Below are 70,718 nucleotides of genomic sequence, written 5' to 3'. Positions count from 1 at the left end.
TGGGCGGCCCTACGCACTGCCATGGAGGTGGAAAAAGAAAGGCCTGTTAGCCCAGGGAGTGGGGGAGGAGCACGGGGTGGGGAGGTTATGCTTTTAGGTGCTCACAGACCCTGCACTGAAGAGAGACACCGCAGCTCGTTGGGACTGGAAGCCATCTTGCCTGGTCTGAACACACCATTGCCAAGAAAGGAACATGAATAGCTACTGAGGCGCATAGCCAATACCCGGTGAACCCCACAGAAGGTTATCTGGGAAGAATGTTTTACCCGCCCTGGTTTCCCCTTGCCAGGAAGTAGGCTTCTGGCTTTCCTCCAAACACTAAGCACAGAACGTTCAGGGAATATAAACTAATCCTTAACATCAGCCAGAGCCAAGCTTAATTAGGAAGGTAAATTGACAAAAAAAAAAGTATACAATGCATTTCAAAACCACATATATGCTATCACATCCTTCTTTCCCTGTCCCTGTTAGCATTAGTAACTGGGAGCTGACTCCAGCACAGATTCAAACGCCTTCGAGGGCCTGGAAAGGAAGAAGTGCCTATGGTGACCCAGGGGAGTCAGGACCAGTGTAAAACATTCAAATTTGAAATCCATACAATGGGGGCGCCTGGGTGGCTCAGTTGGTTAAGCAACTGCCTTCGGCTCAGGTCATGATCCTGGAGTCCCGGGATCGAGTCCCCGCATCGGACTCCCTGCTCAACGGGGAGTCTGCTTCTCCCTCTGATCCTCCCCCTCTCATGCTCTCTGTCTCCCATTCTCTCTCTCAGATAAATAAATAAAAAATCTTTAAAAAAAAAAAAAAGAAAGAAATCCATGCAATGATAAGGCTGCTCTGTAGTTCGAGATAGGTCTGTAGGTCATCTTCAGCCTGTGGACTGCCAGTCTCTAACTCGTGCTCTAACAAGGAGAAACAGCTGCCTTCTCTACAAATCAGATTCCCAAATAACCCTACAGAGGAACTATAGAGAGCTGAAATATACACCACTGTGGTCAAAACCCACATTTCCTTGGAATGAGATTCCCAACTTCCTCAAATAGTTCATTGAGGAAGGAAACAACGGGATGTGGAGACACCACCCCCTTTCCATCCTCAAGAATATACAAGAGTAACCCTTCCCAACCCTTTGGGGGTAATCCACTGGGTCCCCATCGTGGATCCCTTGAATGCAGGTGCTCACCGCTCTCATATCGGCAGGTGGAGAGATTGATCACCAATCATCTGGAAAGAGAAAAAGGAAAGCAAGACAGACACACTTGCCAGAACAGATGACCACACCCAGAAGCATCTGGTCCCGGGCGGGGCTGCATGAAACCCATCCTGCCACACTAAGCCTGGTCTGACTACCCCCCATAACTAAAGACACGAATCCCAAGGGTCGCAGAGTGGCGGAAGACAGAGACTCCACCAGTGCCCCACGCGGAGGCAGAAATTCTGTACTGCGGTTGTAACTACTTCTGCTTCAGCTTCATATGAACATCATCACCTCCTCGATCCTTTCACTCCAGTGGCCCATCAGGAACGGGAGGTGAAAAATGTTTGGGCCAAGTTACTTCATGGTCTCCCTCCTCTTGCCCCCCACTAAGGGAAGTGGTGAGTTAGAAAGTGGACAAGCTTTCCAGCATCAGTGAGTCTGAGGAGTGATTCGTTGTCCCCGAAAGGAGCAAGGTGTGACGGAATAGTAAGTAGAAACCATAACACAAAAGCCACAGGCAGATCCTAAGAAGTCAGCGTCAGTTTCATTATTTTTAAAATGTACTAAGTTCCCAGGACAATAAGCACTTCCTTAAAATGAGGAAATTGTCTCTTCCCATACAATTAAAAAAAAAAAAAGCACTCTAAACACAAATAGAATGAAGATTAGGACAAGGTGTAGTTTGAGATTACACACACCATTATTTGATTCTATAAAACAGATCATCAGGGACACCTGGGTGGCTCAGTCAGTTAAGCTTCTGCCTTTGGCTCAGGTCATGATCCCGGGGTCCTGGGATCGAGTCCCGCATTGGGCTCCTTGATCAGCAGGTAGCCTTCTTCTCCCTCTCCTTCTGCCTGCCACTCCCCCTGTTTGTGCTCTCTCTCTCTCTGACAAATAAATAAATAAAATCTTAAATCAATCAATCAATCAATCAATCAAACAGATCATCAGGTGGATTCTTCTCATATGAACTGAAGGGGTGTGATTTTGAAGGTCCCAGCACACAACATCTCTTTAACTTCTCGTTAGTGACCAAGGTCCCCTCCCCTCCAGGTCCCTTCTGCTCCCAACAACATGGATCCCCATTCCCCGTCTTTCAGTCCTAACCTCTTCTTCTTCTTCTTCTTCTTGCCTTGCTGCTGGGCATTCTGAAGCCCCTCTTGCGCCCCAGTGTTCTCGCTCACGAAAGCCAGGGTGATGATTTCTTTCGGATCTTCTTGGGAACTGTCCTCCCGCTCTTCCAAGTCTGCCCCTTCCTCGCCATCCAAAGGCAGCCACTGGAGCATCTCCCCAGCCTGGGAGGAGGCTCTGGGGAAATCCCTGCGCACCCTGGGGAGAGAGCAGAGGGAGCAGCAGTTACTTGGATCTGCCTGCAGGGGGACCCCCTCCCTTGCTCATGTGGGTGGTAGGCCCACTCTGAGACCAGGCGCTGATTGCCGGTTAGAAAATGTCACCCCACCTCCACGGTTGGTACAAGCTGAGGGAGAGAGCTGATTCCACCTTGCCCTTGGGGACTCTAACCCTGGGGACTCACTCAGCCAACCCTGGCTTTGGTTTTTGCCCTCCTGGGATTTTCAGGAGCAGGCTGAGAGGTTTTGCATGGCACCACCTGGTAAACAATCTTATTAGAGTGAGTGAGTGTCTGGAGACGGCCTCAGAACCGAGCCCTGAGCCTTGCCAACTGAGGGAGTTAGTCCCAGTGGGTGCAGCTGAGGTGCTCTGAGGAGGTCTGTTAACTGTTTCGACACTACACGGAACCTCCCATGCCCAACCTGCTGCTGACGCTGAATGCAAAGTTAGCTTTGGAGCATGGGGTCAATGCGTAGCTGACTGAACACAATGCAAGCCCAGGGCCGGACGGAGACCTTCAGAGATCCCACCCAAAGAAAAGGCACAGCGTCTCCCTGACTTAATTCAACACAAAAACAAGACCAAATGGTAAAAATACCAATAAGGAAGTCTAGCAAAGTCCTTGTCCCGCCCACCATTCCCATGATGACTTCTTTGTTGTTTGCTTGAAATTTCAAATATCAAATTCTTTAATGGTTTTTAATGCCCCTGTTTCAATAATCCTTAGGAATGTGCTTAGTGTGCCTTCGGGTAACCCAGAAGAGCCCAGATCCAATCAACGGATCCATCTCCTTCACATCCAAGGCTTCTATGACCACAAAGCCAATTTTCTGGGGCTCCTCCTCCTCTTTGCCCCCCAAACCCTGCCAACCTCCTCACCACGGCAACCCCTGTCCTTTGATGCCTTTGCTACTTTTTTTTTTTTTTTAAGATTTTATTTATTTATTCATAAGAGACAGAGAGAGAGAGAGGCAGAGGGAGAAGCAGGCTCCCTGCCAAGCAGGGAGCCCGATGCGGGAATCGATCCCAGGACCCTGGGATCATGACCTGAGCCGAAGGCAGACGCTCAACCGACTGAGCCACCCAGGCGCCCGATGCCTTTGCTACTTACTACCTGTTCTTCCCTCATCAATTCTTTGGCTTTTAAAAAAAGATAGTAATATCTTTATGATAATTTATTATAATGAAATAATAAAACATTAAAGGGAGTTTAGAAAAGGATAGGGTGAGAAATCACATGTGGCTTTCCTACCCTGGAAGAGCAACTTTGCCCCCTTTGCATATTCTCTTTGATTCTTAATTTCTAAGCATAATTATTCTTCTATAATTGTAACCATACTATAGAAACCATTTTCTATCTGCTTCCCCCTCCCACACACACTTATTATCATATCAGAAACTTCCTTTTGGTGGTGACAAAGTTTACTTGTTTCCAGTGTTTAATGGCTGTGTAATAAAACCCCACTGAAGGAATGTGCCTGAATTTAACTGACCATTGCCCTATTGCTGGCTATGTAAGTTGCTTCCAATTTTGCTGTTATATTAATAGCTCTGAAATGCGCACTTTCATGTATAGAAGGCCTTTTACTTCTTGAGGATTATTTTTCTTAAGATATATATCCAGAACCAGGATTACTAGGTTAATATAAAAATTATATAGCTTCTGGTTTTATTTATCTATCTATCTATCTATCTATCTATCTATCTATCTATCTATCTATCTATTTCCCAGAGGGACTCCAACAATTTGGATTACCACCAGCTATACATGATAACAGCAGGCCCAACAGACTCACACAATCTCATGGGAATCACATTTCCTTCGTACCCACACTTGCTAATTCTGACAACGTTTTGTACCTATGGGCCATGTTTTTACCATTACTGCACCCTTCCACGTCTCTCTGCCCCTTTCCCAAACCAAAATTGGGGAGTGGAGGGCTCTAACTTGGAGGCTACCTAGGAATAACTTAATAATAAGCCCTTATATGAATGTACTTCTTTATGTTTTTCAAAGAGTTATCCCATACACCATCGCACTGAATGCTCACAACCATCGCCAAGAGGAAGGGCAGCATTATTAGGTCAGCCAAGGATCACCGCGGGTTTCTCTCTTGCTTGAGAGGGCTGCCACTCATAGCCAAGCCCCTTTATGGCGACACCTGAGCAGGGGGAGAAAGCGTTGTACGTGGCACAACGAACCAATGACACCTGGGCCTTGTGAGTCCCTTTTCCCAGTGAACAGGCACATTCTTGTTCAAGAGGACTAAGGTGCATGAAATCTTGACCTTGAGCTGCTCCCTTGTTCCAGGTAAACAGCCACTTCCACTCGCCTAGCCCTCCACAACCGGCTTCTGTTTACCAGACCCTGGAGGAGTAGCCTCCGTTTACCTAGAGGTTAATGTTAACTTGAGGAGAGAAAACTGACCCTGAATTTGGCCTCTGGAGTTGCGAGTTGTCTTTGCTCTTTTTTGAGTCTTTGCCCAATTGGTAAGAACAAGTCATGGCTGTTGCTACTTGTCTGCATCAAAGAGAAAAACAACAACAACGGCAAAAAGATCAAATGCTGTGGACTCTTGCATGACGAGAGGGCCCCCACATAGACCAATTAGCTGAGCTCACGTACTTCTAAAGGAACTGGTCCCCACAGCGTACTTAGCTGCCTTCCCCTGGATTCTAGGCTATCTATGACATGAGAGCCACTTGAATGGTACCCGAGTCAGGGGCAAGATGGTGGAGAGCAGTCAATGCCACATGGCGTCTACTTTGGCTTTGCCTTTGGCCTCCCAGCTTTCTCTTCCCCCAGTCCTCTTCTTCCTGTTTCATCCTCAATGCTAAATCCCTGCTGAATTCTCTCAAAGGCTCCTGACAGAGAATATCTTGCTCTGAGTTTGCTGGGGTGGGGGGTGCATGAGTTGCATGCCGAACCTAGCCCACCGAAATGTTCACCTGGCCCACCACTGTGTGTCCTTGGGATAGTTTTAACTAGAAGTAGTTGCCAATAACCAGACAATGAAGACGTCTCATAAAAATCCAGAATTTCCATTTCTTTTGGGAAAGTCGGGCCCCATTGCTTCATGCCAGCTATCCAACAGAGCCAAGTCGTGGCTCCCTTTTTAGGTATTTTTCAGTCAGCCCCAGTCCCGTCCCTACGGTCTCCCTGATACAAGAACCAAGCAACAGGTGCCCTGGTGCTATTATTTTCCTTACAGTAGCATTAAGAGAGAGGGAACATTTTTGTATGCCCAGGTCATTTGTCTCCTTCAGGCCAGAGGTCCGGCCTCATGGACATCTGGATTGAGCCGTCCTCCTTTAGCACATCCCTGGCCCCCAAGCAGCAATGAGTTAGAACAAAAGCTGCTTCCTCCCAGGACCTCTCAAGTCTTATTCAACTCTATCAGCCTTCTCTTTGCGAGTCTCAGCAGCCACTCCCTGCTAACCTGGGGGTCCCCACCTACTCTCCTGCCCAACAATTTCAATGTCAAAAGTAATCTTGCAGCCTTGAGGAATCAAAGGAGGAGAGGCATTAAATTCTAAGGACAAAGCCTAAAGAGAATACAAAAGAGTGAAGGGGGCTGCCAGCATCCTGAGCCATACATACACCCTGGTGTAAGGGCCTCTGCAGTCAGAGAAATGACTTTTATTTATTTATTTATTTATTTATTTATTTATTTATTTATTTATTTATTTATTTATTTTAAAGTAGGTTCCATGCCCAGTGTGGAGCCCAGCGTAAGGCCTGAACTCACGACCCTGCAATCAAGACCTGAGCTGAGATCAAGAGTCAGATGCCCAACCGACTGAGCCACCCAGGTGAAGCATCTGATTCTTTGATCTCAGCTCTGGTCTTGACCTCAGGGTGATGAGTTCAAGCTCTGCATTGGGCCCCACACTGGGCCTAGAGCCTACTTAAAAAAAAAAAAAAAAAAGAATCGGTTGCTTAACCGAATGGGCCACCCAGGTACCCCCAGAGATGTGACTTTAAATCACTTGCTAAGAGGCAGCTGAAGTTTCCTTCCATTTTAGTGTGGCATTTGATCTCGGATCTCCCCAGCCAGACAAAGCCAACCAAACCCTGGTTAGACAGCATGAAAATGCACTTCATTGGCCACCAGGGGGAGGGAATGAGCCCTGGGATGGCTTTGTGCAAACACATTGCAGGTCATTTGGAAAATCTCAAAGGAGGGACCATATTTCATTTCCACTTCTGAAGGGCTTTACAGGTAAACTACTCTTCTTACCCCTGGAGGTGCTACAGAGCATGGAAAATATTTAGGGCTTTCTTTTGCAAGGCTGAATTCAAATACAGGTGTCAAGAGACTGGAGGAAAGAATCATTTGGTGATTGATTAAGAATAGAGAGTAGAACATGTTTAAAGTTTTAACCGAAGTGGAACATGTTTAAAGTTTTAACCGAGTTTTTTCATCCTGACCTTCAGAGTCTGGAATTTTATTTCAGTCTGTAGTACTATATACACCACTGAAGAGCTATCCTACTGTGTCTGCTGTGGACTCCCTTCTCTTCTGCAATCAAGACCTAAACCAAATAATAGGTTTTCCTGCACCTCCTCGCCTTTTCATCTTTTGGTCCTCATTCCCCTACCGGAAGCATCCCTCTGAAGGCTTCCAGTATCCAGCTCTTGGAAAAGGTCAAAGTAGATGGGGGGAGAAGATGTGGAGGTAAGACCTCTGGATCTTGCTTCCAGCTTTGCTTCTTTGACTTTGTATGTCATAAGAAGCCAAGTAATATCTCCTCCCTTATTTCCTTTTTTTTTAGTATAGTTGATGCACAACGTTACATTAGTTTCAGGTGTGCCCTCATTCCCTGTCTTTTCTGTGATTACAGGACCACTAGGAAGAGAAAAACTTCACATCTAGAAAAGTGCTTTGAGCTTTGATGCAGGCAGGATAAATTAAGATGCTTTTTACGGTCTTTTGGCTTTCCATTCTAGCCACCCTTGAAATCTCAGTACAGGGACTGAATGGGTTCTTAGCAAGACATGGACTAACAAGGGAGGGATGTGGGCGCTCAATTGCTCAAGGGCTGTGCCAGTAAAAAGTGCTGAGAATGACTGGCCCCATTCTCTGGAAACACTAAGAATCTTGCTGACTCTGATGATATTTTTTATTCTGCTAAAAGCTGAGAGGAAGATGCAATTTACGGGGCAGGCTCATGTCCAGCCATTTTCCGCACAATACTCAGTGTATCGCCAGCAAAGACAGATGGATCTGGATCCAAATCCCAGCTCTACTTACTAGCAGGTGACTGTGGGTGAGAAACTGAGCCTCTCTGTACCTCAGTCTTCTCATAACTAAAATGAGGATAATAATATCTATCTTGTGGGGTTATTTTATTTTAATTTTTTATTTTTTAAAGATTTATTTATTTATTTGAGAGAGAGAATGAGAGAGAGTACATGAGAGAGGGGAGGGTCAGAGGGAGAAGCAGACTCCCTGCCGAGCAGGGAGCCCGATGAGGGACTCCATCCAGGGACTCCAGGATCATGACCTGAGCCGAAGGCAGTCGCTTAACCAACTGAGCCACCCAGGCGCCCTTGTGGGGTTATTTTAAAAGATTAAATGAGTTCATATTTATAATGCTCTTAAAGCAGTGCTTGGTTCAAAATAAAAGCTCTATTGTAAAATGAAAATATGGCAGTAGGGTTCGTGTACCTATTAAATAACTTTTTGAAGTGCCTGGCACATGCTGGTGCTTAATAAAGGTTAGCTCCCTTCCCACCTCATCCCCAAATATAAGTTCATTTTTCCTAGCATTCAAATCCGAAAGGAGAACATTCCTCAAGCCTAGAAGAATTCTCCTTCAGGAGGTGAGAAATAATAACTGGAAGGGGGAGGGGGGCTGGAGAGGAGGGGTAGGGCTATTTGCAGAGGACTGTGCTGGTTATCCAAAACAGAAGCGTCTCTCTGGAAGATTTCTCCAGACAAAGGAAGAAAGGTGATCAGGAGAAGGACCCAGTGATGGGGAAGGAGGCAGAGAGAGTTTTGCGATTCCCAGGGATCTCTGGTATCTAAGGAACAGCTCCCTGGGCTCACCGGGTTTGGGAAATCGAGGGAGGGCAGGAAGTGAGGGAAAGTGGGGACAGGAGGGAAAATGGAGCTAGGAGAAGAAGAGTTGGCGTGTGGGCAAGGTCTTGGCATCGGAGTTTTGAGGATGAGAAAGGGAGCGAGGGTATTTGAGAGCTGAACGCGAGTACGGGCCTGGGAAGAGATGAGCTACTGCGCCAAGGAAGAGCAGGGACCCGGAAGGGAGTGGCTTTGGCGGTAGAGCGCCATTGGCGAGCGCGGAGGGGGTAGCCCTGGGGAACTGGGCATCGAGGGGGACTTTGGGGGTATGACGGACCGGGTTTTCAGCGGGGAGACACTAGGTGGCCACGATCTAGGGCCAGCACCGGGTTTGGGGGGCTCTTACCCGCGATTCCTATTTCCCCGTCTTGCCCCCGCTCTGCTGCCCGTACCGCTCGCAACCACACCTGAGGGCCCCCTCCTCAAAAAGATTAAGGAGACACTCTCCCATTGGCTGCCCGACAACCCGCAAGCCCAACCCTCGCTCCTCCTAACTTGGGGTACGCCCAGCCCTCATATATTTGCATATAGGGCTTTCTAGGTCTTCGATTGGCCCCAGCGGTAGGCTGTCGTGCCCCCTCCCCTCCCTCCCTCCCTCCCTCCCGAATCCAATTAACCGCCCCTGCTCTCTGAGAGGGCAGCGCCCGAGGTTGTCCCGGGAGACGCGGAGGACGCTTGGGCCGCGCTCCCGGCGCTCGGGGGCCCCACTACCGCTCGCCCTGCGCGGGTCCCCGCCCTCCTCTGCCCGCGCCGTCGGGGCGTCGGGGCGTCGTGCGCAGGCGCAGCCGGAGCCTCGGGGCCGGGCGGATTCGAACCGTCGGCCTCGTAAGCTGCGGCTGCTGCGGAGGGGAAGGCGGGTGGGTTGCGCTGAGCGGGGCCGCCCTGTACTCAGGGCCGGGGCGGAGGTTGGGAGGGGAGAATAGCCGAAACCAGGACCAGGGGGAGCCCTGCAGAGAGCACCGGATTGAGACCCCAGTCAAGACCTCAGGCATGTGTCATCGTGGGCAGTTGATAGCACCTCTCCGGGCTTAGCTTCTCTAACAGTAAAGTAGCTAATCGAAAACCGACAATGAATCACTCTGGCTTCTTAAACCATGATATCTCAGAGTGGGGGGTCTGGCCGAGAGAGAGACTGTCGTCTGGCAGGTAGGGAATCAGAATAGTGACTGGATTCAGATAATTGTGGTTTTCTTCCGTTTCCACCTGTCTAAGCCCAGACTAATGCGTGCCAGACTGCCTGCAAAGGATTGGCAGCCGGTGGAGCTGTTTCTGCCTGGATTAGTTCGGGATTGGTGAAAAAACAAAGGATCGATTTAAAATTTTCTGAACCACGGTGTTTTTAGGAAACGGATTGAGCCAAAGATTCTTGTTGCCCATATCCATTCCTCTCCTTCTGGAGATTTCCAGATGCTTGAATTGATGCTACTGGAATGTACAATTAAAACAGTTAGCTGGCCCTCTGCCTCATACCTGCCCCCCAAACTCGGGGGGGGGGTAAGTGGAGATCTGCAGTCAGGCAGGCTCTGTCCTTGGACGCATGGACACTCCAAAAATTGTGTAAACAAGTCTCATCAGAGGCCCATTTTGAAGCCCTAACTCCCACCCTTTATAAAACTGGTATATAATAAACCTTTATGCCTAGCTATTTGGACAGTTACTCACTACTGAGTGCTCTCATATGCATAGAAATAAACTGTTACCTTTTGGACCCGAGTTGGAGGAAGTTTTCATGCCAGCACAGGACACTGCCCTTTTAACCTGCTGATCTGCCCAGGCAGGAGCCTAGAGGCAAAGGCATGGCTTAGCCCCAAGCGGACAATGGAAGTCTAGTTCAAGATGCTTAAGTACCCTCTGCAGGGCCTGAGGTGGAACCAGCTGTCCGTCTGCTGTTCTTCCTGAAACCTCTCTGCCATCCTATCCTCTTCCTAGTCCCTCTTCCCCCTTCCCTCCAGGTGGCCCTGGGCTATCTTGCTCGCCCCCTCTCCAGGGCCCAGGAGGCCCAGGTGACCATCATCAACTGGCCACGGCAGATGCTTCCCTAGAGCCAACTGTCCCAGCTCTCTTCCCCTCCCCCCAGCCCGCCTCTTTCTTTCCCCAGTGTCCTACCAATCTGCTCTGCCAAGCTCCTGCTTTGGTCTCGGGTCCCTCCGGAGTGATATTGTGATGGAAATGAGGGAAAGGATGCGGGAGGGAGCAGCAAAGATTTACAGCTTCCAGAGGATTTCCATTAAAATCCCTGACAACTGGTTATTTATGAGAGGGTTGGCTGCAGCAGGAGTTAATAGGCCAGAGGCTGGCACCCCTGTCCTTTCAGGGGTGATGACAAGAACAAACACGGGATGAACCATAGAGCTGCCCCCAATGGAGAGCAAAGCAGGCTCCAGCCCTATCAGGCATCTCCTCCAGGGCCAGAGTGACAGCCAGGAAATCAGAAAGCATGAGTGATTTGTGCCAGGCAAACCTGAAACAAAAAAATCCCTGAGGCCAGGGGCACCTGGGGGGCTCAGTCAGTTAAGCGTCTGACTCTTGATTTCTGCTCAGGTCATGATCTCAGGGTCCTGAGATTGAGCCCAGCGTGGGGCTCAGTGCTCAGCAGGGAGTCTGCTTGAGATTCTCTCTCCCTCTCCCTCTGCCTCTCCCCGTCCCCACCCTCATAAATAAATAAATAAATCTTAAAAAGGAAAAAGAAGACAAATCCCCGAGGCAAACGCCAAGGGTTTTTCTGGGCCTGGGTGTGAAAGTTTGAAGGAGTGTGTTGGAGTCTCCCTTCCAGTGGGCAGAAAATTGGGACTGTGTCCCCTCTCCCGAGCTCAAGAGGCAAGAGTGCAAGCGGGACTGCAGGACATAGGTATGAAACTTGTTTTCACTGTCTTTTTGTTCCTAAAGCACTTACCTGGCTGAATAATAAGACAATAACAAAATCCTCAGAATGTTGTTTGCTCTACAATTGACACCCAAGACTCTTTTCCTCAGTTTGGGACTCTTCCTCTAAGTCGTTAATGGGGGGAAAAAAGAGTCCCACTTTTGTCTGTGCCAGAGAAAGTCTTGGTATACGTACTGAGGACGGGATAGGGAGTGGAAATGAGACAAAGATTCTTAGAAGATTTTTTTTTTTCCCATACCCCCAGATTTTATTTGATTTTGATTTTTTTGCTTTAAGTCTACAAGGTATGAAGGAATGTTGTGGAAGTGTGTACAATCACAGAATCAGAGTTCCTGTTAAATCAGAAAAGCTCTTATAACCAAGTATTTCCCTTGCATTTAGAAGAGGAAATCAAGGCTCAGAAAAATGTAGTGGCTTGACCAAGGCCTTGCAGCGGGTTCATAGAGTCCACTACTCCCTCCTTCACACACTCTTATTACTGTTACTGGTGAAATAGAAACAGAAACTGCTGCCCAGCCCTCCCGTTTTGACATATAGCTGTCGGGGCCAACAGAGCCCCTGGGAATGGGCTGCTTGCCCATGAGCAATGGAGCTTCCAGGCTTCTGACTTTATCTTGTCTCTCTGTCTTTCTCTTTCTCTCTCTCTCTTTCCCAAATAAATAAAATCTTCAACTAAAAAAATGTACACATGTTAAAGATTTTATGTAACTCAGTCAGTGAAGGAACTAGTCAGACAGTCAGATGGTTCAGCTGGTTCAAAAAAAAGCAGCACAATTTGTCTGACAAAAGGAAAGCTGAAAGAAATTGTAAATGGATGCAAAACTGCTTTTTTTTTTTTTTTCCCCACAAGGAAAGGAGGGAAAATAGTCAAACCTCTATCAGACCAGACAGGAATTCCTTGCCTATCAGTTACCTACAATTCACAGAGTTGTAAAATAATTCTCATAGAATCAATTCATATCAGCTAGTCAAGGAAGGGTGTCCAACAGATTTTTCTCTGCAGACAACAGTTTTGAAAATATGGGTGGGATTATGAAATGTCTCTCTCTTTTTTTGTTTTACTTAATGCAGTTTTTAAAAACAAAGATAGCCCTCCCAAATTCTTACAGGGACCACCTTTAAATATTAACATTCCCTGAAGTGTTTAACAGATGACTTGGTTTGTCCACACATTCTGGAAACAATGTAAGGCATACCTAGCTCCTATTTCTCCACAAGTTTATAAAACGCCATACTTGACCTGCATATGGTGAAAGCCTAACAGCATCCCAACCTAGTTAGTAGTCTCCTTCTTTCCAATGATTATTCAGTCCTTCTCTTTCTCAAACCTGGGCATAGAAATTCTCTCTACTTTGTAAGGCATCCAGTTGCAGAGTTCTAGGCAGTTACAGAGACAGCAAACTTCAGGGATAACTTTCCTCCCACCCTCTTTTTTGCATGGACTTGAGAGTCCAAAGGCCAGAGTCATTGCCACTGGGTAGAGCTGGGCAGGGCCGGAGCTGACGGCAGAGGTGAAACTAAGCAGCAGAGCTGCTTGGACACCTTGTAGGCTACCTCCCTCTTCTCCTTCCCATAGTCCACACCCCTGTCACCCAGATGCTGTAGATATGCACCAGCGAGGACAGTGATCACATATGTTTATTTAAATTGCAGTCTGAAGAGCGCCTGGGTGGCTCAGTTGGTTAAGGGTCCGACTCTTGATTTCGGCTCAGTTCATGATCTCGGTGTCGTGAGATCAAGCTCCGAGTGGGGCTCATGCTCAGGGAGGAATCTGCTTGGGATTCCCTCCCTCCCTCTTCTTCTGTCCCTCCCCTTGCTCGTGCACTCTCTCTCTCAAATAAAGAAATAAATAAAATCGGGCGCCTGGGTGGCTCAGTTGGTTAAGCGACTGCCTTCGGCTCAGGTCATGATCCTGGAGTCCCTGGATCGAGTCCCGCATCAGGCTCCCTGCTCGGCGGGGAGCCTGCTTCTGCCTCTGACCCTCCCCCCTCTTATGTGCTCTCTCTCTCTCATTCTCTCTGTCTCAAATAAATAAATAAAATCTTTAAAATAAATAAATAAATAAATAAATAAAATCTTAAAAAAAAAATAGGGGCGCCTGGGTGGCTCAGTCGGTTAAGCGACTGCCTTCTGCTCAGGTTATGTATGATTCCAGGGTCCTAGGATCGAGTCCCCAGTCGGGCTCCTTGCTCAGCAGGGAGCCTGCTTCTCCCTCTGCCTGCTCTGCCTGCTGCTCCCCCTGCTTGTGCTCGCTCGCTCTCTCTGACAAATAAAATATTTTAAAAAAATAAAATAAAATAAAAATAAATAAATAAATTTCAGTTCAATCGGGAATTTCCATGTCTGTGTGGGTTCCCCATACATACATACATATGCTATTAAATCTGATTTTCTCCTGTAAAATAAATTTAAACTCCATAAAAAAACCCAGTTCCCAGTTGCAATAGCCACAGCTCAAGCGCTCGATAGCCACACGTGGCTAGTGGTTACCAGATCAGATAGTGCAGATACTGAGCCTTTCCATCGCCGTAGAGAATTCTACTGGACAGCACAACTGTAGATGACTACCCCCTCCCTCCACGTCAAATTTCTCTCCCATCGCCTTTCTGCAGGCCAAGTATTGGTATTCAAATAAATTAAATGTCTCCTTTGACAAAGACTCTCTCTTTGACCAGTTTTAGTCAGCTAGGTTCCTCTGAGCCCTTTTCTTGACTAGGCTTCAACCTTGGCCTCCTATGTCCTTGCCAAATCTGTAGCTGGGGCTCAGGGGTGCAAGGGCACCTGGTTCTGGGGCCCCCAAACAGACCAGGTTCTGCCACTCACCACTGACAAATCCAAAGGCAGAGAGACGAGTCATAGAGAAACAAGAAAGGAATTTATTTCAGGGAGGCCAACATGAGAAAGACAGTGGACAGTTTCAAAGACCATCTCCAAAGTCCTGAAAATACTTGCAGGCTTATATAGGGAAAATGTGAGACGACGGTCAGTGGGTACAAACAGGTGGGCAGTAAAGGTCAGGTCGATCATTGTCTTGGGGTTGGTCATGCAGAGTCCTGCTGGCTCTGGGCAGTCCTTGTTGCTTGATGGGGGTAGTTTCAGTTCCCATCACAGGATGCTTTACCTGCAGGGTCTTTTGCCTGAGTTAAGAGATAGGCGGGAAAGAACTTAATTAGAAAGGACAGACTGAGGTCAAAATGGAGGTAGTTGAAGTCCTCTTTTAAGTCCAATTTCAGCAAAAATCCTAAATCAGCTTAGAGAGAATCCTTATTCTTGTTTGTTTGTTTGTTTGTTTGTTTTTTTATTTATTTGACAGAGAGAGAGAGATAGCTAGAGAGGGAACACGAGCAGGGGCAGAGGGAGAGGGAGAAGCAGGCTTCCCGCCGAGCAGGGAGCCCGATGCGGGGCTCAATCCCAGGACCCTGGGATCATGCCCTGAGCCGAAGGCAGACACTTAGCGACTGAGCCACCCAGGCACCCCGAGAATCCTTATTCTTGATATCTGATCAATCCCTAGTCTGCGTCAGTAAGAATCCTATTAAATCAGCTTAGCAAGAATCCCCCATTCTTGATGTCTCCTCTTAGTAATTTTCCACCCACTGACTCCCTCATCCTCCTTGATGGCTATAAATCCCCACTTCTCCTCATTGTTTTTGGAACTGAGCACAATCTCTCTCCCCTTTTGTAATATTCCTATTGCAATAGGCCCAAATAAAGTTTTCCTTACAGTTTTAATAGGCTTCAGAATAATTTTTTCTCTATTACCTTTTTTTGAAACCTTAAAATTAATTCCATGCTACCTTATCACTGTGTAAATTCCTCTTATAAAGCCACTATCATGTGGTATCATATTCATTTATGCACTGGTCTTCCCTTATGGATTACTGGACTCTTGTAAAGAGTATAGTGAATGTCATGATTAAGAGCATACTCGCTTGAGTCAGAATGCTTGGTTCAAAGCCTTCTGATGACTCGGGGCGCCTGGGTGGCTCAGTTGGTTAGGCGACTGCCTTCGGCTCAGGTCATGATCCTGGAGTCCCTGGATCGAGTCCCGCATCGGGCTCCCTGCTCGGCAGGGAGTCTGCTTCATCCTCTGACCCTATCCCCTCTCATGTGTTCTCTCTCTCTCAAATAAATAAATAAAATCTTTAAAAAAACAAACAAACAAACAAAAAAAAAAAAACAAAGCCTTCTGATGACACTAGCCAGGTGAGCTTGCACAAGTAACTTTATGTCTCTAAGCCTCAATTGTCTTATCTATGAAATGGGGATAATAAAAGTGCTTCCCTTGTAAGGAGTCAATGAGAAAACCTACTGTGTCAGGCACAGAATAACTACTCCCAGCCCCAGTCTTTTTCTCAATTCCTAACACTTGAAGATAAAGTGGAGGATTTTCTCTGTAGGTCTGAATATCAATTCCCATTCCTTCAATATCTAGTTTTAAACGGTTATACTTGCAGCCTTCCCTTGACACTCCTATTGGAAATAAATCAGACTAATTAATTTTTTTTATTCTATGCTGTCAAATTTAGCTTCCCAAAATACCAACAAAACAACCTGCTGATAAGACAAAACTGAAGGATGCAGGGGTGGCTCGGTTGAGCAGCTGACTCTTGATTTCGGCTCAGGTCATGATCTGAGTGTCTTGGGATCCAGCCCCGTGTTCGGCTCCGCGCTCAGCAGGGAGTCCGCTTCAGGATTCTCTCTCTCCCTCTGCCCCTCCCCACCTCAAAAAAAAAACTGAGATTATTCTTACCTTAGTGAGGAAGGACACTGTCTTGGCAAAGTTGTAATAGCAGCTCAGAGGCAGAAGGACAAAATAGTGGTATTTATTGAGACTTTGAAGTTTGGTTTGGAGAAGGGGGTGGATCTTTCAATGTGAGGGTAAAGGCAAAAGTTGATTAGGATAGGGTAAGAGTCGTGATGTAACAGCTTAGGATTGATGGACACAGCCAAGCAAGGATTTTGAGGCCAGGGGTTCTAAGAGTCTTGAAAAGTATAGAACTATCATCATGTGATGCTTTCTATTGAAGAATTGGTGGTTCAGGGATGCCTGGGTGGCTCAGTTAAGTGTCTGCCTTCGGCTCAGGTCATGATCCCAGCGTGCTGGGATCGAGTCCCACTTCGGGCTCCCTGCTCTGTGGAGAGCCTGCTTGTCTGTCTCCAGCTCTCCCGTGTTCCCTCTCTCGCTAGCTCTCTCTATTGAATAAATAAATAAAATCTTTAAAAAAAATCAGTGGTTCTTCTAGGTGACTCCTAAAATGCACAATGGGTTCATTTGCATTTTTAACATCCAGGCAAAAGTTTCATGAAATAGTTGTGTTAATATGGACAGTAAGGTGTGTGGGTGTAGGAGGTGTCAATTCTAAGGGCTTTTTAAAAAGCTACTAAGTAAAATTAAAGGAGATGTATCCAGGATACTGAGGACACTTATCCCTATAGGCAGAGTTTAAAATGGAAGAGCATAATTTTGGTAACGCAGAAGGTGATTTGAACTTTCAACAGAATGCCCAGCAGTTTACTGGTTTACTTATTATTTCCCGCCATCCATTCTTCTCAGTTGAATGCCACCAATTTTGTGATAAGGCATTATAAGGAATGCTCATTCTCCTGCCTGAAACATAAAGTGTCTTCAGGGGCATAAATTCCCCAGTTAGACTGCATAGAAAGTTTCTTCCCAGATTTAGAAGGATGCTACTCCTTGGAGAAGAGGCACTTCTAAATTTAACCATCCATAGATAGAATGTGCGGTGTTAAAGAAATAATTATTCTGACACTTGTTAAACCAGTAAGAGAGACTTTATCCAGGAGTATTGCCATAGGGACATTACAATAGAGGAGAGAGATTGCGCTCAACTCCAAATACAGTAAGGACAAGTGGATGGAAAATTACTAAGACAAGACATCAAGGGTAGGGGCGGGGGAGATTACTGCTGAACCGACTTAACAGGATTCTTGCTGAAGACAGGCCAGGGACTGATCAGTTATCAAGGGTAAGGAATTCCCTCTAAACAGACTTAGCAGGATTCTGAGTTTATTCTTACTACAATTAGGACGAGCACCACCTTGACAGAGCTAATGCTAAAAAATAATTTTATAGAAAGAAAGGATGAAACACAGAAATGGGGGCATCCAGGGAGATTGCTGGGTCTCCTTTAGGGGCAGGCGGAAGGATGATTGAATGCCAAAGGGGGTCTCATCTGTACCGCTCTTAGTGAAGTGCTATGTAGAGGCAGGAGAAAAATGAAGATGACCTCTCGATGGCCCTTTCTTGTTCAGGACTGAAAGAAATAAAGTTCTGGGGGTTTTTTTCAAGGTAAGTAAACGTCTCATTCTAGGGGAAGAAATAGGCTCCTTGGGGAGCTGTTCGGGATGGGCGAAAACCCCATAGGGCTGCTAAGCACTCGGGTGCCCGTTCACCTGAGACTACAAGTCCCAGCAAGCACCACGGCGGGGGCGGGGCTTGGTAGCCGTTGTGACGTATGGGCGGGACCAGATGGGATCAGCTTTGCCCTGGGTGTTTAGCCCCGCCCCTGTCCCTTGCCCTGCCCTGTTGCTGTTGCCGCCGACGCCGGCTTCTACCGCTGGTGAGTCCCTGGAGTGAAGGAGGGCAATTAGGGGCAGTTGGGCCTTCGGATTCCCCAAATTCAGGCTTCCACTCTTCAGAAAGGACCTTGGGCAGGCAGAGGTGCGGCTGGTTTCGGTTTTCACTTCCTTCCATCTTTCTAGGGTGACAGTAAGTGTGAGTGGCGCCATGGAGCCCCTGGAGCCCCGTCTGCGGCCTTGGAGGGTTGAGGGGCAGTTTTCTCCCCAGGAGGGCAGAGCTTCAGTGCTTGTGGCCGGGTGGCAGGCTTCTTGAGCAGAAGGAACCCCTCTGACGGGAATCGGGGTCTTGACGTCACGACGTCAACCACCCCCGCCCCCCCTTTTCCTCATCCTCCCCCCCTCCCCCCGCCTCCCGCGCGGGCCGAGATCTTTGGTAGTTCCTTAATCCCTGTCCTTGACCGCATCAGCATCGCTGTTTGCTACGAGGCCGAGGTGGGGCTGTGCCCCGTCACCCTAGGCAAGTTACTTTCTCTTTGGGCCTCAGTTTCCCTATCTTATGAGTAGGCCTGATCCCTAAAGTCTCTTTCCTTCAGATGAAGCCTTCTGTAATTGGACATACTCTAGGCAGAAAAAAGCAACTGGAGTGTAATGACCTGCTTCTTTACCGTTGATCTCCCGGAGCCCCTCCCTACGGCTACCATCAACCCAATTTAACTTAGGGGCTAATGTTCCCCCATTATGATTTCAACCCCTCCCGGGCATGTTAACCTTTTTCTAGCACTTGGATTCTTTGCTCCCGATGCAAGCCAACAAGTGGCCATTGCTGGAGCTGAGTAGAATAATACAGATGCTATCTATTATAACTTACCCGGTTGCAAAAACCATCTAAAACAGAGGACTTTTAAGGTCTTTGTAGATTATGTAGAGTACATAATTAGGGAATATCCAGGTAACTCACTTTCACAGATATTTTCAAAGGGCCTCTACCTGAAACTCTACCTTTTAGCAGATATGACAGCTGTGGAGCGGAAAGGACCCCAAGAAAGGTGGTGAGAGTTACATAGCACTAACAAGTATTATCTTTCAAGTCAGATAGTACAGCTAGGGCTCTTTAAACACTTTGTGCTTGTTGATACAATACCGTGGTTCTTTATTTCCTTAGATGAAAAGAGAGACCGTTAATATGACCTCTTTCACTTTCTTTTTCTTTCACTTAGGATCATCACTGTAGCTGAAAAGTTTCTTGGAGATTTTCTAGCCTGATCCATACTGATGAGGATACTGAGGCCTAAACGGAGGCAGTGCGACTTAGCCAAGATGCCACAGCTAGTTAGTGGCAGAACTAAGACAGGATCCCAGGTCCCTTGGCTCCTAGCCTAGTTCCCTTTCCAGGGCACTTCAAACCCTGTCACCACCCATGTCACTTCAAGGGTTAGCACAGTCACCCCTTGCAAGGAAAAAGTGTACCATCTCAGTTAAATTAAATAGAGGATTAGGACACAGCGTTGAGGCTTTCACACTGTTTCTTCTGGTTGCCTGCATCTCATGTCCCACAACTGTTTTTCTTTCCTCGCCCCGTACTGCTGGCGCTGCTGGTGTGGGATATGGCTGAGGGCCTGCTTCGAACAAACGGGGGCAGCCAATCCCAGCAGTTGTTAATGAGGAGTATTACAAACCTCTTGGAGGTATACAAGTTCTCTAAGGCACTCTGAAAGATTTTAGGTAAAAACTAGAATGAACTTGGAAATTTTGGATTGGAACAAGTAGCTCAAGAATTTGAAGGCCAGTGACTGTGTGTCTTTGCTTTTGGTCAGGGCCAGAGTGGCCACTGTCCAGGTTCTCTAAGGGTAGTTTCGAGCAAGCATCTCTTCCAGGGCCTGGAGGAGTGGGATTCAAATCAGTTCATACATTTTGCTAATGGCTACTAGTTTAGAAAGTTACATAAGCAGGATGAAGGAATTAGATGAAATGCAGTTTGGGTTTTTTTTGCTTATCTTTTGTTTTTACTGTTCCCAAATGAATTGATTTGCATTTCTTTCTTGGCTGTGGGAACATTTGATTTCCTTCTGTGAACTAATCCAGATAAACTACTGATAGTCTTTCATTTCTCTAAACATGTGCCCACAGGTATGAAAGGCTAATGTAAAAACGTTGGGCATGCTCTACGGTAGAACTTCAGTTATTTTTTAATAGGATTATTTCTTCTTCATGGTTCAGCACACATGGGGAAAATCTTTAGGAAAATTGGTGAATTGATTTGGTTGAGTATTTGCAATTGTTAGAATCTGAACCAGGAAGATTTATAACATTTTTAAATTTTTCTGCTAAAAAGCGTATCTGTGTACTTTACAGATTCACTCAGGGCAGAAGTAGAATTAGCTGTTCCTTTTCTTCAGGAGAACGTAAAAGAATCTCTGCCCTCATGGAACAGTCCTGGGAGTAGTATATTAGGCTTGAAAAGCTCATTAGATGAAAATGTGTCAGGTTTTCTTAGAAGCCAGAAGCCAGTTCAGGGGACTCATTTTAAAACACATTGCCTGTTATTGCATGCATCCTCTGAGGACCCTAATCCTTTTGGAAACTGAGCTGAAAAAAATCAGAGCCCAAGTAAAGTGCTTCTGACAGTTTGTAGAATCTCTGCATTATTTTCCCCTACTCAGTGGTTAGCTTTTAGACATCCCTATTTGTTTTTCCTGCTCACTGCTCGTGTGGCTAGTCCTGGGCATGAGGGTAGGAGGAGGGAATTAGGTGGAATACTATCCCATGATTTCTAGGGGGCCTACTTCATCCCACTGCTTTTCCATGACTCCGTAGCTCTCAGGCTTCTAAATTTAACTTTTGCTCTTTTTTTTTTTTTTTAAGATTTTATTTATTTATTTGACAGACACACAGCGAGAGAGGGAACACAAGCATGGGGAGTGGGAGAGGGAGAAGCAGGCTTCCCAAGGAGCAGGGAGCCCGATGCGGGGCTCAATCCCAGGACCCTGAGATCATGACCTGAGCCGAAGGCAGACGCTCAACGACTGAGCCACCCTGGTGCCCCTAACTTTTGCTCTTTTTCTAGCTCGTCTCACTTCCCTCCATGGATATTGTCAGAATTAGAAGTGGATGGTGAACAGATTCTATAGTGGGAGGAGCTGTTAAGGGGAAGTTGATGCTTAAATCATTGTACTTTTTCTTCTATATCCTCTCTGGCCCCTCCACAAACAGTCCTTTCTGGGCCACTTTGACAGCAAGGTGATTTCCCCAGCCATTGTCAGAACCCATTTCTCCCAAGGAGCCTAATCACTGGGAGGGAGGAAAGGGTTTTAAGGATCACTGACCTTAAAAATTGGTATAGTAGTAGATAGATACCTTCCTTCCAGGAAAAGTGAAATGAGGTAACTCCTTGCTGACCCAGTTCAGATTAGCGTGGTTATACTCATGGCCTTTCACCCATGGCCTTTTCTGTCCTCAGCTTTGGTAAAGAGCAGAGAAGCAAACCATGGCTGTTCTCCATTCTGCCTGCCTCCTCAACCCCTTCCCCAGTCTCCCACAGAGGAGAGTTTCCTATTTCAAGAACAATTGAATTCCAAATACCTAGAGATCCACTAGGTGCCCTCCTGAGTCATCCCGGGAAGGTGATGAGATCTCTGAAATGGGAAACTTCATGGAGCCTTACATTTTTGATAAGCAAGGAACCAAGACTGTTGACTTCCAGATAGATGATTAGGTGTTCAGATGAATGAAAAGAGCTAGTTTCCACTGGCTCTCCCTACTCTCAAGCCTCAACGTGAGCTCTTTTGTGTCTTTGTGTGTGTGTGCACGCGCGTGCATGTCCTTTCTTTAGTGTTCTGTTCATGAGCTTATAGATTGATTGTTTTTCTAGTAGGAAAGAGGATGTACGAAGCCCTCCTACCCTTGGATGGGCTTGCCTTTCAGAGTAACATCCATTTGCAAAACAGCTTGCCAGAGTTTGAGTGTGTAGAAGGTGGGTAATGGAGTGTGCATTTTATGGGCCCTTAAGGAAATCAAATCTGTGCCTTTTGTTTTTTTGGCACCATACCACTTGAACCAGCTATGCCAGTTGAACCAGCCATACCAGGAATTGACATAGCACTTGGAGATTATCATCTCTTCACCCTATTTTAGAGAAGAGAAAGCTGAGAAACGGCAGCTTCTCTAAGGGTACCCAACAAATTAAGAGCAGGGCATCAAAAAAGCATTAGCCCCGCGGTCATTCACACCACTGTTTACCTACAGAGCCCCTTCCTTTCACTTTTTGATGAATCACATGCATTTCATTTATTCAGTGAATAGTTAATCAGCACTTACTACAGGCTAGGCATTAAGTCATGTGTACAGGGGTGATAGTGTTATGAAGTAAAAGAAGAGGGAGTTGGGTACTTAGGCTAATTGAGACACAGGCCCTGAAGCCACTCTTAACCTGAGTGTTCTTTATGATGCACAGACAACAGATTAAGTCATTTTACAAGCTCAGATAAATGCTGTTCCAGGCTGAGGACAGAGGGGATATGCTGGCCTCAGTAAGACTTGAGACCCCTGGAAAAGAAAGGGGTCTGCAAGCTGAGAAATCTCCCTGCCCACCCTCCCATAGCATCCAAGGGATCACACAGGCAACAGCGTATATGTGGAACTAGTTCTGACCTAGACTGGAACAAGACGTCCTCCTTCCTCAGAAAAACTGATCTGAGGTTTGAGGTTAAGGATGTGGCAAAACTGTGCCACAAACCAGAAAGCTAATACACTTCCTAGTTCCTTAGCTTAATCCCAGGAATAGACAGTTCAGTGCCACCAAAGTCCCCCTGCCTTCTCTGTGAGAAAATTGACCACTGGGGGAGTTGGAAGAAGAGGCCTGGTGGTTTAGCATTCAAAATAAAACCAGGAAATAAGTAGGGTCAGGCAGAACTAGAAGGGCTGTGTTTTTTGGTTATTGTTCTTTTTTTTTTTTTTTTTTTTTTTTTGAGACAGAGAGAATGAGAGACAGAGAGCATGAGAGGGAGGAGGGTCAGAGGGAGAAGCAGACTCCCTGCCGAGCAGGGAGCCCGATGCGGGACTCATCCAGGGACTCCAGGATCACGACCCGAGCCGAAGGCAGTCGCTTAACCAACTGAGCCACCCAGGCGCCCCTATTGTTCTTATTTTTAAAAATTGAGTTGTGTACAATCTTCCAACATGTTCCAGCAGCCAAATTTGTAAGGTATCACATAGTAGTCCCCTGTATACAGCTCTCCGTCAGCTGCTGTATGCAGCCACCATATTGTTTCCATTTCCAAATGAAACCCTGGGTTGAGGAGCATGGACTCACTAAATGTTAGACCCGGGGAGCATTTAGAAGATGGAGCAGGTGACTTTTGAGAGGCAGGAAGTGTCAGATCTCAGCAATTCAAAAGACTCTGATTCTTTTCTATATTGTTTTTACCTCCCAAATAGTTTGCCATGCTTGATCACATTTTATCTGTACTGTGACCTGCAAAGATGAAATACAGGTTATATCCCCAGTGTTATAAATAGGGATCCAACTTGCTTGCTGTCCTCCAAACATGGGCAGCATTTCTCTCTTTCGTTGCTTTTATGCATGCCATTTCATTCACCTGGAATTTCCTCACCCCCAAGCCCAAAGGCTCATCTTCCTTGAGGGCTTATCCAGGCCTCTACTCACCCCTCAAAGCTCTTCTTCATTTTCCTAGCCAGTTGCATCTCTCCCTCTTTTGAACCCAAGAGCATTTTGCACTGATTCCATCCTTTTGTCAGTCACTTGTTTTCTCATCTAATTGCATTGGGACCCTTTCGAGGGCAAAGCCTATGGCAGAAAACAAAACAAAACACCCACAATATTAAGAAAATCACTAACATCTGGCAAGTACTTTCTTCTTGCAGACTCTGCTAATACTTTATTCTGTCATTCTACATATTTCTACTTTGTGTGATGCTATGGCAGGTAGTGATTTAAGGCCTGCAGACTTTACATTATTTCAGTTAATGTTCATGGAAAACCAAATGACGTAGGTGTTTCAGTAGCCCCATTTTACAGGTGAGGGAACAGGCATAGAGCCCGGCTGATTGAGTTGCCCAAGCTCATGCATCTAATAGGTAGTGAGGCTGGAATTTGAACTTCGCCATTCTGGATTCAGAACCCATGCTTGTCACCGGTGCGTGTCAGATAATCTGCTCTCACAACCCTACCTTTCTTCCTGCACCCATGCCCAGCTCCCAGCAGAGTGCAAAGACTCGATAATTATAGGATAAATGGAATAAGTGGAGAAGGTGAAATCTAGAGAAATTGATATTCAGGAAGTCACGGGACTTGTTGGGATGAAAAATCTAGACTCCAGGTCTTACCATTCCCAGCTCAGGTTATTTTCCTCGAGGCTGCCTTACTTATTTAAGGCACGAGAAGAAGTGGAACAAACAAGCTATGAGCAGAGAATAAAGGTATGTGAGGGTGGTGGTGCCGTGGCAGAGATCAAAGACATTCTTAGAAAGATCTTATAGCACAGGAAGCTATGAATGCAGAATGGCTCAAAGTGAAACAGAAAGCAAGTTGTATGATCTCAATCCCTGTCAGGCTTTTGGTTTTCCTGACTTGCCTCGAATGGAATGTTCCCTGGGTGAGAGCCCAGAAATCTCCCAACATTTCAAACAGCCCTTTCTGAGCCTTATTCTATCCCATATCTCGTAACAGGACACCCACCATGGAAGAGACTCTAGAAGATCCCCCCACATCAGCTGTCTTGCTGGATCATTGTCATTTCTCTCAGGTCATCTTTAACAGCGTGGAGAAGTTCTATGTCCCTGGAGGGGATGTCACATGCTATTATACACTCACCCAGCATTTCATTCCCCGCCGAAAGGATTGGATTGGCATCTTTAGAGTAAGTGGTTAATTTAGTACCAAGTGACTGGGAACTAGAGGTTATTCTTCATTAACTGCGTGTGTGACTGTCTGTGTATTATAAGCATTTTGCATCTTATGTCTGGCCTTTTTTTTTTTAAGATTTTATCTATTTAAAGTCAAACAGAGAAAGACATGTATCATATGATCTCACTGATATGAGGAATTCTTAATTGCAGGAAACAAACTGAGGGTTGCTGGAGTGGGGGGTGGGGTGGGAGGGATGGGGTGACTGGGTGATAGACACTGGGGAGGGTATGTGCTGTGGTAAGCGCTGTGAATTGTGCAAGACTGTTGAATCTCAGATCTGTACCTCTGAAACAAATAATGCAATATATGTTAAGAAAAAAAAAAAGAAGAAGAAGGTAGCGGGAGAGGAAGAATGAAGCGGGGGAAATCGGAGGGGTAGACGAACCATGAGAGACGATGGACTCTGAAAAACAAACAGGGTTCTGGAGGGGAGGGGGGTGGGAGGATGGGTTAGCCTGGTGGTGGGTATTGAGGAGGGCACATTCTGCATGGAGCACTGGGTGTTATGCACAAACAATGAATCAGGGAACACTTCATCTAAAACTAATGATGTAATGTATGGGGATTAACATAAGAATAAAAAAAATTTTTTTAATTAAAAAAAAAAGATTTTATCTATTTATTTGAGAGAGAGAGTATGAGTGGCAGGGGGCAGAGGGACAAGCAGACTCCCTGTTGAACAAGGAGCCTGACACAGGGCTCGATCCCAGGACCCTGAGATCATGACCTGAGCCGAAGTCAGACACTTAACTGACTGAACCACCCAGGTGCCCCACACCTCTTTTTTTTTTTTGGTCTGGCCGTTTAAAAAACAATTTTTTTCTTTTTTAAGATTTTTATTTATTTGACAGAGAGAGAGCACAAGCAGGGGGAGCAGCAGAGGGAGAGGGAGAAGCAGGCTCTCCGCTGAGCAGGGAGCCCAACACAGGCCTTGATCCCAGGACCCCGGGATCATGACCTGAGCTAAAAGCAGATGCTTAACCGACTGAGCCACCCAGGCACCCCTGGCCAATTTTAAAAATCCTGAACTAGGGGCGCCTGGGTGGCTCAGTTGGTTAAGCAGCTGCCTTCGGCTCAGGTCATGATCCTAGGGTCCTGAGATAAGCCCCACATGGGGCTCCTTGCCCAGCAGGGAGCCTGTTTCTCCCTCTCCCTCTGCCTGCCGCTCTGCCTGCTTGTGCGCTCTCTCTGTCAAATAAATAAATAAATAATCTTTTAAAAAAATAAATAAATAAAAATAAAATACTAAACTAAACTCCCTGGTACTTCCCAACTTCCCCCTTCACACACCTACATGTGCTGTGGGACTCAAGTTTTAATTTCAGTCGCAAGCCAAAATAAGATGGCAAATCATATAGCCCCCAAGTTTTATGATGCTTTAAAGACCAAATGTAAATGTTTAAATTATCCTATTTTGAAATACTCATCTATGAGTTGACTGGGATGAGTGGCCCCTTATGTAATTTCTGTGACCTTAAACATTGCTTTCTTACTAAAGAAGAGTGTTTAATTTGTTTTAATATGAGTATTACATATCTAAAAAGGAGGTCGAGAAGTTACCTGGTTTGACGTCCTGCATCCAAGAAGTTTATTACTGAATAAGTGTGACTTGCTTCTTTGTAAAGATTTCTAGGGATAGAAATTTTCTGAGGTCCCTCAGGGACCTCTCCTAGTTCAAGTACAGAAATGGTACTTTTTTTTAATTATAGTCAACTTATTCTCTGCCTCCCTTTCTCCCCCTATCTGTGTCTCTCTCTGTCCCTCACATCTCTCACACACACACACACACACACACACACACACACACACACACCCCATAATGACAGATCTTCCTATTACATCCAGAGACAGAAGATAAAGGTCAAATTTAAGTAATTTACACTGCTGAGTTCCAAGATCAGTGACCTTTGTTTTGACACCTCAGTATATCATGTGCTTGTTTGCCAGTGTTGTTCATCCTGAAATCAGACATCATTCTTTTTTTTTTAAATTTTATTTTATTATGTTAGTCACCATACATTACATCATTAGTTTTTGATGTAGTGTTCCATGATTCATTGTTTGCATGTAACACCCAGTGCTCCATTCAATACGTGCCCTCTTTACTACCCATCGCTGGGCTAACCCATCCCCCCACCCCCCTCACCTCTAGAACCCTCAGTTTGTTTCTCAGAGTCCGTAGTCTCTCATGGTTCGTCAGACATCATTCTTGACTGCACTGTGGAGGAGCTGGTGCTTATTCACATCCTTCACAGAGTTACTTTTCCTTAATTGTTTGGAATTCTAGGCTAACTGATGGAGCCACGGAAGCTCGTGTTTAGAGGCAGGGATAGCAGGACACCTCCTGAGACTGCAGGATATTGACTCGTTAGACTGAAGGATGTGCTGACACAGAAAACTGACACACCGGAGTATTTCCTATTTTGGAAGATGATTGTTGTTTTTTTCTTCCCCATATGTAGCAAAGCTGTCAAGTAGAATTTTCTACAATGGAGCTGTACCTTCACTGTCCAGGACGCGTCCTGATGGCCTCTAGCCACATGTGGGTATTGAGCACTTAAAATGTGGCTAGAATTATGAAAATTTAATTAATTTAAATGGGCTAGTGGCTATCATTCTGGACAGTGCAGCTACAGATAATTTAAAAAGAGGACAATTTGAAAACTGCTTATTCATCTTTGAAATATAATCTGTGGGCATCTGGGTGGCTCAGTCAGTTAAATGTCTGCCTTTGGCTCAGGTCATGACCCCAAGGTTCTGGGATCGAGTCCTGTGTCAGGCTTCCTGCTCAATGGGGAGTCTGCTTCTCCTTCTACCTTTTCCCCCTGCTCGTGATATCTCACTCTCTCAAATAAATAAATAAAATCTTAAAAAAAAAATGAAATGTAACCTATAACTTTTTTTTTTTTCAACACGGTTATATTTCTGTTTTGCCTAGACTGGTTGTATTTTCCAAGGACTTAGCAACTTCCAGTGAGGACTTGACCGTAAACCAAATGAAAATCTTATACCTTTTAAAAACAAATGTTTAAAAACATTTTAAAAAAATAAATAAATAAAATAAAAATAAATTAAAAAAAATAAATAAAAACATTTTTGAGGGGCGCCTGGGTGGCTCAGTTGGTTAAGCGGCTGCCTTCAGCTCAGGTCATGATCTCTGGGTCCCGGGATCAAGCCCTGCAGAGCAGGGAGCCCGCTTCTCCCTCTCCCTCTGTGATCTCTCTCTCTCTCAAATAAATAAATGAAGTCTTTAAAAAATTTTTTTTGAAAACTGCATCTATTTTGGAATGCTTCGTGTATTTCAGAGGTATTGCCATGATTCCATAAAGAAAACCATTAATACAAAAAATGGCCTCTCATGTTCATTGTCCATGAAGCTATTGATTTGAACAGTTACCTAGAAGCCTGAAAGAAAGTTCTAAGACTAATAAAGAGAACACAGACTTTTTGAGAACACGTGATGTGCAGGGTCTGAGGTTTTGTGCGTGCGTGTGTGTCTGTGTTCTCACTGAGCCTCACGGCACAGCAGTACCCTTAGATAGGGAGTCTTATCTCTTACGCACAGATGAATAAAATGAATATACTCAAGATGGTGACTTTCCCAGTGAGTAACTGGTGAACAAGTTTGTTTGATTCCTAAACCTCTGCTTTTTTTCCTCTTCTGCTGAATTCATATGAACAACAGATGGTAGAGAGTTGACTATAAAGTGTTATCTTTCATATCTCCCTTGGAAAGCTCACCTGGTGTTCTTGTAGTATAATCTCTCTCTCTCTTTTTAAAGACTTTATGTATTTTAGAGAGAGAGAGCAGAGGGAGGGAGAGAATGTCAAGCTGAGTGCAGAGCCCAGTGCAGGGCCCAATCCCACGACCCAGAGATCATGACCTGAGTCAAAATCAAGAGTGGGACGCTCAACCAACTGAGCCACCCAGGCACCCCTCTTTTTAATTTTATTTTAAGTAAACTCCACACCTCACATGGGGCTCAGACTCACAACCCTGCTCGCAGTGCCTGACTGGCTCAGTCGGTGGAGCTCCGCAACCCTTGATCTCGGGGTTGTGAGTTCAAGCCACACATTGGGGGTAGAGATCACTTAAAAATTTTTTTTTCCTTTTTTCTAATTTAAAAAAAAAAAGTCGCATGCTCCATTAACTGAACCATTTGCAGTGCAGTCTCAACCATACTCCCCAGCTCCTCACCAGTCGGGACGCTGGTCCTTCCTGGCACCAAGCAGACGCTTGTGAACTGTTTTCGAATGTGCTATATGTTTCATCTTCTCAATATAGCAAAAGCTACCAGCAATGATAGAGCCTAAAGTAAGTGGGAGTTGGCTTTCCTGCCGTCAGGGCACAACCCTGTGCTCCATGTTCTTCTTTCTGTGTGCATTTAAATGTTTCCAAGGGCCCCGAGAGGGGACATGTCATGCCATGAGAAGCCCACCGGGACTAGGACTACTCAGGTGGAGGGGCCAAGGCCAGAAATTGCAGGTGGCCAGAAGTTGTGTCCTTGGTCTAAGACTGCTGTAATTCTTAGGCCTTCCCAGATGGTATTTTGGTCACAGTGCATTAAGAAACTCCAGGATGTGAATGAAGACTCCATAAAATTCTTGCTTCCTGTACCGCCACAGGCCGCGGTCTCTGAGATGCGTTCAGCAATGGGGTGTGTATTAATGAGACACTAAAACATGCCCTGCTATGTTCTGATGAGCTTTCAGTGTAGCCTTTTCAACCCTGCACTGATTCCTTCATATATAAAAATGGAATTTATTTTTAGTTCTTTTTCTTCCCACTGGGCTCAGGCAGGGTCAAAATATGGCAATAAATGTAATTTCACTTCTCTTTTGCTGAGTGTTCTCCCCTCGAAGACACAATGGCTCCCTTTCTATTCTCTGGTGTGCCCTTATCCTCCAGATACGATTTGACCCATCTTTTACCCCTCTTCACATTTACTGAGAATATTTTCCACTTAGCCAGCTTTCTGCTCTGAGGCATATTTTACGGTATCCTTATATCATGACTTATTGCATTCAAGACCTGGAGGAGGCCTCTATGACTGCCAGATTGTTGTCAGTATCTGTCACCAAAAAGCCTTCATTAAGCACGCATTAAGAAAAACACTGACGTGGGGCACCTGGGTGGCTCAGTCGTTAAGCGTCTACCTTCTGCTCAGGTCATGATCCCAGGGTCCTGGGATCGAGCCCCGCATCGGGCTCCCTGCTCCGCGGGAAGCCTGCTTCTCCCTCTCTCCCCCTGCTTGTGTTCCTTCTCTCGCTGTGTCTCTCTCTGTCAAATAAATAAAATCTTAAAAAAAAAAGAAAAGAAAACCACGAAATTCTATAGACTGGACTCTGTTATCTGGGACCTACCTCATAATCTAAGAACCCTTTTGCCCCTCCATGTGCAACTGATTCAAAAACAGCATTTTTAAATGCACAAGTATAACCAGGTCAGTATGGGTGACAAGACTGGCCTGGACACAGGAGAGGACTGACCCATGGAGACAGTGGGTCAGAAGGGCTTTCTGATTAAGAAGTTCTAAGAACACTGTTGGGAGAAGGTAGCGGGATCAGATTCACAACCCCAGAACTGTCTTCACTGTTTTCCCCAGCCACTCACTGTTCTCTGTCTGATGTGGTGATAGAATTTTTGGAACTCTGGCCCTGGGTGTTGAGGGGTCAGTTTTCATTTCCTTCTGAGCCAGGTATTCTGGACTGTGTGTGTGCCAGTTTCTAGGTGTATCAGACTTCATACCACATATCATAAGGGACTCCTTCTATTTTCAACATAAACAAGTAAATAGTAAGTGCATTTTAAGAACACCTAGCACAAATAAGGGTTTTCCCCTGAGCACTTTCAGATGCTGAGTGAGAGCCTTCTGTCATTGCAGGTGGGATGGAAGACAACCCGTGAGTATTACACCTTCATGTGGGTCACTTTGCCCATTGACCTAAACAGCGAATCAGCCAAACAGCAGGAAGTCCAGTTCAAAGGTGAGAAAAATCCTAGATCAAAGGTATTTGAAGACAGCAGCTAAGACTAATTCCCTTGAGCTTAAGATTTCTGGGGCAGATAAAAGACTTCCAGATTTTTAGTTTTCTTAATAGACCTTATTTTGGATTAAAAATCATGTTGTGTTTTCAGCTTATTACCTGCCCAAGGATGATGAGTATTACCAGTTCTGCTATGTGGATCAGGATGGTGTGGTCCGGGGAGCAAGTATCCCTTTCCAGTTCCGTCCAGAAAATGAGGAGGACATCCTGGTGGTTACCACTCAGGTCTGTAAACATCTCACCTCAATCCTTTCCTGCCATTAAGAGTAGTAATTTCAGGATAGGGTGGAATTTGGATCAATAAGCCTTTATTGAATGTCTTAACAGATACTATTGGGAAAAATGTATATAGTACCCATTCAAACCTGCTCAGGGATGACTTAGGAACATTGAAAAGAATCACAACAATAAGTGATTTCTCCTTTCTCTAAAGCTGCTGTAACTCAGTTGGCATTCAGTTTTCCCTTAACTTTTCCAGTTGCTTAGTTTTGATAATCTACACATCTGGTCATCTGCACATCTGCACATCTTACCGCAACGGTAAATTTATAAGCTCCTTTGAGGAGGAATACACCAAATATGCTTTGTGTCTCTCCGTCCTTTTAATTTTTTTAAGATTTTATTTATTCATTTGACAAGAGAGCACATAAGCAGGGGGAGTGGGAGAGGGAGAAGCAGGCTTCCCGTGGAGCAGGGAGCCCGATGTGGGGCTCGATCCCAGGACTGTGGGACCATGACCTGAGCGGAAGGCAGATGCTTAACCAACTGAGCCACCCAGGCGCCCCTATCTCTCAGTTCCGACCCAGAGCCTGTCATACATGAGTATTAGATTCATTCACTCATTTATTTCACAGGACACCCTCTTTCCATCCAGCACTCTGGTAGGCAGTGAAAACTCAATTAAATCACTTGCTGTCCTTGGCCTCTAGGAGCTAAGTGCATTAGGAAAGACAAAGAGTAGTAAGTGTTTGCAAGAAGAGTAGACATTCTTCTGTCATTCTGCCTTTTAACTCTTTATGGCCTTAATTTTGTCTTTCTTTCTTCATAATGACAGGCTCAGTGTTGCAGTTATACAGACATACCTACCTTACCCCCTTCCCTACATACTGAGGAGGTGATCCCATTCAGGGTGCACAGATGTCGCTGTATGAGTGGGAATCCACCAGACTCTCAGCATCCCAGCCTATGGGAATGTTCCACTAGAGGGACTTGAATATTTATCGAGCTATAAAGGGTCAAATATGAATTCACAGATGCTCTTTCGTAGGGTGAGGTGGAAGAAATTGAGCAGCACAATAAGGAGCTTTGCAAAGAAAACCAGGAGCTGAAGGACAGCTGTGTCAGCCTCCAGAAGCAGAACTCAGACATGCAGGCTGAGCTCCACAAGAAGGAGGTATGGCTGCTAGTTAAACATGAGCCTGAAAACAAACGAAGAACATGAACCTAGAGTACAGAGGTCAGAATTGGTTGGTGTCTCTTATCCAGCACCACCTTCTGTTTTGCTTGTGATCTTACTCCCTTATACTAATATCTTTGAATAGGCACAGGGTTAAAAGTTTATATGGATTACTTTATTTAAACTTTGGAATAGGTACTATTATTACCCCGATTTTACAGATGAGTAATCTGAGGCTTAGACAGGTACATAATCTCTCATACAGCTAATCCATGATGGAGCCAGGATTCAAACCCAGGCAGTCTGACTGCTTCTTCCTACTTCCTATGTAGAATGTAATCTATTTGCTTTGATTAGCTAGAATGTGGACATCGAGAGAGTAGAGAGTATAAAAGCAAGATTTCAGGTTATCCAAACTCTTTGCTACTTCTCTTTTGAAACATCCTTCCAATCAGTGGGTGGTAAATGAGAGTTGATAATGCAAGGAGCTAAAGAGGAGAGTCTTCTCTTAAGTACTATAAACTAATTACACTGAGGTCATACCTTAGAAGTTCCAGAACATGCAAACCTTGGCCGTCACCATCTGTAGAGCCCTTGATCTACAGGTGAGCAAACTGAGGCCCAGAGGAGAGAGGAAGAGGTCCGTTTAGTGACCACACTAGGTTAGGACCCACCTCTCTTGACTCCCAGACAGACTGTTCTTTATACATTGCTGTCACACAAACGCCTGTGATGTCCTCAGCCCTGGGCTGGTAGAGAAATGTGGGTGACAGGTCCAGGCTACAGATCTGGCCTACTCCAGGCAGTGAGACAACAAACAGGTGGCAGAGATGTAATTCACTGTCTGTCTGTCAGGAACCAGTGTCCTGGCCAGGAGCCCTACAGCTCACCTGCCAGGTTCTAGCCAAGGAATCAGAGGGTCTGGCTTCTTGGGTTAGCTCTCCTACCGACTAGCTACTAGTTGTCGTGATAACACAAGCCAGTATTTATTCAGCACCCACTATGTGCACTGTAAGTGAGGCACTGTAATTAAGCGGATTGCTTCACTTAATCCTTACAACCACCCAGCAGCTCAGACAGGTTAGGTGACTTGCTCAATGTCACAACAGTTCATGACTTTGAAAGGAGCTTGGATTTGAGCTCAGATTTTTTTGATGTTAAAACCCATGTTTTTTAGGAATTAAAAATTGAAAACAATAAAAATGGGCAGGAAAACCCATGTGTTTTAGAGCCAGGACCACACAGTGGTTAAGAACCCCATCTTTGGAGTCACACAGACTGATTCTCCCACTTACTATTTGATGAAGCAGGGGAAATTTTAACATCTCTCAACTTCAGTTTCCCTCTCTATAAAAGAGAGATGGATAGTACTTGTTTTCTGAAAGAGAGACTAGTACACCCACGTTCATAACAGCATCTTTCGCAACAGCCAAAGGGTGGACGCAGCCCAGGTGTCCAGTGACAGATAGATGGATAGACATGGTTTAGCGTGTAGATAACAATGGAATATTACTCAGCTTTAAAAAGGAAAGAAATTCTGGCACAGGCTATGGAATGGATGAACATTGAAGACAGTAGCCGGGTAAAATGGGTCGGACACAGAGAAACAAATAGCATGTGATCCCACTGATGAGGTACCTGGAGTAGCCAACTTCATAGAGACAGAAAGTAGAGTAGTGGTTGCTGGGAGTGGGGGCACCGGTGGGGGGAACAGGGAGTCTATTTGCTTTGATTAGCTTATACAGACATACATTTTCATGGTTGTGCAAAATGAAAATAGTTCTGTGAGTGGATGTGGTGCTGGTTGTACAACAATGTGAATGTACTTAATGCCACTGAACTGTAGGCTTAAAAATGATTAAGGGAAAATTTTATGTACATATTCCTACAATTTTTTAAAAATTATTATTATTTTTTTTAATTTTTAAGATTTTATTTATTTGCGAGAGAGAGAATGAGAGACAGAGAGCATGAGAGGGAGGAGGGTCAGAGGGAGAAGTAGACTCCCTGCTGAGCAGGGAGCGCGATGCGGGACTCGATCCAGGGACTCCAGGATCACGACCTGAGCCGAAGGCAGTCGCTTAACCAACTGAGTCACCCAGGCGCCCTATTATTATTATTTTTAAAGATTTTATTTATTTGACAGAGAGAGACACAGTGAGAGCAGGATCACAAGCAGGGGGAGAGGGAGAGGGAGAAACAGGCTTCCCGTGGAGCAGGGAGCCTGATGCGGGGCTCGATCCCAGGACCCTGGGACCATGACCTGAGCCCAAGGCAGTTGCTTAACGACTGAGCCACCCAGGTGCCCCTAAAAATTATTTTTTTAAAAGATGATAAATTTGTCAATCTTGGAGCTAAAAGCAGGGAGTTGTTGTTGACGGACAAGGTTGGCTTCAGTGCAGAATGAAGTTGGGAAAGAAAAACCAAATGTGGAGCCCGTGGCTCTGGAACACTGGCAACATGGCATCTTGTGATACGCTGTAAGCGTAGAGGGTATATCGCATTTTGAAGACTTAATATGAAAAAAATTAAAATATTTCCTTCTTACTTACATATTGAAGCAATATTTTAGATATATTGAGTTAAATGTACCATTAGTAAAATTAAGTGTATCTGTTTTTTTTAATTATGTGTCTCCTAAACTTGAATTACGTATGCGGTGTTCGTGAATTTATGGGACAGCACCTTTCAAAGAGAAAAGCCACTTTATTTCATTCGCTGCTGTGTCTGCAGTGAAGGAACAGTGCCTCAGAGGCACTCAGTAAATATTTGCTTAATGAGTTCATGGACAAATACAAGCTCTGGTGGAAGAGAAATTAAGGTGAATGCATTTCGGGGAGAGGACAGATTAAGAACATTTTAATCTGGAAACCCCTTTACTTGGATATTTCATTCACTGTTGTGTCATGACATATAATAAGTGCCTGACAGGTAGTAAACGCTCAGTAAATATTTGTCGGCTAGCTGAGATACTAAAACGTGTCTTAGAAATGGTCTGTTCCTTTGACGTCTCAATCTGCAGGAGGAGCTAGAAACTTTAAAGAGCACCAATAAGAAATTGGAACAGCAAGTGAAGGCGCAGAAGGACGGCTGGGAGACAGAGCTGCTTCAGTGAGTGTGATTCTCAGATGGGAGGAACTGCTGTGTTACAGACACCTCGGGGCAGGGTCAGATTAGATCTCCAGAACTCATTAGAAAACAGTCTTTCTCTTATGGCAGTGACAAGTATGATTCTAGGTTGGAGCATTACTATCCAAACGGTAAGGCGAAGTAACCGGAATTCAAGTATTAGCGTGAAGTGTCGAATACGTGCAGTTTGAGGTCAGGAAGCCGAAACAGGACTGAAGAAGAATGGATTTTAAACTAATTCCACAGCCTAGGGCCAAGGCAGCCTTAAGTCACTGAAGGCCTGGGGCATCTGACCCAGAATCAGTGTATTTTTCACTCAGTCCTCTTCACCTCCACAGACTGAAGGAACAAAACCAAAAGATGTCCTCAGAAAATGAGACGATGGGAGTCCGAGTGGATCAGCTCCAGGTAGGTAATGCCAAATCTTTGCCAAAGTGTATTGTCTTACCCTGGCCATCACTCTTCCCAGTGGTGGCCCAGAGAGAGAAAGATGCATTTCACTGTAGCGAGGGTCTCAGTAGACCTTTCAAAGCGGCAGACTAAATGTTCACGGCGTTTTCTATTCTTGACCCTCCCCACACACACCGTTACTTTTATAGTCCCAGTCCACAAGGAACTGAATAATTTGTTCAGTCTATATTTATCATGAACTCTTCTTTTTTTAAGATTTTATTTATTTGACAGAGAGAGACACAGCGAGAGAGGGAATATAAGCAGGGCGAGTGGGAGAGGGAGAAGCAGGCTTCCCGCTGAGCAGGGAACCCGATGCGGGGCTCGATCCCAGGACCCTGGGATCACGACCTGAGCCGAAGGCAGATGCTTAACGACTGAGCCACCCAGGCGCCCCTATTGTGAACTCTTAAGATGGAGGACTGTCAGCTCTACCAGTGCTTTTCAAACTTTTTTCTTTTAGCTACAAAATCTTTTCAAGTAAAGTCTTTCTCAAAAGCCTAGAATGAAAAAAAAAAAAAAGTCTAGAATGTAAAGCAGATAACAGCTGAATCACTCTTGGTTTCTAAGCTATGCCTTAAAGAGTGGTTTGTTGACTTTTCCTCAGTTGAGTCTTAGACACAGGGAGTGCGGGAGAGCGGAAAAGTGGGCGTTCTAGGGATATTTGGCAGTTGGGAGTTGCCAGGGAGCGCACACTTCTGTGTGTTAGTGCACATTAAACAGCATTGTTCCTGTTCAGTTTTCTTTCTTTTATGTCTTGGCTATATTCACTGTTTTTGCTTTAGGCCCAGCTGTCAACTCAAGAGAAAGAAATGGAGAAGCTTGTGCGGGGAGATCAAGATAAGACAGAACAGTTGGAGCATCTGAAAAAGGAAAATAGCCAGCTCCTTCTCACTTTAACTCAACAGGTAGAGTCACGGATGGGCCCAACATTTTTGGGCCTTTGCGAGAAAATATATACACAGTTCTTTGTTTCCTCTGTCATATACGGCTGTCGCCGGCTGTGGGAAGGGTCTCAGAGGAAGCCATCTGAGATGAGGGATCTCGTGGCTCTTCTCAGAAATAGTAAGGGAAGACTTGCTTCTCTGTCCGCCGGCTGCTTGCCCATGAGCTCAGCAGGCCCTTCCCCAGTGTGTGCGCGCCTTTGTTTGCCCAGCAGTGGTACCAACATCTGTTTCTGTGCAGGGGGAGTACCAGAAGAAGCTGGAGCAAACAGTAGAGCAGATGAAGGAGGAAGAAATGACGGCCATGAAGAAGCAACAGGAGTTAACGGCACGTCTGTCTTGGGACGGCTTTGTGGGAGGGAGCCTGCACGCAGGAAGGGACAGGGCCTCTTTTCAGGGGACGGAAAGGCTAAAAAAGGCAGAGGAGAATAGCGTTTACCACTGGACATCTAACAAGATGTCCCAGAAGGACAGAGAATTTGTCATCTACAAAACATTTAGGAGAGGTGGCCGTTTCTATGGTGTGATGAATGGCAAAGGGATATTTAAATGGCTTCATGACAGGTTGTCCTCAATAGAGCCTTGAGCCAAGAATCACCCAGAGTCACCCCTTCTCATCATGGGGGCAGACCCATGAAGGATTATAAAGTCCAGCTCTTTGGTTAGAAACTATTACAGCCGTGAAAATTTTTGTTATAGTTAATATACTATTAGCAATTACCATTCTAAATTATTCTGAGCTGTAGTAATATAGTAATTAAAGCCTAACTAACTGATAAATTCCTAGAATAGATTGTTGGAAAAGAGGCCTTATGGTGATGACAGCTACCAGGAAGCCCATTATCTGAATTGCTATAAGGTATGAGAAACCCTGGTGTCTGGAGGATGTCCAGCTGTTGGGATTTTAAGTCATATCGTATCTGCAGTGTAAGCAGTATCATTCACTCCACCATTATTCAATCAACTAGTGGAGTACCGACCATATGGAAGCTACTAGATACTTTAGCATGATAAAGAGGAGAACAAAGTTAGAAAAGCTGCCGCTCACAGGTTAAGGTTTGCCCAGAGAAATGTCTTATTTGGCCTAGAGGGTGTTTTTCAAAACTTGAACTGGCTACCAATAACTAAAAATGGGAACATTTCCCATTTAAAAAAAAAAAATGTGTATTTCTAGCCTCTTGAAAACTTGGAGGCTCTGGCAGCACGGAGCCCGCATCCCCAGCCAGCAGCGACGCCCGGCTGGCTGGTCCCTGCTCCCTCCAGACAGGCCTCATGCTCTCCCCGCGCCTCCAGCCTCCACTGGCCTGTGGCCCTCAGCTCCTTGTCAGCGACGTCGCTGGCCCAGCCCCCCGCCCGCACACATTGGAGCTTGTGGCCTCTGCTGTGGCAGAGAAATCACTGTTTTAAATAAGCTGTAGCCCTTCAAAGGTGTGAACCTCCTTGTGGCAGGTAGGGGTTTCCTGGGTTTTCGTGGCATATTTTTCAAGACCCAGGGGCTTCTTTCTTCCTCACATACGCAAAGGGCCCCTAACTACGAGGACCGTGTGTCTTATACTTCAGGGGCCTAGGAACAGGAAAACAGCGGTGGAGAAGCAGTTAGTACAAGAGGTGGAGCGCCTGAAGGCAAAGGTAGAGGCCGGGAAAGCCTGTTTCTTAGAGAAGTACAAAGAATGTCAACGACTCCACAGACAGATCAGGCAACTCAGGGCCACTGCGCAACTGGTAGGTGACAGAGCTCAGGGGCCCAGGAAGCCAGGGGTGTGAAGGTCTGTGGTTCCTAGAGCAAGCCCGGAGGACTGCCCACCCTTGTTAGGGAGAAACATTTCTCTTTCTGCTGAAAAGAGGAGGGATGGAGTGTGCGGCCAGAAACCAGTCTGGGGGTCCCCGGAAGTAGTGGCCCCAGTCCAGCCACGGGTCTCAGGGAAGGTTTTGGTAACCATTGAGCAGGTTTCTGTGCAGACTCAGATAGCCCTTTCTTATTTCTGCCTTTTGAGGAAGTGAAGCAGGACCAGAAGAGCCAGCAAGAGCCACTGGGGATGGGGAGCCAGGAGCCTGCAGTCAGCCCTGTCATCGGGTAGCCCCGCTTGAGTTACTACCTCAGGGTCGGCTAGAAGCACACAGCAGTTTGGGCACCAGCATTCAAATAAAAAATCTTGGAAAAAAAAAACAAAAACCACAACTAGTAGGATTAGCTTAAGTGTTTCTGTGAGGTATGTGTACGTGTCTGTCTGTAGGTAGGAGATGGGAAGCACGGAAGCATGCCTACCAGCGTGGGGTTTATGAAATTAGGTCAGCCTGTCACACCGGGACGCCCAAGACCTCAGCCCGGGTTCCTTGTAGCCTTGGATAAATGCCTTCCAGGGTTCCTTCTTCCTCAGTGTTCCTTGAGTGCAGATGCCTGTCCTCACTGGGAGGGCATCACATCGACCTAAGTGCCTCACACTACATCGAGTGAGATGTTTTTTCAAGACAAAGATGCTTGTTTCCATGGTTGGGTGCAGTTAAAACAGGGCTCCATTTATCCCTAATTCTGGTAAGTCAGTCTTGGGGCTTTTCCCAAGCTTATGACTTTTCCTCTCTTTGGTCACTTATACTACCAGCTAACCCAAAAGAAACCGGCATCTCGATGCCAGGGCAGGCCTTCAGGCATTTTATTAAATCATTTCTCTGTAAGTCAGCATCGCCTCCACCATACGTCCTCCGCACCCCAGCTGCCTTCTCCCCCACCTCAGTCCCACCGCTTTGGGAAACCAGATCCTCTACAGGCCCCTTGTGGTACCCCACCTTGGATCCAGATGACAATATGTGATCCTAATCCTAATTGTTTTTTGTTATTGACAGGACGAGAACTCTGGCCTGTCAAAAACGCTGAATGAGAACAAGATTATATGTAATGTTCTGCAGAGAGAGAAAGAGAGATTGGAAAGAGAAAATGATGTAAGTGTATACAACAGGCTAGAAACTCCAAGGTGTTTTGTTTAAAGATTTATTTATTTGTTTGTTTATTTGAGAGAGAGCGAGCTCGTGGTAGGGAGGAGCAGAGGGAGAGGGAGAGAGAGAATCTCAAGGGGACTCCATGCTGAGCGCGGAACCAAATGCAGGGCTCAGTCCTACTACCCTGAGATCATGACCTGAGCTGAAATCAAGTCAGCCACTTAACTGACTGAGCCACCCAGGCACCCCTGGAAACCCCAAGGTTTTAAGGAGAAGGAGCAGGGTGACCCAGAGATGTGGTGATTAACAAGTTAAATAAAAGAGCCCTTTCTGGGACAATGGGTGAGACCATTGCTCCTACGAGTACATTTTTTTTATTTTATTTATTTATTTATTTATTTATTTAAGATTCTATTTATTTATTTGAGAGAGAGAGAGAATGAGAGATAGCACGAGAGGGAAGAGGGTCAGAGGGAGAAGCTGACTCCCTGCTGAGCAGGGAGCCCGATGCGGGACTCGATCCCGGGACTCCAGGATCATGACCTGAGCCGAAGGCAGTCGCTTAACCAACTGAGCCACCCAGGCGCCCCCTACGAGTACATTTAATCTGGTTTCCTCATCTACCACGAACCCTCTCTTGCTTCTATAAATGAAACTTGTTTGCCATGGCAGTAGTCAACTTGAAAGGAAGAGCCTTGATGAAGATCTAACTTAATTCATTTTGCTTTTAACTTCACACCTCTTGTATTGTCTTTGGGGAGTAATATCCTACGTCATTTTTAGGCTAGCTAAGGGACCCATTTCCTTCAGCACACCTTTTTCCTTTTCTTCTGCTACCAAACCGGGGCAGTAGTGACAGTCTGTGCCAGGGCTGGACCCACGGTAGGCTCCTAATAAAATGCTCTGCATTCATTCATTCACTCATTCATTCATCCAATCAGTATTTGTTTTCTGCTGTGGGTTAGACACAAGCTATTCTTGGTTGATTGAGGATGATGGCAGCAAATAAAGAAGCTGCACTTGGGGGCACCTGGTTGGCTCAGTTGGAGGAGCATGTGACTCGATCTCGGGGGTTGTGAGTTCGAGCCCCATATTGGGTGTAGAGATTATTAAAAACAATAAATAAAAACGTAAAAAAAAAAAGCTGTACTTAAAGGCACTTTCCTGCTCTTGCATCAAAGTTAGGTGTCCATGCACTCTGGCTTGTGCTCCTAGATCTACACCTGCCCTGGTTCTCCATCTCTCCCCTCTCTGTAACCCTTCCACGCTGTGCCTCCAAGTGATCATCTCTAGCTTTGATTCTGTCATTTATGCCAATGCCTTTCAGTATTGTAGGGGCCTTAGGGGTCTCTTTCCGGTCCTGTCATCCTCACCCTCTGAATTTAGATAAACAGAGCTTGAGTTTGAAATCTCTATTTTCTGGTATAGTCTGTTGGGGCGGTGGGAGGGAGGGAAGATATACACAATTTGCAACAGAGAGGAAAAGATCTGATATTTGAAAGCTTTGTTAAGAGCTATAGTAAAGCCCTCTTAAGATGTGAAGGGGCACGGGGCGCCTGGGTGGCTCAGTCGTTGAGCGTCTGCCTTCGGCTCAGGTCATGATCCCAAGGTCCTGGGATCGAGCCCCGCATCGGGCTCCCTGCTCAGCGGGAAGCCTGCTACTCCCTGTCCCACTCCCCCTGCTTGTGTTCCCTCTCTCGTTGCGTCTCTCTCTGTCAAATAAATAAAATCTTTCAGGGGCGCCTGGGTGGCTCAGTTGGTTAAACAACTGCCTTCGGCTCAGGTCATGATCCTGGAGTCCCTGGATCGAGTCCCGCATTGGGCTCCCTGCTCAGCGAGAAGCCTGCTTCTCCCTCTGACCCTCCCCCCTCTCATGTACTCTCTCTCATTCTCGCTCTCTCAAATAAATAAATAAATCTTTAAAAAATAAATTAATTAATTAATTAATTAAAAAAAAAATAAAATCTTTTAAAAAAAAAGATGTGAAGGGGCAGTTTACTAACTTTTTTTTCTAAGGACTTTTTAAATGCTATCTGTCCTCCTTGTAACTTATTCTCTCTCATTCTGTCCCTCATTCTCTCCCTCTCTTCCTTCCTCCTGTCACTCTCTCTGTTGGTATATCCATTTGAAAGGATAAAACGTGAAGAAGGGAAAATTGTATCAGATGAATATTCACATTGTGTAAGAAAATTGTTCTAGAAAGGAAAGACTAAAAGAAGCATTTTGCTCTCAATAATTTGCAACAGCTTCAACCTTAATATAGCTCCCGCCCCCCTCATATATGCATACAACGTTTGTACCCCACCTCGATTGGTATGTATGTAGAGACTTAAAATTCTTTTTTGTATTAATCTAAACAAAATTCAGTATACATTTAAATTCAGGCATAAAGAACTCAGATCTTCCGAGTGTGGAGGCTGTGCTTCCCCTAGAAGAATTACGATTTGTTGGTTCCTGGGGTTCTCCACCCCCACATTGTTCGTTGAGAACTACCTGTAATGGGCATCCCCTAGCCAGTTGCTTGTGGTCAATTCTTTGTTGTCATCTTCCAACATGTCTCTCTAAACGTTCTCTCCCTAGCTTTTGAAGAGGGAGAACAGCAGATTGCTGAGTTACATGGGTCTGGATTTTGACTCTTTGCCCTATCAAGTGCCTACTTCAGATCAAGGAGGTGCCGGACAAAACCCAGGACTTGTCTATGGAAACCCATATTCTGGTAAGACAACTGCCATTTGAGCTAGAAGGCCCTTGCCTGCATCCCTTTCTCCCACTAAATTTTTTTTTTTTTTGGCCTGAGATGCTAATTAAGCCCAGTCTCATTGTTAAGCCTTGCTGGGCAGAAGCCGAGGACCCAATAGAAAGATTGCCAGGCGAGAAGTGTTAATTGAGAAATAAATCTGAATCTAGAAGACGCAAATCAGATCATTCGCCTAGAGGCAGCAGACACAAATTGAGTCCCGTGGCTCTATTCCAAATATATAAATCAGAGAAATGTGTCTATGTAGAAGATATACACATACAAAGCTGAGGAAGCTAATTAAGGTTTGGAAATGGAAGCATAAGAGGTGGGGTATGCCGCCCAGGAATGGGCAGTTATGGCAGCCACCCTGATGGCCTGACCAAGGGTAGCAGGAACGGGCCCCACAGAGACCCCAGGGTGGTTTGGAGGACAGGAAATGGGAATGAAAACCAGTCTTGTTACTCAAAGACAGAGGGTCAGATTGTTCTTGCCAGGGACAAAGGAACAGAGAACTTTTCCTCTTTGGTCTCCAAAAGTGATAGAAGACCTCGTTTCCTTTTCTTGGACAGTTTAAAGCAGTCGTGTTCTCTTAAGAGTCACAATCAAATCTTTACAGCGGTCAGGGGTACACATTTATTTTCTCTTTAAAAATATTTTTAAGCATTTCATTTAAAAATACCTGTTTGCATGGCTTCAGTCTTAAAATCTATTCTCAAATTGCTTTCTTATTAAATCGTGACTGTTTTAATTAAAATCTCATTTTCCCCATACTGAAAATAGGTTTGTTTTTTTTCTGATTCTATAGCATAAACATGACTATCAAAAATGCCACTTCATTATTTTTTCCTCTTTTCCCTTTATCATTGACCTAGATCCCCTCTATCAGCAGTTAATGGTACACAGGAGAGCGAAAGAGTCAAAGGCAGTGGGGAGAAAGAACGGAGGGAGTTACAGAAACCAGCTGCTAGATCACAGCTGGAGAATCCACGGATGGTATTTCTTTCATTGAATGAAATCTTTTTTATGATCCTCAGGTATCCAGGAAAGTTCGGCCCCGAGCCTGGTAAGTATAAAATCCTTGAGGAATGCCCCTTCCTGCTCCAGTTTATGGGAGAACCATAGGGAGACTGGTTCATTTTGATAAGTCCAGAAGTCAGCTGGATCAGTGGGGTCAAACCCGAAGCCGAGGGAGCCCGTTGAGGTGCGGAGAAGAAAGCACAGTTCACCCATCAGCTTTCTGCTGTAGACCTCCCCCCCTGTGAGCTGAGTTTGGTACCAGAACTAGGCAGCCAGCTCCACAAGGTATGTCCAGCGCCCCTTCTGCTGAAAGCTCTCTGAGTACTGGAACACTAGTAGGTCCTTTCAGTCCCGGGGTGGAGAGAGCCTCGGTGAGTGTCTCCAGATGTGACTTTGTTCATCCATCCTCTACTTCTTTCTTTCTTTTTTTTTTTTTTTTTTTAAGATTTTATTTATTTATTTGAGACAGAGAGAATGAGAGACAGAGAGCACGAGAGGGAGGTGGGTCAGAGGGAGAAGCAGACTCCCCGCCGAGCAGGGAGCCCGATGCGGGACTCGATCCCGGGACTCCAGGATCATGACCTGAGCCGAAGGCAGTCGCTTAACCAACTGAGCCACCCAGGCGCCCCTGTTGTTTTTGGTTTTTTTTTTAAAGATTTTATTTATTTATTTGAGAGAGAGAGAGAATGAGAGACAGAGAGCATGAGAGGGAGGAGGGTCAGAGGGAGAAGCAGGCTCCTCGCCGAGCAGGGAGCCCGATGTGGGACTCGATCCAGGGACTCCAGGATCATGACCTGAGCCGAAGGCAGTCGCTTAACCAACTGAGCCACCCAGGCGCCCCTGTTGTTTTTGGGTTTTTTTTTAAAGATTTTATTTATTTATTTGAGAGAGAGAATGAAAGAGAGAGAGCACAAGAGCAGGGAGGGTCAGAGGGAGAAGCAGACTCCCTGCTGAGCAGGGAGCCCAACGTGGGACTCGATCCCGGGACTCCAGGATCATGACCTGAGCCGAAGGCAGTCGCTTAACCAACTGAGCCACGCAGGCGCCCCTGTTGTTTTTGGTTTTTTTTTTAAAGATTTTATTTATTTATTTGAGAGAGAGAGAATGAGAGAGAGCACATGAGAGGGAGGAGGGTCAGAGGGAGAAGCAGACTCCCCGCCGAGCAGGGAGCCCGATGCGGGACTCGATCCCGGGACTCCAGGACCATGACCTGAGCCGAAGGCAGTCGCTTAACCAACTGAGCCACCCAGGCGCCCCTGTTGTTTTTGGTTTTTTTTTTAAAGATTTTATTTATTTATTTGAGAGAGAGAGAATGAGAGAGAGAGAACACATGAGAGGGGATAGGGTCAGAGGGCAAAGCAGACTCCCCACCGAGCAGGGAGCCCGACGCGGGACTCGATCCCGGGACTCCAGGATCATGACCTGAGCCGAAGGCAGTCGCTTAACCGACTGAGCCACCCAGGCGCCCCTGTTGTTTTTGGGTTTTTTTTTTAAGATTTTATTTATTTATTTGAGAGAGAGAGAATGAGAGAGAGCACATGAGAGGGAGGAGGGTCAGAGGGAGAAGCAGACTCCCCGCCGAGCAGGGAGCCCGATGCGGGACTCGATCCCGGGACTCCAGGATCATGACCTGAGCCGAAGGCAGTCACCTAACCGACTGAGCCACCCGGGCGCCCCCATCCTCTACTTCTTGAGCACCTCCCATGTGCCAAGCATTATGCTCCGTGCTGAGGGTGTAAGAGAACAGGACACATGGCCTCTGCCACACACAGCTTCCGTCTGTACTGACGTCTCTGCTCTTCCTCCCAGCTCGCCATGAGGAGATGCCCCACCTGCCAGTCAGACTTTGCTGAAGGCACTTTCGAGCCCACCTCGGAGCAGCAGCACCTGCGGACCCTTTGTCTGCATTGTCCAGTTTGTGACAAGAGCTTCCCAGCAAAAGAGAAGCAGATCTTCGAAGACCATGTGTTCTGCCACACTCTCTAAGTGTCCCAGCCTCCTGGACCTCGACTGTACATAGATTTTTACAGAGTAGAACCTATAGCTTCTACTCAGAGCTATGACCCACGATCCTGCCTAACATGAAATTACTAGGGGTTTAGTCAGTCCTGTTGCCCTAAGGATGGAGTCCTGTCGATTATCTGCAGAATGGTGGTGAGAGCTGCTACTTCCATCCTTGTGGGTTACTGCCTTTTAAATCACATAACTAGCTGTATCACCCTCACCTCTGGTGCCCATTCTTCTGAGGGTCTCCAGTCCAAGGGCCCTGGGCTGCAACTGAGCTGGCCCTTCATTCACAACAGGCTTCACTTGAGTACTAAGTGATCCGCTTTCCGAGTTGTCTCAGTGCCATTCAAGGTCAGGCCTTGAGTGTATTCGCAGTCGGTTCTCAGTCCTAACGCTGCGGCTGGTGATTGAGTAGAGGTTGAGAATTTCTTCCTCCTCCTCCTCCGGTCTCTTTCTCCCACTGTTTGCATTAAACTAGCCACAGATACCGCAGAGAATGCCGACATCCAGTTGGGATGCCAAAGGTTTCTCATCTTGATCTCTCAGCTCCCAGCAGAAGCATCTTATTCCTGAACCATGGACACAAAATATTTCAGCCACAGAAAGCCTTCTTTCTCTCTGGATACCTCTATTTGTCATTTTCTACTCTTTGATCTTTCCTATGCACATAACCTTTACTGGAAGTCCTTTCTTAATGAATAGTAGGACTTGTTAGAAACTGCCTGCAACTTTCTGAGCAGGTGAGTTTGAATATGGATAAGTCAGAATAATGAGAACTATTGTTAATCTCTTTAATACTGAAAATAAAGCGTCCTATTTCGGGGACACTGGTCATTTAAATTGGGTCATTTGACTTTCAGGTCCTTTGTTTTAAGCTTCTGAGAAAAGGGGAACCAACAGGCTTGTGGGAACTGTAGAGCCCTCCAGTCGATTTCACTTGTCTTAACTAGTCAACAAGAGTGTCCTGGCAGTGATCTGGAGATGGAGAGGAAGGGGGTGGAGCATTAGTTTAAGTAATCTGGAGCCCTGGCTTCTTGCTCTTTCCATGCACTTTGTGAAAGTGGCCAGTGTGCATTTGGGAACCCTTTGTGAACTAGGTTCAATTCCCTCCATCCAGATCTGCCTAACTGAACGATAAGAAAGCAATTCCATTTTCTCACCACCACCCCCTACTCTTCCGCACCCCACCGCCCCCGCCTCGGGACTGAACAAATGGAAATGACTCTCAGGCAGTCAACCTGAGAGTCACTATAGAGACTTCTACGAAAACTTCTGAATGATGTAAAACATGATGTCACAAATAAGGTGGAGTCAACTTCCTTCTGGGGTTTTCCCTGATGTGAGTTAACGCCCTAGACTAGCTATCTAGTATTGTCCTTGTCATGGCCCCTTGTCTTTATTTCTCCTTTGATAAAATGAAGATGAAACTACACTCCTCCTGGGGTGCCTGGGTGGCTCAGTCGGTTAAATGTTTGACTCCTGATTTCAGTTCAGGTCATGATCTCAGGGTCCTGAGATCAAGCCCCACATTGGGCTCCGCACTCAGTGGGCCGTCTGCTTGGAGATTTTCTCCCTCTGCCCCTTCCCCTGTGCTCTTTGTCTCTCAAAGAAATAAAATCTTAAAAAAAAAAAAAGAAAGAAAGAAACTATACTCCTCCTCCTCCCATACCACGATTTTAAGGAGAGGTCCCTTGGACTCAAGCCTTTTGCCCCTTAAGAATGATGTGACATTAAGACTAACTGCAGTACAGAAATGTAACGAGGAGATGGTACCACTGTTTTCCTGGCAGATCCCCTCCCTCTCTGCAGAATTTCTGCGGCTCCCCAGATTGTTCCAGTGAAGAAGTGCAGTTTCATTTATTTTGTACTCGTCAGCCCTTAATTAAGCACGTGAATGGAGAGGCACAGTGGAGCACATAATCCAAATCAGTGAATACCATTTTCTGGTGAATTACCCACCCCTTTGCCCCCACTACCCTGAGGGTTACCGTGATTATCAACAGCAGCAGGGGCCCTTCCACAGGCTTGGTTAAAAAACCCAAGTGTTAATGATCTTTTTTGCTGGATGTAAAACAAAGCATCTTTAACCACTGTTCATTATCCCCAGCTGCTCTTACCAAGGCTTTGAAGGGGAAATTCTGCTCCAGGCAGCTCCTAGCGAAAGGAAACAATCCTTCTATAATCCACTCCTCACCCCAGCCTTTCCCCTCTAACCTCCTTGCACCCACACATGTTACGGCTATAAAATACCTGCAGGAAGGAGCAGGAAGTTCTGGGAGCAAACAGTACGTATGCCTAAATTGGATTTTATCATCTTTGTGCTTATGCAACAAGCTTTCCTTCCTAATTCACTTCTTCTTGGTCTAATATTAAAATGTTTTTGCATTACTTAACACACTTAATGATGGGCGGGGGGAGGGGAAGTCACTCGGGCACTCTGTGTGTGTGTGTGTGTGAGAGAGAGAGAGAGAGAGAGAGAGAGAGGCGAGAGGAAGCGAATTAAAATCAGGAAAGTGAGAGTTGGCAAGATATTCCATAAACCTGGGCCCCCCAGAACACCTGTGGCTTCAGCCCTTTTTCTTGGTCTTGCTAAAAATCGGGATGACATGAAACGGCCTTGATGTTTCAGTATCTTTCCCCTGTGATTCGGTGGCAGTGGCGAGCTCAGCTCTAACCTGGTCTCCTAGCAACAAATGGTAATGAGATGACAGGCCCGGGCTGAGAGATGCAGACTGCCACCTAGAAAAAAAGCAAACAGGCCTCGACATGGGGACCCAGAGACACCTAACTGCCCTGAGGGAACCAACAATGGGCCAGACTTCGGGCCACTAGCCCCGGCACTCTCCGTTGCTCTTATGTAAATATTAATATAATGTCTCTGCATGTGTGCTTCCTAGTTCAGACTAGGAAGCATATATTCATATATTCCATGTCTACTTTCAGTAATCTCTGAAGCAGACAGCTATCAACTCCCATTTTTATAGATGAATAAGTTGAAACCTGGAGAAATAACTTGCTTAAAGTGGAAACAACCCCAATGCCCATCAGCTGATGAATGGGTAAATAAAATACAGTATATCTAGAGGATGAGGTATTATTTGGCCAAAAAAAGGGATTGAGGGGTACCTGGCTGACTCAGTTGATGGAGCATGTGATTCGTGATCTGGGGGGTTGTGACTTTGAGCCCCACATTGAATGTAGAGATTACTTAAAAATAAAATTAAAAAAAAAAAAAAAAAAAGGAGAGGCCCTTGGGTGGCTCAATTGGTTAAGCATTCAACTCTGATCTCAGTGTTGTGAGTTCAAGCCCCGTATTGTGCTCCGGCGTGGAGCCCACTAAAAAAAAAAAAAAAAAAAAAAAAAGGAACTAAGTACTGCTATGTCACAACATGGAAGGACCCTGAAAACATGCTAAGTGGAAGAAGCCCATCACAAAAGACCATGTAGTATATGATTCCATTTATATGAAACACCCAATATAGGCAAATCCGTAGAAACAAAATACATGTTTTCCTAGGGCTGAGGGTTGGGGGGAAATTGGAGAGTCACTGCTCATGGGTAAAGAGTTTCTTTCGGGGGGGGTAAAGAAAATGTTCTACAGTTTATTGTGGAGATGGTTGCACAACTCAATATGCTACAAACTCGAATTATACACTTTATTTTTTTTAAAGATTATATTTATTTGACAGAGACACAGCAAGAGAGGGAACACAAGCTGGGGGAGTGGGAGAGGGAGAAGCAGTCTTCGGGGCTACACTTTATTTTTTTAATATTTTATTTGAGAGAGAGAACACAAGAGGGGGGAGGGCCGAGGGTCAGAGGGAGAAGCAGACTCCCAGCTGAGCAGGGAGCCTGATGCAGGACTTGATGTGGGACTCGATCCCGGAACTCCAGGATCATGACCTGAGCCAAAGGCAGTCAGTCGCTCAACCAACTGAGCCACCCAGGGGCCCTGAATTACACACTTTAAATGGGTGAACTGTACGCTGTGTGAATTCTATCTCAAGTTGTATTTTTTAAAAGGTTAAAAAAATTACTTGCTAAGGTCATCCATTGACTCACGGTAGAATGTCCTTCATACAGACGCGGAGCTGGGCCCACAGTATTGAACTTGGTTAGAGCGTACTTATTTCAGTAGAGCTCGTGCCAAAACAGCGTGGGGTCCTCCTCCTGTCTTGGGCTGGAAGCAGGCAGCAGCTTCAGTTGTGAGGGACTCAAGATGAACAGGGTCAGGGCAATCATTAGTAGTCCACCATTTGGGCTGGCGGCATTAGTGGTCTCTGGGAATATCTATTCTGTGGAGATGAATGTACCCAATAAAGTTGGGGGAGAGAGTCACCAGCCACAAATTTCAGATAATCATATTAAGGGATCCAGCCTGCTCTGCCTAATGTTGTTACTTTCTCCCTGTGGAAAGAAGGAGTATGACACTCCGGTGACTAAGTCTATTGTTTACTCAGTCAATCAACATTTACTGAGCACCCACAGTGTGCAGAACTAGCACAGGGCCAGGATTTTATTTTATTTTATTTTATTTTATTTTAAAGATTTATTTATTTATTTATTAGAGAGAGAGAGCATGAGAGGGGGGAAGGGCAGAGGGAGAAGCAGACTCCCTGCCGAGCAAGGAGCCCAATGTGGGACCTGATCCCGGGACTCCAGGATCATGACCTGAGCCGAAGGCAGTCGCTCAACCAACTGAGCCACTCAGGCGCCCAGGGCCAGGATTTTAAAAAATAGAAAAGTTCGGGCGCCTGGGTGGCTCAGTTGGTTAAGCGACTGCCTTCAGCTCAGGTCATGATCCTGGAGTCCCGGGATCGAGTCCCGCATCGGGCTCCCTGCTCGGCAGGGAGTCTGCTTCTCCCTCTGACCCTCCCCCCGTCTCATGTGCTCTCTCTCTCTCTCTCAAATAAATAAATAAAATCTTTAAAAAAAAAAAAAACAAAGGTGTGACCAAGTCAATGATGTCTTATAAGAGTGCTTTTGGGGGCACCTGGGTGGCTCAGTCGGTGAAGCGTCTGCCTTCAGCTCAGGTCGTGATCTCAGGGTCCTAGGATCGAGCCCTACTTCGGGCTCCCTGCTCAGTGGGGAGTCTGCTTCTCCCTCTCCCTCTGTGATCTCTCTCTCTCTCAAATAAATAAATAAAATCTTTTTTTAAAAAAGTGCTTTTGAAGCGGTTGAGGAACAGAAATGGCAGGCAAAAATGGGATTGTATTCTGAGGGTCTCTACAAAGGGGAAGGGAGCAGTGAAGTCAGAGAAGGGGCCCAGAATGCAAAGGACTTTTAAGCAGAAGTACTAGAATATAAAAAGAGAGGGCCGAGACACCCCTACTCTGGGGGCTCTTAGGCCAGTGCCTACTCAGGGGCCTTTAGGCTGTGTCCACTGAAGCTTCCCCCCCTGCTTTCTTGGTGAAAACAAAGTCACAGTTCAGAAGAAGAACGACACACACATTGTACCAAGGTAATTTGCTTGGTTTCTGTATTGTACTACAGTGACATAAAGAAACATAACCATTGGGGGAAACTGAGTGAAGCAGACAAGAAACATCTTTGTACTATCTTTGCAACTTTCTGTGAATCTATCATTATTTCAAAATAAAAAGTTTTTAAAAATCAAAAAGAAAAGGAAAGAAACCAGTTTCTGTCCCAAAAGACTATAATCTAGGTCAATCACATCTAACAAGCTCATTTGAGCTCAAGGGACAGGATTGAGGGTGGGGAAGCATGGTGGTTGTCAGGATATAGGAGTGTCTCAGAATCCCAGGCTTCAGGATTCTCAGCATTCCGGGCTGGAGCTCTAGGTGACAAAGAAACCTCTTCCTTGAGCTCTCTCTCTCTCTCGTTTTCACTCTGGCTCTCTCTCTCTGGCAAATAAAAAAAAAAAAGGTTTTATTTATTTATTTGACAGAGAGAGAGCACAAGCAGGGGGAGCGGCAGGCCGAGGGAGAGGGAGAAGCAGGCTCCCCACTGAGCAGGGAGCCCAAAGCGGGGCTCAATCCCAGGACCCTGGGATCATGACCTGAGCCGAGAGCAGATGCTTAACCGACTGAGCCACCCAGGCGCCCTAAGTAAAATCTTCTAAAAAGAAAAAGACAGGATGGAATATTACTCAACAATAAAAAGGAACAAACCTGATCCATGCAAGAACTTGACTGAAGTCTCCAGGGAATTATGCTAAATTTGCAAAGTGTTTTAAGTTACATACTATATATTCCATTTACTTAACACTCTTGAAACTACGGGGCGCCTGGGTGGCTCAGTTGGTTGGGCGACTGCCTTCGGCTCAGGTCATGATCCTGGAGTCCCTGGATCAAGTCCCACATCGGGCTCCCTGCTCAGCAAGGAACCTGCTTCTCCCTCTGACCCTCCCCCTCTCATGTGCTCTCTCTCTTTCGTTCTCTCTGTCTCAAATTAAAAAAAAAAAAAAAAAAAATCTTAAAAAAAAAAACACTCTTGAAACTTCAACATTACAGAAATGGAGACTAAACCTGTGATTGCCAGAGCTTAGGTTGCAGCTAGGCTCGGAAGGAAAGGGAAGGGGGGTGTGGTCTGAAGGCCTATGCCAGGGTCCATGTGGTGACAGAGCTGCACCCTGACTCTGCTGGTGGACAAGAAACGTTCACACAATACAACTGCATGAAACTACACGTGAATGAGAGCCAGTAAACTGGGACATCTCAGTACAACCATCGGATGGGTCAGTGTCAATATCCCGGTTGTGAGATTAGACCAAAGTTTTGCAAAATGTTGGGGGAAACTGCATAAAGGGTACATAGGGTCTCTCTGTACTCTTTTCGGCAACTGGCCTGCGAATCTACAATTACCTCAAAATAAAAGATGTTATTTAAAAAAATAAAAAATAAAACAGGGGCGCCTGGGTGGCTCGGTCGGTTGAGCGACTGCCTTCGGCTCAGGTCATGATCCTGGAGTCCCGGGATCGAGTCCCACATCCGGCTCTCTGCTCAGCGGGGAGTCTGCTTCTCCCTCTGACCCTCCCCCCTCTCATGTGCTCTCTCTCTCCCTCATTCTCTCTCTCTCAAATAAATAAAATCTTTTTAAAAAAAAAAGGGCGCCTGGGTGGCTCAGTCGTTAAGCGTCTGCCTTAGGCTTAGTTCATGATCTCAGGGTCCTGGGATCAGCCCCGCATCAGGCTCCCTGCTCAGCGGGGAGTCTGCTTCTCCCTCTGCCACCCCCCAACTCATGCTCTCTTTCTCAAATAAATAACAACAACAAAAAAATTTTTTTTAAAGATTTTATTTATTTGTGTGAGAGAGAATGAGAGACAGCATGAGAGGGAGGAGGGTCAGAGGGAGAAGCAGACTCCCCGCCGAGCAGGGATCCCGATGCGGGACTCGATCCCGGGACTCCAGGATCACGACCTGAGCCGAAGGCAGTCGCTTAACCAACCGAGCCACCCAGGCGCCCCAACAAAAAAAATTTTTTTTAAAGAACATTTGAAATGCATGAAGTGGAAAGAAAAAGTCAAGTATAGTTCTAGCAAGCAAACACAATCACTACTAACATTCGAATCCGTTTCTTTTTTTTTTTTTTCCAAAGATTTTATTTATTTATTTGACAGAGAGAGACACAACGAGAGAGGGAACACAAGCAGGGGGAGTGGGAGAGGGAGAAGCAGGCTTCCCGCTGAGCAGGGAGCCCGATGCGGGGCTCGATCCGAGGACCTTGGGACTATGACCTGAGCCGAAGGCAGATGCCTAATGACTGAGCCACCCAGGCGCCCCCATCTGGTTTTTTCTATGAGCTTAAAAAAAAAAAAAAGACCAATTTTTTTTTTTTAAAGATTTTATTTATTTGACAGAGAGAGACACAGCGAGAGAAGGAACACAAGCAGGGGGAGTGGGAGAGGGAGAAGCAGGCCCCCCGCAGAGCAGAGAGCCCGATGCGGGGCTCGATCCCAGGACCCCGGGACCATGACCCGAGCCGAAGGCAGACGCCCAACGACTGAGCCACCCAGGCGCCCCGAAAAAGACCAATTTTTTAGATGCGTGTGCACAGGTAAGGTCCCTGCCTAGATTCCCAACCTAAGCATCCCTCCCTAAATCCTCCCTGAGGGTCTGTGCCCAGCAGGGGTAACTGAGCTCCTTGGGACCTCAGAGAGGCTCCCCTGGGCAAGCCTGTGGGAGCGTGGCCCTCCCGACCTGGGGCCCTTTCCTGCACCGCCTCCCACGGAAGCTGCCGCACTGGTTTGGTCTGGACAAACACCAGGCGCTTTTCCCTAGGTCAATATTTCACATCCGTTGTCGTTCATCTTCAGCATCTGCTCCTTGAGAGGTCGTTCTCTGCCCTACCATTTCTGACTGCCTCCTGGTCTGTGCCCCCAAAAGAGGTTCTCTTTAAGCCCACCCCCCGCTGACCCCAGGACTCTTCATTATCATATTATTTAAATCCAATACATATTGAGTGTTTACTGTAAGTCAGTGCTGTTGTTATCCCTTTTTTTTTTTTTAAGATTTTATTTATTTATTAGGGCAACAGAGAGAGCATAAGCAAGGGGAGGGGCAGAGGGAGAGAGGAGCAGGGAGCCCGACGCGGAACTCGATCCCAGGACCCTGAGATCATGACCTGAGCCGAAGGCAGACGCTCAACGACTGAGCCACCCAGGCGGCCCATTATCCCTTTTTATAGAGGAGGGAGCCAAGGCTTATCGAGGATGAGGAAGGTGGCAGAGCCGGGCAGGCGGGGCTGGAACAGGGGTTTAGGTGTGTAACACCCCCATTTGGGGAAAGAGCAAACCCCACTGCGGGGGATGGGAGGGGTGGGTGTGGCTTGGAGCCTGACTTCCTCTCATCCAGCCATTCTATCCTCCTCAATTAAGTTCATAGTCCAGGAAAGTCCCAGCAAGTGACAATGACCCTGAAACTTTCCCCCCCAAGATAAGAACTGCTTGGCCAGAGCCGCCCTCACCATTTGCCACCCCTTCGGTAACCCTTTCCTTGCCAGGCTTTCCAGCCTACCTTCAAGTCCGGACAAATCCTTCTAAAGCCGCCCAGATCCAGGTCCATCCCCATCATCCCCATCACGGGGACCCATCCCCACCAACCCCCAGCCCACAACCCCACCTCTCCCGCAGCTCAGCCCCCACTCAGCCCAGGAGAAGTCACTGTCACGGTTCAGCAGGAGGGAGATTTAGGCAGGATGGCAGGAGTACTTGTAAAACAGGAATGTACCCGGGTCCAGGAAACTGCTATAAATGGGCATCTTGACAATGCAGGCTCTCTGTCTCCTGCCTGTAAACCCGGGGCAGAGCCAAACAGAACATCTGTTTATCCACTGCCGTGGGTTCAGGAAGCCAAACAGCCGCGCCCATCACCAGGGCAAGTCCTCCAGCTCCCAGCCCCCAGAAATGACCCCCCCCATGCCACCCCCCCGCCGAACATGGCCCTCAGGAAGAAACCGAGGAGCTTTTCCAATCTGCTCAGGGCTCCACACCCTTTGTTGTGGGGAAATTCTTCCTGTAGCCAACTTCAGTCTCTGTGCATATAGCCCGAACAATAGGATTGTTTCTGTTGTTGTTCCTCATCAACTACCGCAGTATCTCCTTTTGACTTGAGTAAACTAGTTGGCATTGAATGCTTCCACGTAAGCGTGCGCGGTGTGAAGCACTTTGTATTTGGTGATTTTAATCCCCACAACAAGCCATTGATCTAATCTTAATGAATGAAGAATTCGTGATTAAAGATATCATTAATATACCTATTTTACAGATGGGACATCAAGACAGACGTTGCATAAACTGCCCCAGGTCATACAGTAACAGAGTTGGGATTTGAGTTCAGACAGTCCAACTTCAGAGCCCATGTGCTTCATTATTAATATGCTCTGTCTCTCCCTACAGTTTTCACCCCCATCAACCTGCCATTATTCTCCTTTGAGCCGGGAGACCTACAACTGGTTCCAAAGAAGCTGAATAGATTTATTAGGGGCCAGAGCCAAGGCTGGTTTCCTTCCCATCACTTAAGTCCATCTCTGACCACGTCCACACCAGCCGTTCCCTGTACAGCCCTGTCTTGCTCCCATCCCTCTTGACAAAGAGGTTTCCTAACCCTAACTGGGGGACTGTGCTAGCCATTCAGGAAAGCTCCAGCAGACAGGCAGCCCTGGTCACAAAGGAAAAAGGAACCCCTATTTCAGATGAGGTCTTGCGTTCAGGGTGGTATGGCCATAGGAGACAAAGGAGCCCCTATTTCAAAACGGCTGTATTTGCTAATTAAAAACCACTTCAGGGCGCCTGGGTGGCTCAGTTGGTTAAGCGACTGCCTTCGGTTCAGGTCATGATCCTGGAGTCCTGGGATCAAGTCCCACATCGGGCTCCCTGCTCAGCAGGGAGTCTGCTTCTCCCTCTGACCCTCCCCACTCTCATGCTCTCTCTATCTCATTCTCTCTCTCAAATAAATAAATAAAATCTTTAAAAAAAAAAAAAACACTTCAATAAAACACCTTGTAAGGAAGATATTTGGGGAGGCGGTATGCCCTCAGTAGTCTTGTTGGGAAGTCAGCATTGAATTCCTTCTGAGGAAACAGCAGAGGAAAACAGCCCGTATCTCCTTTGGTTGGGGTGTCCTTCCTTATCCCAGCTCCCTCACACTTCACAAACCAGCACATCTCTAGCCCCCTGGGTCTGCCATTGGCTCCAAGTTTTGACCACCCCACACCTCCTGTCGCCATCGAGGAGGCAGGCTAGTAGAGAGAGAGCATCACGGTCAAGAGCCCAGACCCTGGAACCAGACCACCTGGCAACAACTTCAGGCAAATTACTTAGCGTCTCTTGGCCTCAGTTTCCCCATTTGGCAATGACAATTATAGTCTCTACTTCAGTTCGATGAGTTAAAATGCAGAAAGCATTTAGAACAGCATCTGCCACATTGATTATAAGCCCTCGATAAATGTTCCACTCCGCCACTTAATTAATAGCCCCGTGAAACTGGGCAGGCCTCCTTGAAAGAGGGTGCAAGGTCAGGATCAAGAACACTGGTTTCGGGGCACCTGGGTGGCTCAGATGGTTGAGTGTCTGCCTTCAGCTCAGGTTGTGGTCTCCAGGTCCTGGGAATTGAGCCTCACATCGGGCTCCCTGCTCAGCGGGGAGTCTGCTTCTCCCTCTCCCTCTCCCTCTCCCCCTCCCCCTGCTTGTGCTCTCTCTGTTTCTCTCTCTCTCTCTCTCTCAAATGAATTAAAAAAAAGAAAAAAAAACTTAAAAAAAAAAAAAAGGAACACTGGGTTTGAAGTCAGACAGCCTTGTCCTTGAATCCTGACTTTCCTTAAGTTCCGTAAACTTCAGTTTCCCGGTCTGTCAAATGAACCTAATAACATCTACCTCGCATTAGTGTTATTGAGAGGATTAAATGAGCCAATATATGTCAGGGGCTTAGCACAGGGTCTGGTTGGAAGGGAGCACTCAGCAAGTGGCCTTTGTGACTATAATTAACTCCCCAATCTTCAGTCCCTTCATTGTCAATTGGAAACAATAATACCACAGGCATTCAGGGAGGCCTGGAGGACAGGCCCTGGAATCTCCCTTTCCCTCTCTCCTGCTCTTTTAGGACACTCCACCTACTGCCCGAGGGATGCTGACTCACCCGTCAAGGCCCACTCAAAATGCTGCCTCTTCGGGTGCCTGGGTGGCTCAGTCGTTCAGGGTCTGACTTCGGCTCATGATCCCAGGGTCCTGAGATTGAGTCCCACGTGGGGCTCCCTGCTCAGCGGGAAGCCTGCTTCTCCCTCTCCCCCCCCACCCCCCCCCCCCGCTTGTATTCCCTCTCTCACTGTCTCTCTCTGTCAAATAAATATATAAAATCTTTTTTTTTAAAGATTTTATTTATTTATTTGACAGAGAGAGACAGAGAGAGAGCATGAAAGGGGGGAGGGTCGGAGGGAGAAGCAGGCTCCCCACCAAGCAGGGAGCCCGATGCGGGACTTGATCCCGGGACTCCAGGATCATGACCTGAGCCGAAGGCAGTCGCTTAACCAACTGAGCCACCCAGGCGCCCTATAAAATCTTTTTTAAAAAAAATGCTTCCTCTTCCCAGAAGCCTGCCTGGGTCCCCACCTGATGCCGACTGGTTCAGACTTAAATTCAGAGTCACTCAGTTCCATTCTTGCCTCCTGTTCATGCCCGCCACCCCCCCAACCCCCCAGGAAGTCCCAGGGGACATCTTTTCCTATCCGGCATCTCCCCAGTGTGGGAACTTAAGTAAATGAAACACCACCCCTCCTTCATCTCATCTCAAGATCAGGAAAGGGTGGTTGAGGGCAGCCTTTGTTACTGAGCCTTCTCTTGCTGGGCTTGGCTCCAGAGCCCTCAGCAGGAAGAGGGGGCCCTGGACCTGCAGCCTCTGACCCAGCCACGGGGCGGCTGAGCTCCGAAGCAGCACCCAGAGCCCTCTGGCCGGGACTGCGGCTTCCGCAGATCACTCCGTTGGGTTCACTCCCTCCCAGGGCCTTGTCAAGGGCATCCAGGGCCCTTGATACTTGTGCCCAGATCATGTTACATATATTAGGATGCACTCCCCTCCCCCATGCAATGTGATTTATAGACAAACTATGCACAAATGGAGTTGCACTTGATTGGCTGATGTTTTGTTTGTAGCCATTTACTTAAATATTTATGAGTTTCCATTTTGCAATCTTTTTTTATTTTGAAACCAGTAACATTTTTCCATGTTTCAACCATAGTCCCCAGGCCTAAGCCCGTGTGTCTAAGGGATGGGCCGCAGCGCCTCCAGCGCCTAAACCGGCTTGCTTAGATCCTGGGTCCCAGAGCTTGTCAACCCCAGAGCCCATCTGGACCATACGCACCCTACCTGTCTTTCCACCCACCCACTCACCCACCCATCTATCTACCTACAGATTTCTCCCCAGTATCCCAAAGTGGAGCGATCCCGTGAAACCTTTTGTAAGCCAAAACGGCACCAAGTGAAGAAGCAGTTACCGTTAATTTATATGGAAAATTCGTTTAGGCCTTTCTAGTACCTTAGGACGTTCTCGCGAATGGATGCACAAAACAGAGGGAGATAAAGCACAGATGCTCAGAGACCGCGCAGAGCTCTGGAGGCTGGGGGCTGAGACGCTGAGTGTGGTTGGGAGGCTCGGCGAGGGGCGCGGGGGGGGGGGGGGAAGGGAGCGGGGGGGGAGCCTGGTGGGGGCCGCTGCGCTGCTGGGAGTCCTCGCAGCAAGACTAACGCTGAGCAAGGACTCTTCTCACTTTTTTCATAAAAGCAAAGAGCCTCTTTGGCTTTCTTTCAGTTAGTGAAAACAGGTACTAATGTAGGTCTCTCGTAAGAGCGAAGTGGCCCGACGACCTTGGAAAAGCGTGGACGCCTGTGTCTAGGGCATTGCCAAGGGTGGACGGGAAGGACTGGGGGCAGAGGCTCGAGAAGCCGCGTGTGGTGTGAGACTGCCCTCTAGAGGTTGCGCCGGGAAGGTGCAGGTGGGGAGGCCCCTGTCCGCCCGCTTATCCACCCCGCCACTCACTCGCTGACAGTTACTGAGCACCCACCTGGACCAGGCACCCGGCACATGCTCTGGGAACAAAGGCTAATACAAAGACGAATAAAGCTCATCCTTGTCTTCCAGGAGGTCACCATTTTGTTAATGGCGACTGCAAACACATAATACACAGTTGCAGTTCGGCACCATGACTACCCTACCAGCGGTGTGAACCAAGTTCTATGGGAGCCCAGGGGGAATGGGAGTAAGTCTGGAACGATAGAGGAAAGCATCACAGGAGAGGTGACATTTAACTTGGGCCTTGGATGAGTAAGAGATGGCCAGGCCGTACTGGGGAGGAAAGGCGTTCTGGGCAGGGGGACTACATGAGCAAAGACAATGTACTGTAGGGGTGCAGGCTTGTGGGGGGCCAGTGACAGGTGTGGTGTGGCTGGAGTGTGCACAGTGTGGAACAGCACAAGACCCATCTAGAGAGGCAGGTGGGGCAGATGGCGAGGAAACGCCCATTTGGAAAACAAAAATGTGATGCTTCTGACCAAACAAGAGGGAGGCCTGACCCAGCCGTGCAGAGAGTCCCAGCATCAGGGGGAATCGAACATACCCAGGACCACGACATCAGATACGGAGACACAGCAGCTGTCCTCAAAGGGACACAGTTGAAGACATGAGTGCTGAGCCAAGGGAAGGGGGGAGCCCCGTGGGAGTGGGGGGTGGGACAAAGCAGCAGAGGACCCAGGAGAGCTTCTGGAGCCCCTCTATCCTCTGGGCACATCCCACATAAAATGAAATTCATGTACAAACTATGTACGAGTGGACTGGTGGGTGATTGGCTCCACCACGAACTTGCTGGGAGACTTTTGAGCAAGTCACTTCATGATGCAGAGCCAGTTTCCTCATCCCTAAAAGGGGAATATAATAATAATAATACCCACACCAGGGTATTATTAATACCACATATTATAATAAGACCACATATCGGGGTTGTTTGAGGATTAAAGGAGATGAAAGTATAGAAAGGACATCGTTAACTTGGTGCCTGGCATATGGTAGAAGCTCAGTAAATGTTAGCAAGTTCCCACAATTTTTATTCTGGAACCTCTTGTCTTCTATATTAACTCCCACTCCTTAGTTGCAGCTCTCCCCACTACCCTCATGCCTCCCCAATCTCTCTCTAGATCTCTCTCATCTGAGCTTCAGGACCTTACACACAGCTGCTCATAAGACACCTGCACACAGAGGTCCTTCAGGAGCCTACATCCAACGCCCGAGAAGGTATGTCTTCTCCACTCCACCCCAGCATGCATTCTCTCTAACTTGACTGATGGCACCCCCAACCACCCGGGAAACCCGAAGGCCGCACTAGACTTCTCTCCTCTTCCCGGTGACCTGTCCATTCCCAAATTCCCAAACACCCCTAGAACTTGATGGATCCTTCCACACCTAAGTTCTTGCATTGGCCTCCTTGTTTCTCCTCCACTCCGCCTCCCACTTGGCCTCCACAGGGCTACCAAAGGATGCTTCTACATCATGGGGTTGCTCCTGGCTTCCGCCCGCCCCCCACCGAAATCACTTCATGGCATTTCAATATGCACAAGACAAAGGCCAGACTCCCAGCCTCACACACAAGGGGGTGAGGTTTGGGCTCTCTCAAGGATCCAGGACCTGAGCCACGCTGAAGTTATTTATATAATGCGGGTTTATTATGAGGCCACATGAGGAAGGCAGGAGGACAGGAGTCCCAGCCACCAAACAGCCACACCATGTGGTGAATGGAAGGTGACCGAGCGGTCCGTAAGTCTCCAGTGCCACTGTGGGAAGGCAGCCCTTTACTGGAAAACATTCACATTTCCACAAAAGTGTATGAGCATCACATGTCTGAAAGTTGAAAAATAGATTTATGTGTTAGAGGAAAGAAAGTTCTGGTCCCAGAGAGCAAAAAATATCTCAAAATACCTAAATATGGTCCAGAAGTGGAATAAAATAGTGACTAAGAGTATTTATTGCTCAGAGCCAGACTGTCCTGGCTCCATCATATTGCCTGGGAGATTCCAGACAAATTAATTGTTCTCTGCCCCAGTTTCCTTTCTATAATAATAGCATACTACCCATTCCATACATTATGGGCAGATTAAATGCTTTTTTTTTTTTTTACACATGCCAAGTGTTTAGAATGAAGTGTCCACAGAGTAACCACTCAGTAAATGTGAGTCATCCAGGCAGGATGAATTCATCATCTCTTTCATCTCATTTGGGAGCAGAGAGATCTAATGACCGGCTGAAGTGCTCTGCATTACCCATTCTCCCTTCCTTCCTGTTCGTAATGGAAATCCCACCCTTAAGCCTAGTGGGATAAGTGGTGGCCCAGCAGGAGGCCAGATTTCATTCTTTTCCTCGCGGTAGGAGTCCTGACTAACAAGAGGTGAGCAGTAGGGAGGTGGGCAGCCTCTGGATCCCCTCCCTAGAGGAAAAGTTGCTTGCTCTTCGTGTTTCCCCTCCCTGTTGATTGAGAAGTGGCCAAGACTGGGCGATGGAAGCCACATGTTGAGGGTGGCAGGGACTCTCTAGAAGCCCAGGGCTGTTCGCTTCTTACCACTATTGAGAAGGAAATGGTCTCTGTCTGACCTAAGCCGCTGTGCTATGGGGCCTCTTTGTTAAGGCACTATGTGTAGGGCGTACCTTTAAAAGAATACAGCATCTGTTTCTACAATAATCCTTCTCTGTTAGAAAAGTGGGCAAGGGGCGCCTGGGTGGCTCAGTCAGTTAAGCGGCTGCCTTTACCTCAGGTCATGATCCCAGGGTTCTGGGATCGAGCCCTGTATCAGGCTCCCAGCTCCGCAGGGAGTCTGCTTCTTCTTCTCCCAAGTCTTGGAGAACTGGTTGTGGGGAAAAGTCCCGCATGTTTGGGGTCAGAAGTGAATAGAGGAAACAGTTTTCCTTTAGCTGTTGGAAGCCCAAAATGGTGTGATCCCTACGGAGGAGGAATCGGCAATCTCTAACAAGATAGGCATTTATGCTTTGACCTGGCAGTCCCACATCTAGAATTTACCCTGAATCTAACCCTCCAACAATATGGAAAAAACAAGGTTTTTCAGCATTATTTATAATAGCAAAGTTTTAGAAACAACTTAAATGTCCAAAGATAGGAGATTGGCTAAAGAAATCACAGTCGGTCCATACATGGAGTCCTACGCAGCTCTAACAAAAGAAAGAGGCTGTTTGCTCTGGACTGATATAGGGTAACAGCCAGGATGTATTGTTAAGTGAAAAAAGCAAAGTACAAAAGAGTGTGTATGTGGAGAAGGCTTCCCTTTGGCTAAGAGAAGTAATCTCTGCCACAAATGGGATCAAGGGAGCAGGGCATTCTACTGAGAGTGCCAAGCAGAGAGGGGAAGGGCTTCTGGAAGGACAGGCTTGACCTTGAGGACACATAGTGAAAAGTCACTGGAGGGGAGGGCAGAGTTAGCAGCAGCTGCAAAAAGAAAATTAAACAACCGAAGAAATGAGACTATTAATTACAGGCAAAACAAAAAATTGCATAAGAAAAGAAATGTCATCATAATAAACTCCATGGCTCAGCTAGGAGCCATAGTTATTTGTCATAAAATGTAAACACTGGGGCTGTGTAGCTGGCTCAGTCGGTGGAGCATGCACCTCTTGATCTTGGGGTTGTGAGTTTGAGCCCCACGTGGGGTGTAGAGATGACTTAAAAATAAAAAAATACTGGGGCGCCTTGGTGACTCAGTCGTTAAGCGTCTGCCTTCGGCTCGGATCATTATCCCAGGGTCCTGGGATCGAGCCCCACATCGGGCTCCCTGTTCAGCGGGAAACCTGCTTCTCCCTCTCCCACTCCCCCTGCTTGTGTTCCCTCTCTCGCTGTCTCTCTCTCTCTGTCAACTAAATAAATAAAAATCTAAAATATATATATATATATATTAAGTAAATATAAATACATTAATATTAATATTATATAAAGAAATAAAACAAATGTTAAGCCGAAAAATAACCAAAAATAATGATATGCAGAATATGAGACTATGCATAAAAGCTGCTAGAGTTCACTGGAGACTGGAAAACCCCCCTCTGTTCTCACTCTGTCAGACCACATTCTATCCCTCTGATTTCAGCCAAGTCTGCACAGAGGAGAATCTTACTGGCAATTATCTGACCATTTGGGGAGATGCTCGAGTTTTTAAGACAGGACAAAGGACTTAACTTGGGCTCCCCAGGAAGCAGACACTGAGTCAGTTCTTGAAGACAGATGGTATTACAGGGGGTCGATCCCAGGAAGCTTGGGCAGGGAGGGGACTGGGGAAGTGACGAAAGGAAGCCAACACGGGGTCTGTGAATGAGGGCATGACTGCTGTGGACAGCTGGGGCTCGCTGTAGAGAACCCGCTTCAGAGTTGTCCCAACCAAGAGTGACAAAGCCGGGGTATCTATCCACCAACGTCTCTCTACCACTGCTTGGGGGCTACCTCCAGAGCAGTTAACTCCCAACAGCTGCCCTGTTTCTAGGCTGCCCCAAGTAGGCCAAACATGCTTCACCACCAGGGTATGCCTCAGGTGGAAAGTTGTAGGTGCTTGACCAGAGAACCATCTGTGTATAAGGAAACGTATAGAAGGGAACAGCAAATGTGGAAGGGATCGGGGGGAACACTGACCTCTGCCACAGGACAAAGGCGAAGTAGCTTAAGAAGGGGCTAGGATGCACTGTATTGACCGTCCTATAAGAGGTGTCAGGGAGGCACCTGCACCCCAATATTTATAGCAGCAATGTCCACGATAGCCCAACTATGGAAAGAGCCCAGATGTCCATCAACAGATGAATGGATAAAGAAGATGTGGTACACACACACACGCGTGCACGCGCACACTCGGAATATTACGCAGCCATCAAAAAAGAATCTTGCCATTTGCAACAGTGTGGATGGAACCAGAGGGTATTACACTAAGCGAAATAAGTCAATCAGAGAAAGACAATTATCATATGATCTCACTGATATGTGAAATTTAAGAAACAAGGCAGAGGATCATAGGGGAAGAGAGAAAAAAATGAAACAAGATGAAACCAGAGGGAGACAAACCATAAAAGATTCTTAATCTCAGGAAATAAACTGAGGATTGCTGGCGGGGAAGGGGGTGGGGGGATGGGGGGATGGGTGATGGACACTGGCGAGGGTATGTACTATGGTGAGCCCTGTGAATTGTGTAAGACTGATGAATCACAGACCTGTACCTCTGAAACAAGTAGTACATTGTATGTTAATGATAAAAAAAAAAAAAAGAGGTGTCAGGGAGCAAGAACTCCCGACCCCTGCAAGGGTCCCTCTAGCTGGGCTAACAATCAAATTACCTGAGACAGATTAATGGGAGAAAATCAAGTTTAATAGCGTATGAGTGGGGAATCCACACAGACATGGAACTTCCAAAGACAGGCAAAATGAGGTCTATATGTCGTTTCAAACTAAGGAGAAGGGGTAGGGGTCTGGGACTTCAGAGGAAAAGAATGCAATTCACAGGAGGGTGGAAAAGGGTCAACATTTGGTGAACAAATGTGTGCCCTGCCATACAGATGGGTTACTTGGATAATATTCATCTCTGCAAATAACTCTTATTCTGGAAAGACCTTCCAGTTTAGATTCTTCTATGCAGTTAAGAGAGGGGCAAAAGTTTCTCTTGAGGGATGCCTGGGCGGCTCAGTCAGTTAAGCATCTGCCTTTGGCTCAGGTCATGATCCCAGGGTCCTGGGATCGAGCCCCGCATCAGGCTCCCTGCTCAGCGGGAAGTCTGCTTCTCCCTCTCCTCCCCACAAGTTCTCTCTGTCGCCGTCGCTCTCTCTCTCAAATAAATAAATAAAATCTTTTTTTTTTTTAAGTTTCTCTTGAGCTCATAGGATCTCTGTTGCCTTCATCTTAGGATATTCTTCATGCCAAAGTGACCCACCTTGGGGCAGCCTGTCCTCAGCCCCTACAGAGGGAAAAGTTGCCGGGGGAGGTGGGGAAGGGCGCAGAGAAAGCTGGGGAAGAGGGAGCGTCCATGTTAAACACCCTCCTTTCTAAGGCTTAGGATGGGAAGACCCTCCCCCTGTGCAGTACAATCAGGACACGTAAGGTTAAATTACTGCCTGGTTTTTCCACACGCTATTGCTCTTTTGAGCTCCTTCATTTACTGTTTCCCATTGTGTGTCTCGTGAAGGGAAGACAGGTGCACCATTTGACAGTGTTCTACTGTTGAGATTACCTAGAAGGCCTCAGTTCACCCTCCACCCCAGATTTCTAGGTGGAGTAACTATTAATCATTCCTTCCTGGTTGTCAACTCTACCTGAAGACTCTCAACAGTTCCAGGTATAAATCCAGGCAACAACATCCAGAGTAAGAAAAGGAATCGTTTATCCATTCTGTATCTCTTTCTCAGAACCCCCCTGGCAGGCGTCCCCTACAGATCATTGGCCAAACTTGGGTTCCATATAGAGGGACCAACCATCCTGGTTTGCCTGGGACTGAGAGATTGTCTGAGATGTGGGACTTTCAGAGTAAAACAAAGAGAGTCCCAGGAATACTGAGGTGGTGGGTCACCCTGGTCCCCATCCTGTAGTGGATGCCGTTGGTGTCTCACTCAAATCCCCTTTGCTGGGCTGGGGATTTTGCTGAGGGTTAACCACTAATGACTCACAGCTGTCTGCAACTCCAAAGTCTTGCAGCTGTGACCAAAGCCACCTTGCTATGGAGCTTCGACCACCACCACCACTGCCCCTCCTCAGGGGAGCCTGTAGCCAGGAGAGGAAGGAGGTACAAAAGGTTGGTCCCTGGTTCCCAGATGGGAGCAACTATGTGGTGCATTTCACACCCCAAAGCCCCCCATGTACTCAGACTGAAGCTAACCTCCAAATGAGCCCACATCCTCACTTCCCTTTTCCCTGCTTCCCTCATTTCCTGAGGGCAATCTGTCCATCAATCACTTTCGCAAGCATCCCTGCCTCAGGCTCTGCTCTAGTTAACCCAATACTTGCCCGTTACTAAACCAGTCAACAACCAGGGTAGTGGAGCTGCCCCGATTCACTGCAAGTTCTGCCCCCAGGCTTGGGATGGAGTCTGACACACCACCATGGAGAAAGAACACCTGGCCCCAACGGGTGGACGATTAAGAAGGAAGAAGAGGAAGACATGATAATTGGTAAGGCCATCAAACCAAAAAACGTGCTCTAACAAGTAACACTCTTGAGGGAGGAAAAGTAATGCCGTCACATCTGGGCTCCCATTGTATAAGGAGAAAAGTTTAGGGTTTTATGAAAGGTAAGGCCCCACTTTTGCTCTTTGTGAAACACCCCTGTATCTTTATAATAAATCCTTCCAATGTTTTTTTTTCTTATGTTAATCCCCTACATTACATCATTCGTTTTAGATGTAGTGTTCCATGATTCATTGTTTGTGCATAACACCCAGTGCTCCATGCAGAATGTGCCCTCCTCAATACCCACCACCAGGCTAACCCATCCTCCCACCCCCCTCCCCTCCTTCCAATGTTTTAATAAATTGCCTTGGAATCTGTTACTTGTGACCAAGGAGTCCTAAATGATACAGACATGAGCATCCAGAGGAGGGTTCACATAATAAAGCCTGGGAGAAACTGTGGACTCGGCTGGGTGGGGGGATGGGTGCAAGGAGGGCACATGACCACAGAAAGGGAGGTGGCAGTCCTTGACATGGGGTAGTGAAGTGGGTGGTTAAGTGCTTCCCTGATGTCTTATGTGCTCAGTTCACGTGTCCTCTGAGACTGAGGCTTCAGGTGACTTTACAGCAAACAGGGTGTGTGGGTCATTGCTACGGGCTTCTGTAGGGTGCAGCCAGAGACAATCTGTTACCCAGCAATGACCCCATTGACAGAAGATGGTAAAACCCAGGGCAGCCTGTGATTGTTGCAATCTGGATCAAGAATTAGCCTTGAGAAGCATCTGCAACTCTTGATCTTTGGGTCATGAGTTCAAGCCCCACATTGGGTGTAGAGATTACTAAAAATAAATAAATACACTTAAAAAAAATGAGCCTTAAATTGCAGATTCTCTATGCTGCCTCCACACCCAAGATGAAGTTAGAGCATTGATTAGAAAACTGTAATATCTTAGCTGTGGGAATGAGGGTATTGATGGATCCACTCCACACATATTCATTGAGCACCTAGTCTGGGCCAGGTACTGTTCTAAGCACTGTTAAAAAACAAAATCGGGGACGCCTGGGTAGCTCAGTTGGTTAAGCGTCTGCCTTTGGCTCAGGTCATGATCCCAGGGTCCTGGGATCGAGTCCCACATTGGGCTCCTTGCTCAGCCTGCTTCTCCCTCTGCTTGTGCTCTCTCTGTCAAATAAATAAAATCTTTAAAAAAAAAATCAGCCAAGTAAATTGGAAGATCTAATTGGCTTTATTTAATGATTCATAATTGTGGCAGCATCCCATCTAGCCAGGAAAAGCCACTTCAAGGAGTTGTACAAAATGAAAGGTTTTTATAGGAAGGAGGGTTGGGGGAGAAAGGTATAAGCAAAAGAAAAGAAAAGATGGTTCCAGGCAAGGTACTTTCCCTTAGTGGGAAGGGCAGAGGGTCTTATGCGGATTGCCTCATCTTCCTTTGGGAGATGGAGAAGACCTAGGCACACATGACGTCATTGGTGCCTATCAGAAAATTCCCGACTGACCTTTCTGGGGGAGGTTGAAGCTGCAATTAGATTAAGTTTGGTGACTTGCCTGGCCCAAGTAATGCCATTCTGGGCCTGTTGGTTTTCCTTTGAACAGCACAGTGAACAAAACAGGCAAAGATCCCTGTCCTTGAGGAGCTCAAACTGTAGGAGGGTGAAAGATGATAAACAGTAAACATAACAAACAATTACATTTGTTATCGTCAGAATAGAGCAGTATGTTAGAAGGTGCTAAGGGGTGCCCGGGCGGCTCAGACTCTGGATTTTGGCTCAGGTCATGATCTCAGGGTCCTGGGCTTGGGCTCTGCACTCAGTGGGGCGTCTGCTTGGAATTCTTTCTCCCTCTGCCCCTCCCCCACCTCTCCCTCAAATAAATAAATAAATAATTTTTTTTTAAAGGTGCTAAGTACTATAAAGGAAATAATAGAGCTAGAGAAGGAGTTTGGGGAGAGTGGGAGGTGGTGGTTGCAATTTTAAATAGGTAGGTCAGGGCAAGATTCATGGAAAAGGCAAGCTTTGAGCGAAGACATAAAAAAACAAAACCGAAAAACAAGGCGCGAGCTCCATGGACATAAAGGGGAAGAGCAGGAACATGCCTGGGTGTTCAAGCAACAGGAGGGGAGCATTGGGGGTGAGGTGTAGAAGCTGTCAGGCAGGCATTGGGGGACCAAGTGGGATGGGCTTTAGGACTTTAGCTTTCGTTCTTAAAGAAATGGGAAGCCATTGCAGGATTTTGAGCAGAGGAGTGACATAATGTATGTACATCTTAAAAGGATCTCTGGCTGCTGGGTGGGAGGAGGAGAGATGATAAGGATGCAAGGAAAAGCAGAACAAGTGTTAGGCATTCTCTGCAGTGATCCAGATGAGAAACTGGAAAGGGCTGGGTCCAGAGCAGTAGCCCGGGAGGTGTGGAGAAGTGGCCAGAACCTGGATATAGTCTGGAGGCAGAACCCGCATGGTTTCCTGGGACGGAATGTAGGGTGTCAGAGAAACCAGCTTTGTTTAAAAAACAGAAACAAAACCCCCAAAACCAAACTTCAGAGTCTCTCCAAAGTATCTTCCATTGAGCTCCCTCTGCTGGACAAATGTGAAATTGCCTCCCTTTTAAAAGACCTAGGACAGCTGTGGAATGCAAAAGTGCAGGTTAATTAACCTTCCGGGCTGATTAACGGAGAAATGCTCCCTTTAGACACTTCCACCCCTCATTAGGCACCATTCGTACCCTGGAGCTAAGACCCTTAACTGAAGAGGAATTGGTATAGATGAGCAGAGCATCCTAGCCAAGCCAGGTTCTGACCCTACCAGGCGTGGGGATTATCAAAGAAAGGTAAGATTTCTGGTTTGGGCTTTATAGTAGAGACCCCCCCCCCCAAATAAAATGCTCAGGCCAGCAAGGTTTTATGGGAATTGTAGCACCAGAAAAAAATATATATAATGCTGGCAAGCAGAAGCCTGAGATTTTCTTTAACCGATGTTGCTGGAAGACTCCGTCCCAAGGCACATAAAAAGGGCACCAGCATTTACCCCAAAGATACAAAAGTAGGGATCAGAAAGGGTACGTGCACCCCGATGTTTATAGCAGCAATGTCCACAATAGCCAAACTGTGGAAAGAGCCAAGATGTCCATCGACAGATGAATGGATAAAGAAGATGTGGTATAGATATATATACAATGGAATATTATGCAGCCATCAAAAGGAATGAAATCTTGCCATTTGCAACGACGTGGATGGAATTGGAGGGTGTTATGCTGAGCGAAATAAGTCAACCAGAGAAAGACATGTATCATATGACCTCACTGATATGAGGAATTCTAAATCTCAGGAAACAAACTGAGGGTTGCTGGAGTGGGGGATGGGGTGGGAGGGATGGGGTGACTGGGTGATAGACACTGGGGAGGGTATGTGCTCTGGTAAGCGCTGTGAATTGTGCAAGACTGTTGAATCTCAGATCTGTACCTATGAAACTAATAATGCAATATATGTTAAGAAAAAAAAAAGAAGATAGCAGGAGAGGAAGAATGAAGGGGGGGAAATCGGAGGGGAAGACAAACCATGAGAGACGATGGACTCTGAAAAACAAACTGAGGGTTCTAGAGGGGAGCAGGGTGGGAGGATGGGTTAGCCTGGTGATGGGTATTGAGGAGGGCACATTCTGCATGGAGCACTGGGTGTTATGCACAAACAATGAATCACGGAACACTACATCTAAAAGTAATGATGTAATGTATGGGGATTAACATAACAATAAAAAATTAAAAAAAAAAACACATACATATACACCTACAAAAAAAAAAAGGGCACCAGCAATAGTAGGAAATGAATGGCACAATCCTCACAACTCCCTGTTGCAGACCCCACCCACTGGTCTTCTTTGGGACAACCTTGAAGGATGCCAAGCCGGTAGATCCTAGGCACCGAGGAATTCACCCCACAGCCCAGAGAGCTAGTTACACGAACGGCACCCGTGAGATTTGCTGGTTCTGTCATTTACCTGTATGGACTTGTTCAGCAAGATACAGCATAGCTTCTAGACCAATGGCCAAGTACCGTGCTTTCCTAGAGCCTTCCCACTAATCCCTCTGCTTAAGGGTAGGTATTATGATTGTCATTTTTTTCTTTTTTTCTTTCCCACTACTGTATATGAGTAATGAGAACTAAAATTGGAATTTTGTTATGGTCAGTAATACAGAGGGAGATGTACCTTATAATTGACGTTAATGTGAGCATGGATGTTTAGGAATATTTTGTGTCAGGAAGAATTCAAGAAAATTAGATGAACACCAGTGATGGTCGCACAACAATGTGAATGTATTTAATACCCTTGAACTGTACACTTAAAAATGGTTAAGATGGAGGTGCACCTGGGTGGCTCAGTTGGTTAAGCATCTGGCTCTTTGTATTGGCTCAGGTCCTGATCTCA

At 46.5% G+C, this 70,718-nt stretch overlaps 1 protein-coding gene across 4 annotated transcripts; it reads left to right on the top strand.

Moving 5' to 3' along the window:
* Window positions 1–17,985: 17,985 nt before the first annotated feature.
* On the top strand, window positions 17,986–46,492 carry CALCOCO2 (calcium binding and coiled-coil domain 2). 4 transcript variants are annotated; one of them, XM_064583407.1, is made up of 14 exons: window positions 18,046–18,200; window positions 24,744–24,933; window positions 30,869–30,971; window positions 31,123–31,256; window positions 32,299–32,424; window positions 35,450–35,538; window positions 35,895–35,964; window positions 36,792–36,914; window positions 37,192–37,278; window positions 39,792–39,887; window positions 42,465–42,600; window positions 43,659–43,687; window positions 43,770–43,926; window positions 45,451–45,569. In XM_064583407.1, exons 2-13 carry the CDS (start codon window positions 24,754–24,756, stop codon window positions 43,884–43,886), a joined length of 1,290 nt encoding a protein of 429 aa, XP_064439477.1. In that variant the 5' UTR covers window positions 18,046–18,200; window positions 24,744–24,753; the 3' UTR covers window positions 43,887–43,926; window positions 45,451–45,569. The 4 variants fall into 4 exon arrangements, with proteins under 4 accessions (XP_064439479.1, XP_064439477.1, XP_064439478.1 ...); XM_064583409.1 differs by lacking the exon at window positions 43,770–43,926 and having other exon boundaries at window positions 17,986–18,099; window positions 45,451–46,492; XM_064583406.1 differs by lacking the exon at window positions 43,770–43,926 and having other exon boundaries at window positions 18,047–18,200; window positions 45,451–46,492.
* Window positions 46,493–70,718: the final 24,226 nt, after the last annotated feature.

This window comes from Mirounga angustirostris, unplaced genomic scaffold (genome assembly GCF_029215605.1).
Source record: "Mirounga angustirostris isolate CCGP_5_RB_7025 unplaced genomic scaffold, mMirAng1.0.hap1 SCAF_17, whole genome shotgun sequence".
In the NCBI taxonomy this organism is placed as follows: Eukaryota; Metazoa; Chordata; class Mammalia; order Carnivora; family Phocidae; genus Mirounga; species Mirounga angustirostris.
Note: the sequence above shows the minus strand (reverse complement) of the source record. Positions and strands in the feature narration are given on the sequence as shown.

Bases quoted from the DNA above. Each gene is read 5' to 3' on its own strand.
- CALCOCO2 (XM_064583409.1), top strand. From the start codon at position 24,754: ATGGAAGAGACTCTAGAAGATCCCCCCACATCAGCTGTCTTGCTGGAT. The intron at 24,934-30,868 runs GTAAGTGGTTAA...CTGTCATTGCAG, and splicing joins ATTGGATTGGCATCTTTAGA to GTGGGATGGAAGACAACCCG. The intron at 42,601-43,658 runs GTAAGACAACTG...TATGATCCTCAG, and splicing joins CTATGGAAACCCATATTCTG to GTATCCAGGAAAGTTCGGCC.